The following is a 72,089-nucleotide window of genomic DNA, read 5'->3' as shown; positions in this document are numbered from 1 at the left end:
CTTATATATCCTTCTCATTACCTCTTTTAGTGTGAGAAACAAGACTACTAGTGATGGTCTGGATACAGTGGAAAGACTTGATCATTTGGATGAGATCCCTCCAATGTCATAAAGGCACTACAGCATTGCCATAATGACAGACAAAAATATTATATTGTATTTTTGGTGAAAAATTTGCAACACTATGGTAAATCTAACCTCTCTCTCATTGATCTAATTAGTGCTACAGTGATTTTATGGCAATAATCTTTTGCCAATAAGGTAAAGCTAAACTATCTCTTCATGGTCTAATCTTCAGTAGGTCAAACTAACATGTCTCATAATGTGGTACAATTTGGTGACAAGTTTTTAATTGCAGTACAAAGCTGACCTGTCATTTAAATATCTATGCTGGTCAGCTCCACAACTCTACTTCCCCATTTGAGTTTACCAGATGATGCCAAAACTGAGATGCTTTCCAAAGCATAGTCCCTCTCTCAAGGTGAACTCATTCCAGGGTGGCTTTTACAAAGAAAATGCGTTCCTGCTGACACTGGATGTCTCATAGCCCCTGTCTCCACCACTCTGGATTCTGACTGAACCCAACTCCCTTTCTATCAGCCAAGAGTAATGGAAGCCATTGTCTGTCCCTCTTTTAATAATTCTCACCTATCTCTTAGGACACATTCTCCACTTTGGCTTTTTGGGGTATTTGAAAGGAAAACTGAGTCTGGCTGAGATGGCAGAGAGAAGACAGACACTGTGCTAAGGTCTCCTGATTTTCCCTAATATATAATATGAAACAAACCTCTTAATAGAAATTCAATCGACAAAACCCCAAAAAAGAAGCTAGGAGTAAAACATCTACCTCAAGGTCTGTCTCTGGGGATCGTGGGTGAGCTGGGAGCAGAGAGCAGAGAACCAGTAGGGGTGGGGTGAGAGCTGGACTAACCTAAGATCAGTCGCAGAGGCTTTGACTGTGAGACCTGGGGTCTGAGGCAGTGGAGTCTTTGGCTGTGAGAGTAGAGGTCAGGGGGAGTCCCAGCAGGGCCAGAGGATGAGTTCTAGCACAGAGAGTTGCAGAGTGTGGCTGGACATCGATCTACTGGGCTCCTCTGGTCTGGAGGACCACTGGTTCCATATTTTCATTTCATCTGAGTCCTCTTCCAAGAACAAACACAGTAATAACTCATCCACCACCCACCCCCCAGGCTCAGGAGTGGGCAGCAGAGCTCCCTCATCTGAATAGGGAGATTAATATTCTCACCCCAGGGCAGAGACCACATTGTTCAAAGATAAAAGTATCTAGCAGCACACCCACCCTTCCAGGCCTAGGGAGAGGGCCTCAAATCAAAGTAACAGGAACTCCAAAGTAACCAGCACCCCCTACCAGCTGGCCCACTTGGAGTTACTAAACCCAGGGAGCAAAACCTCTAGGGATCTCAACATCAAGTTCCCCTCCCCTAACACACAAAATTTTAGGAAAATGAAGAAAGGCCAGAGGAAAAGGGGGGGGCATAGAAAACTACTTAGAAGTAAAGACCCTAACTCAGAGAGATCTAGAATTTTTGAGGAGAATATGATTTGGGCTCCAGCCTGGAAAGACTTCCCTGAAGAAATCAGGAAGGAGTTTAAAAATCAACTGGAAAATTTGGGGAAAGAAACCCAAGAGAAAATTAATACCCTGCAACAAAAAAACAAATCATTGGAAAATAAAATTGGACAAATGCAAAAAGAAAATAATTCTCTCAAAACCTCAATTGGACAAATGGAAAACTCTCTCAAAAATAGAATCGACCAATTGGAAAAGGAGCTGCAAAAGTTAAATGAAGAAAATTCTTCTCTAAAAAAATTGGAGTCTGTGGAAACTAATGACTTCATGAGCCAACAAGAATCTGTTAAACAAAATCAAAAATAAAAAAACTAGAAGAAAATGTAAAATACCTCATCGGCAAAACCACTGATCTCAAGAATAGAATCAGAAGAAATAACTTAAGAATTATTGGGCCTGCCCTGTTTGTGGTGGCAAAGAATTGGAAAATGAGTGAATCAGTTGGGGAATGGCTGAAAATACTTTGGTATAGTATGTTATGGAACACTATTGTTCTATTAGAAACCAGGAGGGATGGGAATTCAGGGAAGCCTGGGAAGAATTTGCATGAACTGATGCTGAGTGAGATGAGTGGAACCAGAAGACCATTCTACACCTTAACAGCAACATGGGGTGATGATCAAACTTAATGGACTTGCTTATTCCATCAGTGCAACAATCAGGCACAGTTCTGCAGTGGAGAATAGCATCTGTCTCCAGAGAAAGAACTGTGGAGTTTGAATAAAAACCAATTTAATTTTTTTAAAAAAAACCCACTATCTTATGTCATTTTGCTGTCTCTTATAATTTATTTTTTTTCCTTAAGGATATGATTTCTCTCTCATCACATTCAACTTAGATCAATGTAACAGACTGCCTTCTGTGGGGGGTGGGGTGGGGAAGGGAAGCAAGATTAGGGGGAAAAATTGTAAAATTCAGAATAAAAAAATAAATCTGAAAGAAAGAATCATTGGGCTCCCTAAAAACATTGAAGAGAAAAAAAAGCCTGAACTTAATATTACAGGATTTAGCGATGGAAAATTACCCAGACAACATGGAATCAGAGGGCAAAATATTTATTGAAAGAATACATTGATCCACTCTAGAAAGAAATCCCAAAATGAAAACACCAAGGAATATTGTGGTCAAATTCCAAAACTATCAGATAAAAGAGAAAATCCTGCAAGCAGCCAGAAAGAAACAATTTAGATACCATGAAACCACAGTGAGGGTTACACAGGACCTGGCTGCATCAACATTAAGGGATTGAAGGATCTGGAATGGGATATTCCGAAGAGCAAGGTAGCTTGCAATACAGCTAAAAACTCACTATCCAGAGAAACTGAGCCTTCCCTTCCGGAGGAAAAGGCAGACATTTAAGATATTTAATGAAACAGAAGACTTCCACTTTTCCTACTTTTCCTGATGAAAAGACAAGAGCTAAATAGAAAACTTGGACTTCAAACAGGAGACTCAAGAGGCATATGAAAAGGTTAAAAAAAAACAAAACAACAAACTACTATCCAATAAGATGAAACTGGCTATATCCCTTCCTGGGAGAAAGACTCTCATAACTCTTGAGAATTGTAACTTTATTAGAGAGAATACACCTAGCCAGAAATAATGGACACTTCATAACTTAACTGATGGAATGATTTAAAAACATTATCTCCTTCAAAAGGGGGACAGTAAAGTTATGGGAATGGAGGGGATTGAATGGGGGTAAATCATATTACACAAAGAGGTACGGAGGACCTATTATAGTAGAGGGGAAGAAGGGAGGAGGTGAGAACTGCCTAAATCTTACTCTTATCAGATTTAACTTAAAGTTAACATACATACATTCAGTTAAGTTAAGAAATTTATCTTATTTTTCAAGTATTGAAAGGGGAAAGGGGGAGGGGGAGGAAAAGAGGAACTAACAGAAGGAAGGGAAGGAAGAAGGGGCAAAGGGAAATGAGAAAGAAAGGGGAGGGGGTTGGATATAGGAGGACAAACACACTGAAGGTGGTGGTATTCAGAAACAAAATACTGGGGAATATGGATAAAGTGAAAAAAGAGGGAAAATGCAAACAGATAGCATGGAGGTCAATAAAGAGTTAGTAATTATGACTTTAAATGTGAATGGGATGAACTATCCCATAAAATGTAAGTGAATAGCAGAGTAGATTAAAAACCAGAATCCTACAATATGCTGCTTATAAGAAATTCATTTGAAGCAGAGAGATATATAGAGAGTAAAGGTAAAAGACTGGAGCAAAATATATTTTGCTTCAGCTGAAGTGAAAAAAGCAAGGGTAGTAATCCTTATCTCAGACAAAGCAGATGCAAAAATAGATCTCATTAAAAGAGATAAGGAAGGAAACTACATCCTCCTAAAAGGTACCATAGACAATGAAGCAATTTCAATACTAAATATGTATGCACTAAGTGGTAGAGCATCCAAATTCTTAGAGGAGAAGTTGAATGAATTACAGGAAGACATAGACATCAAAACTCTACTAGTGGGAGACTTCAACCTCCCACTCTCAGATTTAGAAAAATTTAACCACAAAATAAACAAGAAGGAAGTTAAGGAGATAAATAGATTGTTAGAAAACCTAGGCATGATAGACTTTTGGAGAAAATAGAATGGGGAAGGAAAGAAATATACTTTTTTTTCTACAGTACATGGCACTTAGACAAAAATTGACCATGTACTAGGGCATAAAAACCTAGAAATCAAATGCAGAAAGACAGAAAGAGTAAATATACCTTTCTCAGATCATAATGCAGTAAAAATCACCTGCAATAATGGGCCAGGTAGAGATAGACATAAAACTAATTGGAAACTAAATGCCTCATTTTAAAGAGTGAAAGGACCAAACAACAAATTATAGAAAGAATTAATTATTTCATCCTAGATAATGACAATAACAAATACCAAAAACCTATGGGATTCACTCAAAGTGACTGGTAGGGGATAAATTATATCTTTAAATGCTAACATGAATAAATTAGAGAAAGAGGAAATCAATGAACTAAATATGCAACTAAAAAATAAACAACAAATTAAAAACTCCCAATTAAATACCAGATTAGAAATTCTAAAAATTAAAGGAGAAATTAATAAATTAATAAAATCAAAAGCAAGAAAACTATTGAACTAATAAATAAAACCAAGAGTTGGTTTTATGAAAGAAAAAACAGTAAAATTGATAAATCCCTGGTTAATTTGATTTAAAAAAAAGAAAGAAGAAAACTAAATTTGCTAGTATCATAAATGAAAAAGATGAACTCACCACCAATGAGGGGAAAATCAAAGTAATAATTCAGAATTATTTTGCCTAATTATATGCTAATAAATCTGATAATCTAAGTGAAATTGATGGATATTTACAAAAATATAAGTTGCCCAGGTTAAATGAAAGGTAAATTAAAAATAGTTGACTTTCCTGTTAATATAATAGCCCCAGAGAATGGAGGGGGCCCTATGAAAGCTCTTCACAGAAATCCTTTGTTGCCCAAAGGAGGATTTGCTAAATGAGTAGATGGAGAGAAGTGATAGTCAAAGCACAAACATTCATCAGTTGCACAAGGATTGTATTTCTGACTATGTATGCTATTTATTATAGGGAAGAAGGACTGAATTCACCAGCACCTTTAATCTTTTCTAGAATCCCTACTATCTACAGATTCAACTGCCAGAACACAAACACACCAAGAATCAAGCTGCTTCTATTTTCAGGTATAGGTGAACAAGTCTATAATTATTGACATTAACAAGCCTCTGCTATCCTTGAGCTTGGATATAGAAGCAGAGAGATCATTTAGTGACTAGACCATGAGACCAACTACTGGACTGACTTACAGTGTTAGAGATGAGCTGAAGAAACAGCTACTCATTTATTATTATGTAGCAATAGTTGCTCACACACATTTAATACTTGTTTATTATTTTTCTCTTGTGTTCATTTGATTAGGTAGCTTCTTTGTTACTGTTCATTGCTTTGCTCATTGTTTATTTGCATACATACTAATGCTTACAGCTCTGCTGTTTTTGTTTAAATATAGGACCATCAATGGTGTTTATGTTAGCTGTGTGAGAGTTGACCTTAAATGAAGTTTCCTTATGAATATATTCTTCTCTTTCTTATGCTTTGCAAACAGGCTCAATCTCCTTTCCCAAGTAACCCATGATTTCCCCGAAATTTGGTTATGTTAAGAATAAGACTAGCTTCCTTTCTGATTGGACACCCTCAAATTTGGTGAAAGGAAATGCAAAATGAAGTTTTGTAAACTGCTTTGTGCTGAAGGACACAGATTAGTTATGAGTAATTATGGTAATGAAAGATTGAAACTGCTTTATGGCTATTAGACTAGTAAAAAGACTATGAGCTTGGATTTAGGGGGTGGGGTTAGGATTAGGGCAAAGAAGTCTGTTAGTTTCTGCAACTGCCACTCCCTCAATGCTGTGGTTTGAGTGAAAGGGGGCTATGCCCTTTCTCATGAGAAAGAATAAAACCCTTTCTGATCTCCAAATAAGACTGAACTTTTTTGATTTTGGTGGTCATTTTGGTTCATCTTGCACCTTCTGTGAGGGGAGAAGAGGTTAGATATCAGTCTTACCTGATTTTCATTATATTCAAAAGAATTGTTATCCAGTCATCTGGTTGTACCCAACTCTTCTCAAATCAAAAATATTCGTTGCAGCTCTGTTTGTGGTGGCAAAGAATTGGAAATTGAATGAATGTCCATCAATTGGGAAATGGCTGAACAAATTGTGGTATATGTACATTATGGAACACTATTGCTCTACAGTCAGATTTTGTTTTGTTGTTTATGATTGATTATTGCCAACTGTAGATATGAATGTGTTGTTCAGCTGGCACCTATTATTATGACCTACATTAAACTCAGTCATATCACTCAATTACCTGGTCAAATTATACTTTGTATGGTACATATCTATTGCAAGTACTATTAATGTGAATTTACTTTCTATGATCCCATAACTTGAATATCTGGGGTGCTAGGAAAACAGTACTATTTTAAAAGGGCTAAAAGCTTTTGTTTCTATTGTATACTTCTTACTACCCCTCCCCACACTCATTTGATTTTTGTAAGGGACTATAGAAACACAGAGGAATAACATAACATCCATGTCCCAGACAGATTGGGTAGCTCCTTGAAGGTCAGCTCTGCGACATTCATACATGTAGGAAAATATGATTCCTGATTAACTGAAATACCTCTGAATCCAGAAAATATATGGAATATGTGAAGTAGATATGGCTTCATTTGGGAGAGGGTAGAGAAAGAGAGAGTGAGAGACAGACAGACAAACAGAGACAGAGACAGAGGCAGGGGGAGGGAAGGAAAGAGAGAGAGAGAAGAAAAGAGGAGATATAGGAGAGAGAAGAGGAGAGAGAGGCACACACAGAGGAGGGAGGGAAGGAGAGAAAGACAGAGACAGAGAAAAAAAACAGAGAGTGGGGAGGGAAGGAGAGAGAATGAGGAGAGAGAGAGAGAGAGAGAGAGAGAGAGATACATTTTTGAATGACTAGTAGGAACCCCAGTCACAAACATGTGGGAGAAGCTGTTCCCTCCCAACATGGCTCTTGATTTCCCAGTTTCTACACTCCCAAAGACTGTTAAAAGCATTACCTTGCTGTCCTAAAAAAATATTTAAGAAAAACTCATTCATTAGTTGTAGGTAGAGTACTAGAGCCAGGTTACAGTTACAAGGAAGAGGATTCAGACTGAAATTTTGGCAAAGAGAAAATTATTTTGGGGTATTCTTTTGAGCGAAGGCAGCTAGGTGGCACCATAGAACTCAGAACAGTAAACTTAGAATTAGGAAGAGCTAAATTCACATCCAGCCTCAGACACTATTAACTGTGTGATCCTGGGCAAGTCACTTAATCTGTTTGCCTTAATTTACTAGAGAAAAATGGCAAACCATTCCAGTGCCAAGAAAATCCCATGGACAGCATTAGTGGACTATGGCCCATGGATTTGAGCAGAGTCAGGTACAACCATATGACTGGATAACAATTCTTTGGATTACAACGAAAATCAGGTGAGACTGATATCTAACCTCTTCTCCCCTCACAGAAGGTGCAAGATGAACCTAGGAGCCTCTTCTTTCAATCAGTAGTCAATAAACATTTATTAAACACTTACTCTGGGCTAAGCAGTATACTGCATACTGAGGATACAAATTAAAAAAAAAAAGACAGTCCTGTGTTCAAGGAATTTCCATTCCATTGGAAGGGTATAGGGTATGTTCAGGGAAGACTAGTACCTCTGTTGTGAAGGCTGCCAAACCATTTTTCCATCTTTGACATCCACCTGAGCCACCTAATTCTCACCTATGACTCCAAGAAGCTGTAGCATGTGCAGCAGCCACACCTTACAGTAAGCCGGTTAAACCAGACTGAGGGTAACCACGGTAGTTGCAAACTCATTGGTGTATTAGGGATGGGGAATATCTACTCCAAGCATGTGAGATCTTCCACTATTGGAATGGGCAAATGATAATACTTCATTCTAATGGTTGTAAGGGTAACTGAAGCAGGTACTGTGTGCCTAGAGCTTGGTTAAACATTGAAGATACCAAGGTCATTCACTGCAATTAGAGCCATCACCAGTTGATTTGACTCTGTCTTGCCACTGGATCATGAAGAGAGAGTGAGATTCATGACTTCATACAATTCTGCCTCACTTAAATCCAATTTACACATGAATCAAAAGACATTACCCACACCACTTTACCAGTTCAATCTCAAAGTCCTGTGGAGAAGTAACAGGTGTGGATTCACTTGGAACTCTAGTCACAACCCTGCACACAGGTGGTATAGACCAAAGGGTCATTTTCACTGAAAGCAGTAGTGGGATTCGGCAGCCCCCTCAGTGACTGAGCAGCCCTTTTAAGGATCACACTGCTCACCTCCTGGTGTAAGGAAGGGGCTAGAAAAGGTACTATAAAAATTGTCTGCTTACCCAATCTGACCTGATTACCACAGCAGGCAAAGATCCCTCAGTGCAGTGGAGATAAAAAAAAATCTACAAAAACTTCTTCAAAGAAGATTCCATTAACCATCAGAGCATGGAATGGGCTCACACTTAAAGGCATACAAGATTCAATGAACCTGAAAGATAAACTGATATTACTGCAAGGGAACTCAGGAGGTATCATATCCAAAAAGTAACCATGAATGAAACAAGGCTGACAAATGAAGACCAGCTTACTGAAGTCAGAGCTGGATACATTTTTTTCTGGAGTGATTGCAGTGGAGGGGATTGTGATGAAATTGGAGTAGGTTTTGCAATCAAAACCAATCTAGTCAATAAACTTGAATGAATGCCAAAAAGAGTGAATGACAGGTCCATTACAATGAGATTATCACTTCCAGGACAATGCCATGCCATCATCATCAGTGCCTATGCTCTCACCATGACAAATCCTGATGAAGTCAAAGAAAAATTTTATGAAGACCTGGAGACCCTTGTCATCAATGTACCAAAAGAGGACAAGCTTATAATTCTGTGAGACTTTGATGCTAGAGTAATCTCAGACTACCAGATATGGCAGGGAATCCTTGGGAGGAATGGAGTTGGAAACAATAGTAGCAATGGTCACCTACTACTGAAGACTTGTGCATCTCATGCCCTCCTCATCACAATGTCTTCTAAACAATTCAATTTATCTTCAAACAGTTTATCTAAAAGCAATAAAACTTCCTAGATGCACTCTCTTTGCAAACATTGGCATCTAATAGACTATATGATTGTTAGCAGAACACACAGACAGGATGTGAAAGTAACAAAGGCAATGTGTGATGCCGAATGCTGGACTGATCACAGACTCATCCTATCTAAGTTAAATATTCACATTCAATGGAAACAGTGACGCCAAGGTAAAATGACTACTAGAAAGATTAATGTCAAGAGATTAGAGTGTCTCTCTGAAAGGGAACAGTTTTGTTACGAACTTGGAGGAAAAACTGAGTCAACACACAGTTGGCAAAAGTGGAGTAGAAAAAGAACGGACAGCTTTCACAGATCTGGTGTACAACACTGCATTTGCTCATTTGGGTCTGAATACTTGCAAACATCAAGACTGGTTTGATGAAAATGATGGGGAAAGACAAAAGTTGCTACATGAGATATGAGAACTGCACAGAGTTTATCAGCAGGACAGTTCATCCATTTCTAAGAAGGCAGCATTTAATTCCATCAAAAGTAAAATACAGGTGGAGCCAAGATGGCTACAGGAGAGGATTGTATCTTAGGTGCTCCCTCTGAAAACTTATAAACTAAAGACTCTAACTAAATTTTCGAGAGACAGAATCCACAGAGGGATCCAGTGAGGCAGTTCTCCAACCCAAGGTAACCTGGAAAAGAGTGGAAAGGCTCCATTTCAGGGGGTTGGAAGGGTAGCCCACCAGAGCAAAGAGACTTCAGCCTCCTGAAGGAAGCCCCAGGGTGCGGGGAGCCATGGCTCATGGCAGTAGGGGCAGTTTCCTGACCTACACTTGGGGAGCATCAGGCACAACTTGGGGGATCAGCAGGGGACCTCTTCCAGAGCGAGTGCATGAAGCCCAGCCCTCAGGGCACTCAGTGAGCAGCCTGGCTTCAGCAGCCCAAATCCAGGAACTCGAAGCAGAAGCAGGTAAGCAGGAGCCCCCAGGGCATGAGTGCTGAGCCTAGGGAGGGTCAGAGAGAGACTGCTGAGCTCTGTCTTCTGTCCCTGGAACAGAACTCTGGGGCTCTGACCCCATTCAGATCCTGATCATAGTCTAGCCCCCCATAGAACAGCAGAGCCTCTCCCACCTCAGCCCTGTGGCAGAGGGGTGCACTTATGGTCAGCAGCTTAGTCAAGGAGATACAAAAAAATGCTGAAGAAAATAACATTAAAGCTGGTTAAAAACGACCTTAGGTCAAATGGATAAAACAGTTCAAAAAGTTATTGAGGAGAAGAATGCTTTAAAAAGCAGAATTGACCAGATGGAAAAAGAGATAAGAAAGCTCTCTGAGGAAAACAAATCCTTCAGATGTAGAATGGAACTGAGGGAGGCTGCTAATTTTATGAGAAATTAGGACACAATACTTCAGAACCAAAAGAATGAAAAATTAGAAGGAAATGTGAAACATCTCATTGAAAAAAAAACAACTGATATGGAAAACAATTTCGGGAAAGATAATCTAAAAATTATTGGACTACCTGAAAGTCATGATCAGGAAATCAACCTTGACATCATTTTCAAAGAATTCCTACAGGAAAATTTTCCTGATATCCTAGAAGCAGAAGGCAAAATAGAAATTGAGAGAATCTGCCGATCTCCCTGAGAAAGAGATCCAAAAAAACAACCCCCAGGAATATTATAGCCAAGTTCCAGAACTCCCAATTCAAAGGGAAAATATTACAAGCAGCTAGAAGGACACAATTCAAATATCATGGAGCTGCAGTTACAATCACATGGACTTAGCAGAAACTACATTAAAAGCTTGTAGGGCTTGGAATATAATATTCAAGAAGGCAAAAGAGCTTGGAATGCAACTGAGAATCAACTACCCAGCAAAACTGAATGTCCTCTTTCAGGGAAAAAGATGGACTTTCAATGAACCAGGGGAATTTCAAATGTTCCTGTTAGAATGTCCAGAGCTGAAAAGAAGGTTTGATCTTCAAATACAGGACTCAGGTGAAGCATGGAGTGGAGGAGAATGGTAAGTTATGAGGAACTAAATGATGATGAATTGTGTGTATTTCTGTATAGAAAAATGATACTGATAATACTCATATGAACCTTCTCATTTAATAGAGCAGGTAGAAGGAGATTTTATAGATGAAGCACAGGAGAGAACTGAATTTGAAGATATAATGTGGTGTAAAAATGGAGTCAATAGCTAAAAGGGAAATGTAATGGGAGAAAGAAAAAGGAGAGGTGGAATAGGCTAAGATATTTCATATAATAAGATTGTTTTTTATTACAATGAGGTATCGCAATGATATGGAAGGGGGAAGGCAAGGGGAATGAAGGAATCTTTGCTTTCATCAGAGGTGGCTAGGAGAGGAAACTATATATCTATACATATATATATACATATATATATATGTATATATATGTATATATATGTATATATATATACCCCATTGGGGTATAGACATCTGGAGTAAGAAGGAGAGAAGGGGGGACGGGGGAACGGGGGAGATGTGAGTGATGGAGGAGAGGATGGACCATGGGGGGGAGAGTGGTCAGATATAAGACATTTTCTTTTTTACTTCTTGCAAGGGGCTGGGATTGGATGGCCTGTTCAGGACCATAGGGCTGGGTGGATGCTGGGCCTAAGGGGTGGTATGTAGGCTCAGGGCCTCTTGGCCCCAGGGCTGGGGATCTGTCTGCTGTGCCACTCAGTTACCTTACAGCAGAGACAGAGTGGAAATATAGTATATGGTAGTGGAGAAGTATGAATGGAGGGAGTTACGATTAGCAATGGCAATGGTAGAAAAATATGGAAGTAACGTTTGTGATGGATTTATCATAAAGAATGTGATCCACCGGTGACAGAGCTGGAGGTATTAGAACATGGACTGAAAGAACATTTTTATTATTGTTATTTTGGCGGGGGGGAGTTGCAGGGAAAAGGGACTGAGTGGCTTGCCTGAGGTTGCACAGCTGGGTGATTGTTGGGTGTCTGAGGCCGGATTTGGACCTGGGTATTCCTGGATCCAGGGCCAGTGCTCTGTCTGCTACCTGGCCACCCCTACTACTACTACTACTACTTCTACTACTACTACTAATATTATTATTATTATGGATCTTTTTGGGGGGAGGGTTGCAGGGCAATGGGGTTGGAGTGGCTTGTCTGGGGTCACACAGCTGGGTGATTGTTGGGTTTCTGGGGCCAGATTTGGGTTCAGGTGCTCCTGGCTCCAGGGCCGGTGCTCCATCCACTGAGCCACCTGGCCACATCTACTATCATTACCATTATTATTATTATTCAATTTTAATTTTAATTTGTTCTCTTTCCTTTACATTATCACTCATGTGGGTCTATATTTTTGGGGGGTATCATGTTTACTCTTAAACAAGAATATTTTAGTAATGTATAAAGCACATTATTTGTACAATATAAGAATAAATAAAGTAAAATAAATAAATAAATAATGAAGTAAGATACAAGTGAAGCTTAGAAAGATGCAGGACTCTTGCCTCAGTAAGATGGCAACTGAAATTCAATTTTATGCAGATAGTAACAAACCAAAATTCTTTTATGGTGCCCTGAAAACTATGGACCAAAGACCTATGGTGCATCTCAACTACTCAATGTTGATTCAACCATGTTGATTAATGATAGTGACATGATCCTAGAGAGATGGGCTGAACACCATAGTGTTCTTAACAGACTATCATCAGTCAATGCAGAAGTCATTGACTGTTTACCTCAAGTTGAAGTCAATCAGTCCCTAGCTGAAGCTCCAACTGAAGAAGAGGCTTTGAATGCCATTAGGTTCCTGTCAAATGGCAAGGCCCTGGTGGTGATTCTATTCCAGCTGAGATCTACAAAGTAGAGGGTTCATTGTACATGCTCATGCAAATGTTGACTGGAATTTTCCAGGTTTTGTGGCATGGAGAGGTTATTCCCCTGGAATCTAAGGATGCCTCCATTGTCCATGTCTGTAAAGGTAAAAGGAATAGTTTGTGACAATTGCAGGGATGTTTCTCTTTTAGTCATTGCTGGTAATACTCTTGCCAGAGTCCTTCTCAATAGGCTGATCCTTAACTGGAAGATGGTCACCTCCCTGAGAGCCAGTGTGGTTTCCTAGAATGGGTCAAAGAATAGTTGATATGATGTTTGCTGCCTGAAAACTACAAAAAAAAAGATGCCAGGAGCAGAACAGAATTCTGTATACATAACATTTTAAGATCTGATCAAGGCCTTTGATACCATCAGTCATGAGAGTTTAATGAAAATTATGTAAATTTTGGTTCCCTAGAGAAGTTCATCAGTATTGCACATCAGTTCCATGACTGCATGTCTGCCTGGGTTCTGGGACGATAATCTTGACATTTTCCAGTCAAAAATGGAGTGAAATAAGGATGTGTCCTTGCTCCCATGCTTGGATGTTTTCAACCATATTAGCTTCACTGAGGATGGATATGGCATCAAGGTCAGTAACCATACTTATGGTAAATTCTTCAACTTGAAAAGACAAATCAAAGCCAAATTGGAGGAAGTGTTGGTGTATGATCTTCTGTTTGCAGATGTTTATGCACTCCATGCAGACTCTGAAGCTGAGAGATGCAACAAAGTATGTATCCATTCTCTGCTGCTTGTGCTAATTTTGACCTAACAATAAACACCAAGAAAATACAGGTCCTCCATCAGTCAGCACCACAGCCATATGTGGAACCATTAGTTACAGCAAAAGGAGAAGTTTTAAATACTGTGGACTAGTTCACTTGCCTTAGCAGTGTCTTTTCCATGGAGGTACACATTGATAATAAAGTTCATACATGCATTTCCAGAGCTAGCTCCTATTTGGAAGACTCCAAAAGAAAGTGTGGGAGAGAAGAGGTATTAGACGAACTACCAAACTGAAGGTCTACAGAGCCATTGTGTTGACCTCATTGCTGTATGCCTGTGAAATCTGGACAAGTCTACAAGCCCCATGTCAGGAAACTGAGTCACTTCCATTTAAATTGTCTTAGGCAGATTTTTGAGGATTACCTAGCAGGAGAAGATATCAGAATCCTGAAAATTTATCTGAAGAACTTTAGAATTGGGGCATCTAGGTGGCACAGTGGATAGAGCACTGGCCTTGGTGTCAGGAGTCCCTGAGTTCAAATCCAGCTTCAGACACTGAATAATTACCTAGTCATGTGGCCTTGGGCAAGCCATTTCACCCCAATGCCTTGAAAAATCTAAAAAAAAAAAATTAAAAAATTAAATTAAGAAAAAGAACTTTAGAATTGATTGTACAGCATGGGAGTCACTAAAACAGGATCAGCCAGCATGGCATGCCCTCTTTGTTGAGGGTGTTGTGCTCTGTGAGGAAGGTAGAATTGAAGCAGCTCAAAAGAAAGAAGACATTTGCAAATTTAGAGTAAACACCCCAGGTTTTCACACATGGATTATTTCTGCCCGTCCTGTGGCACAGCAATCCAAGTCATATTGGTCTGATCAGCTATAATCAGACACTATAATTTGTCTCAAATATAGTGATGCCATTTTGGTCTTCTTTGATAGCAAAGGACAAGAACCAATCATTCCAATGGGGAAGACAATACATAAAAGGACTCTGGAAGTAGGGGCAATTATAATTCCTATATAGAGTGCTGTGAGTGCTGTGGGGATCTAATAAAGTGGCCTTTATGCTTGGTCTATTATACACACTTTCTATGTGCATTATATTTCACAAGCAACTATGTATGGGGTGTGTTACATGCAACTCTATCTTATGTATAATGCACTTACCTGTTTATTATTTATTTTGGATAATTACTTATTAGTGTTATATGCAAATTGATGAATATTTATGAGATACACCTAATAATGTTTGTCCTTCATTTTCAAAGACGATCTGAGTGGGGGGTTGCTGTGCTAAGTCAACAGCTTCACTTTCTCATCTGTAGTCATCTGGGTCCAGTGGCCAGATATAGATCAGGATGACTGGAGATAACCTTTGATGTAAGGCAATCAGGATTTAGTGACTTGCCCAAGATCACACAACTAGTAATGGTCAAGTGTCTGAGGCTGGATTCAAACTTCCTTCCTCTTGACTCCAAGGCCAGTGTTCTGTCCATCATGACACCTAATTGCCCTTATGAAATACACCTACAAAGGGAACATTTGCACAGGATGTAATTTATAGATTAAAGAATTTTGTTTGCTTGTTGGAGGGAACATAAAAGGAAGAGAGGGGCAATTTGGTTGTAAATATTGTAAAATGGATGACAAAGGTTATCTCCACCACTCAACCCTACAAGGTAGCTTGTGAATATCCATTCTAATCTACACCTTATATGACATCTATGGAAATGTTGGCAGAGACCATCTTATTGGTGCAATAAGGTGAAGAATTGGCACATAGAACAAACAGCAGATGGCACTGCAATAAGAGAAAGTAGACCAGTAGATAAAATTTGGAGTTCATATCTTTTTCTTTCAAATCAAAATCATTTAATGAAATGACAGTCAATGTCAGATCATAAGCTGTTATTAAGTACCTACTATAGGTCAAACATAGTTCTTTTTTTAGTATTATTCTCATTTATTTTTGGGGGAAGATTTTATTTATTATGAATTTTACAATTTTTCCCCCTAATCTTGCTTCCCTCCCTCCACCCCCCCCACAAAAGACATTCTGTTAGTCTTTACATTATTTCCATTGTATGCATTGATCTAAGTTGAATGTGAAGTTCATATCATCTTATATAAAGTAGTTCACAAGATTACATTGAGAGTTTGCTGCTTAGAATAAAAAAGAAGCCCAGTCACTAATTCAGAAGATGAAATCAGAAATTCTTTGGGGAAGCAACAAATGGCTGTTTCAGTATCAGAGAGTAGTTCCATCTGAGATCAAATGTTGAATCATGGTGTATCCAGGAAATCTGCATTTCCTTTGTAACTTGAAGCATAGGAATCTATAGAAAAAATCTTTCTGTGTGTATATTGTATTTTTCTCTTTCTACCTCACTTTTCTTTTTAATCAAATACCTTTGCTTTGAGTTAATGTGTCCTTGGGTTTGGTCTGATTTAAAAAAGAAGATGTATTAGGTAGGAGTCCAAGAGCAGTGATTCTGAATAGGTATTATTCCAAAGTGTTCCTTTAATACTCATAGTGCTTTCAGGGGCCTGTGGTTAGGAGAATTAGGCTATATGAATAGGAGAAGGGAGGGATTGAAAGCAAGAATGTCAGTTCAGAAGTTATTATCTAAGTCTTGGTGAGAGATGATAAGGGCCTGCATTAGAGTGACTATGAGTAGAGGAAAAAGGAATGATTGGATCATAAGTTGGTGGGCCACAATTGTCAAGACTTGGAAGCTAACTGCATGGGGTGGGGAAGAAGAGGGGAGAGTCAAAGATAAATGACTCAGAGCTTGCAAAGTTGGGTGATTCTGAAGAAGAATCAGGAAATTTGTAGGAGGAGTGGGAATAGGTGAGAAGGTAATGAATGAAAATGGAATTTGGATTCCCACTGGATAACAAAAACTAATATTTATATTGTAATTTACTTACATTATCTTAAGTTCTCCAGAAGTTATGCCTATCAGCTCATACCCTAATACCTCATTGCCCTCAGTAGCTTTGTCATCATAAGCATAATCTTGCAGTCTTTCAGTCATGGCACTTTAATCAAATTAAGGAAAGAGTATGTCAGTATTCTCCCCTATAGCTCCACTCACAAATCCTGTGACTTTCCAAACCAAAATACCCTTCATTGGTCATCTCATTCTCCTATATTTGTTTATCCTCTCAGTTAGAAAATAACCACCTTGAGGGAAGGTACAGTCTCTGATCTTTGGATTTGTAACCCCAGGGCTAAGTATATTGCAAATGATTAATAAATGTTTTTTTCATTCATTCATTTGTACCTCACAGCACCTCTATGAGATAGGTACTACAGGGATTATTATTATCTCCACTTAAAGGATGAAGAAATAGAGTCTCAGGAAGGTTAACTAACTTGCTCAGGGTCATATAGCTTAGGCAAGTCAAATCAACAAATACACTTGTAAAATTCTGTGCAAATGTGCTTTACTAAGCACTAGGAGAGGGGACAGACAGAAAGAGAGAGAGAGAGAGAGAGAGAGAGAGAGAGAGAGAGAGAGAGGGAGGAGGGAGGGAAGGAGAAAGGAAGAGAGGAGGAAGAGAACAAAGAAGGAGGGAAGAAAGGAAGTCCCTGCCCTCATTAAATTTAAATTCTAATGGGAGAATAAAACATATAAAAGGAAACTGAAAAGGAAAGGGAAGGTAACAAGAAGAGCTGTAATAGAGAATATCCAGAGACAAGAGTAGAGCTAGGAAAGAATGAATATTTGGCTAGTAGAGGAGCTTTCCTTAAAATGTAAGCCCTAGCTAATCAGAGGGAGGGGCTGCAGTGGACAGAAAGTACTTTCAGGGCAAGAAATGCAGGTTTGGAGGGAGTGAAATTCTAAGATGAAGAAGTTTCTGTGTCATGAAAGGGGAAGTTCTAGGAATTGAGAATGGAGGAGGGTATACCTGGTACATTGGCTACACATTCACGTCTCTCACAACTTCAAATCCAACTAACATCTCTACGACATGTTGCTTCCTTTTCAGGTCCTCCTCCTTTTTTTAAAAAAAAAATAAAATTTTATTTAAATCTGAACTTAAGAAATAAAAAAGATTTTCTATAACATAAAATAGGAAAAAAAAGATGATTGCACATGAAACTGTAAATTTCCAGATACACAACTTGCTATTCTTTTAAAATATATGTTAAAATTATCATGTAACTTTCCTTTTTTCTTTTTATTCTTCCCTCCACCCTTTCAAACTATAAACTTTCCAGTTCATGAAGTTTACTAGATTTAATCAGCCAACATCAAGCATAGAGTGCCTATATCCTCATTTGACTTCCAAGTTGGAATGATTCCCATGCCCAAAAGAGGTTGCATTTCTGCTTGATTTTCTTCCAGTAATTATAGAGAGGAGGAATTTACAGTAAAACTTAAGACATTCCTCTCTTTTGGTTCTCCTATATGTTTCACTATTCTTTTTCAGGAGGACTTGAGTTCGACATCAGTCTCAGACACTTAATAATTACTTAACTGTGTGACCTTGGGCAAGTTACTCTTAATGTTATTGCTTTAAATAAATAAAAATAAACATTTATTGGTTGTTTTTAAAGTCTTTCTCTCTCCCTTCCCTGTCTCTTCACTGAGATGGTAAGCAATCTGATATAGGGTATACTTGATCAATCATGTAAAACATTTCCATATTAGTCATTTTGTGAAAGGAAGGAAAGAAGCATTAAAGGAAGTAAAGAAGGAAGGAAAAGAAAAATAGCAAGTTTTAGTCTATATTCAAATAATATCAGTTCTTTTCCTGGAGGTGGATAGCATGCTTCATCGTGAGTCCTTTGGAATTGTCTTCGTTCATTATATTGCTGAGAATAGTTAAGTCATTCATAGTTCTTCTTTGTACAATATTGCTATTATTACATACAATGTTTTCTTTCTACTCACTTCACTTAACATCAATTCATGCAAGTCTTTTTATGTTTTTCTGATACTATGATGCTTATTATTTCTTATAGCACAATAATACACCATTACAATCATATAACACAACTTGTTCAACCATTCCTGAGTTGATGAGTATCCTCTGAATTTCCCATCAACCACCAAAAAAGAGCTATTATATATATTTTTTGTAAAAAGAGGCTCTTTTCCTTACTTTTTAAATCTCTTTGGGATACAGACTGACTAACAGTATTGCTAGATCAAAGGGTTATGTAAATTTTATAGCCCTTTGGCCATCCTCCCAAATTGTTTTCCATAATGGTTGGATCAATTCACAATTCTATCCATAGTTCATTAGGGTTCCAATTTTCCCACATCCTTTTCAATATTTATCATTTTTCTTTTCTATCATATTAACCAATCTGGGGGCTCCTAGTTTGCATAGTGGCTACAGCACCAGCCCTGGAGTCAGGAGTACCTGGGTTCAAATCCAGTCTCAGACACTTAATAATTACCTAGCTGTGTAGCCTTGGGCAAGCCACATACCCCCATTTGCCTTACAAAAACCTAAAAAAAAGAAACAAACATATTAACCAATCTGATGTGTGTGAGGTGGAACCTCAAAGTTGTTTTAATTTACATTTCTTTAATCTATAGTGATTGAGATGGGTTTAATTTCTGAAATAGATTTTAATTTCTGAAAACTACCAGTTTTTATTTTTTGACCATTTATCAATTGGGAAATGACTTATATTCTCATAAATTTGATTCATTTCTCTATATATTCGAGAAAAGATGTTTTTATCAGAGATACTTGCTGTAAATTTTTCTCCAGTTTTTTTTACCTTCTTTCTAATCTTGGTTGCATTGATTTTGGTTGTGCAGATCCCTTTTCATTTTATAAAAATAAAATTATCCATTTTTCATTTCTTAATGTTCTCTACTTTTTGTTTATAAATTCTTCCTTTATTCAAAAATCTGACAGGTAAACTATTTCATGCTCCCCTAATTTGCTTAGGATAACACCCTTTATATCTAAATCATGTATCCATTTTGACTTTATCTTGGTATAGATTATGAGATGCTGATCTACATCTAATTTCAATCATACTATCTTCCAGTGTTTTCAGGAGTTTTAGCCAAAAATTGATTTTTTGCCCTCAAAAGTTGAATCTTTGGCTTTATCAAACACTGAATTACTATGCTAATTTACTGCAATGATTGTGTACCTAAATTACCCCACTGTCTACTATATTTCTTAGGAATACCAGGTAGTTTTAATGATTATTATTTTATAAAAAGTTTGAAATCTGATATAGCTAGAAAACCTTTCTTCATGTTGTTTTCACTGATTCCCTTGATATTCTTGATCTTTTACTCTTCCAGATGAATTTTGTTTTATTTTCTCTAGCTCTATATAATAATTTAGGTAGTTTGATTGTTGTGGCCTAATAAGGAGATTAATTTAGGTATAATTGTCATTTTTATTATTTAACTCAACTTACCCATGAACAATTAATATTTTCCAATTGTTTAGATTTGGTTTTATTCACATGAAAAATGTTTTGTAATTGTGTTCAGATAATCTGAGTTTGTCTTGGGCAAGTAGACTCTCAAATTCTTTATATTATCAACAGTTATTTTAAATTGAATTTCTATTTCTATTTCATTGGACTTTGTTGGTAATATGTAGAAATGCAGATGATTTATGTGGGTTTCTTTTGTATCTGAAATTTTGCTATAGTTGTTTATTATTTGAGGTAGTATTTTTTTTTTTGTTTAAGACAATGAGGTTGGGTGACTTGCTCAAGGTAACAGAGCTGGGTAATTATTAAGTGTCTGAGGTCATATTTGAACTCAAAACCTCCTGACCAGGGCCAGTACTCTATTCACTGTGCCAACTAGTTACCCCCTAAAGTAGTATTTTTTAATTAATCCTTTAGAATTCTCTAAGTATACCATCATATCATCTGAAAATTGATAGTTTTATTTTTTCATTGCCTATTCTAATTGTTCCAATTTCTTTTTTTTCTCTTATTTTTATAGCTAACATTCCTTGTACAATAGTTGCAATGATGGGCATTCTTGCTTTATCTATGATTTTATTAGGAAAGTTTCTGGCTTATTCCAATTATAGATAATGCTTATAGATGGTTTTAGCTAGATATTGTATATCATTTGATTTTTAATATTTGATTTTTCCAATTTTATATAAAAACAATTTTTAACATTCAATTTTAACAAAATTTTGAGTTCGATGCAGTCTCCCTCTCTCCTTCTCCTTCCCTCCTACTAAAATGTTAAGAAACTTGATATGGGGGGGGGGCGGAGCCAAGATGGTGACAAAACCAGATCCTCTCTTAGGCACTGTCTCATTAAACTCATAAGCTAAGGACTCTAATTAAATTTTCGAGAGACAGAACCCACAGAGGGACCCAGTGAGGCAGTTCTCCGGTAACCTGGAAAAGAGCAGAAAGGCTCTGCTCAGTGGGGTTGGAGGAGTGGCCTAGCAGAGCTTAAGAACTTCAGCCTCCTGGAGGCAGCCCCAGCGTGCTGGGAGCCCTGGTTCACAGCAGCAGGGGAGTTTCCTGACCTACACCCCAGGGAACACCAGGCACAAAATGGGGGAACAGTGGGGGACCTCTGCCCGAGCGAGCATGTGGAGCCCAGCCCTCAGGACACACAGCTAGCAACATGGTCTTTCCACAGCCCAGATCCAGGAGCAGAAGCAGGTAGAGCCCCTAAGCAGGAGCCCCCAGGGCATGAGCCCATTGAACCTAGGGAGGGGAGTGAAGAGAGAGATTGCAGAGCTCTGTCCTCTGCCCCTGGAACAGGACTCTGGGGCTCTGACCACATTCAGATCCTGATCGCAGTCTAGGCCCCCCCCCCCCATAGAACAGCAGGGGCCCCCCCACCTCAGCCCCATGGCAGAGGGGGTTGCATATGGTCATTCACAGACCAGGAGGGAGGACAGAGCCTCACACACTGAGACCCTTGTGGGAGTGTCCCAAAAGCTCAGGAAGCACCCCAAAACCAGGCTCAGGCTGGGAAAATGAGCAAGCAGAGAAAAAAAGAGGAACACCACTGATAAATATTTTGCAAATGAGCCCAAGAATGATCAAAATACTCAGTCTGAAGATGAGGAAGCACAAGCTCCTGCATCTAAAGACTCCAAGAAAAACAGAAATTGGACTCAGGCTATGACAGAGCTCAAAAAAGACTTTGAAAATCAAATGAAGGAGTTAGAAGAAAAACTGGGAAAAGAAAGGAGAGAGATGCAGGAAAAACATGAAAATGAAGTCAGCAGCCTAGTCAAGGAAATCCAAAAAAAATGCTGAAGAAAATAACATGCTAAAAACCAGCTTAGGTCAAATGGATAAAACAGTTCAAAAAGTTATGGAGGAGAAGAAAACTTTAAAAAGCAAAATTGACCAGATGGAAAAAGAGATAAGAAAACTCTCTGAGGAGAACAAATCCTTCAGACAAAGAATAGAATTCAGGGAGATTGATGAATTTACCAGAAATCAGGAATCAATACTTCAAAACCAAAAAAATGAAAAATTAGAAGAAAATGTGAAATATCTCATTGAAAAAACAACTGATATGGAAAACAGACTTAGGAAAGATAATTTAAAAATTATTGGAATACCTGAAAGTCATGATCAGGAAAAGAGCCTTGACATCATTTTCAAAGAATTACTACAGGAAAATTGCCCTGATATTCTAGAAGCAGAGGGCAAAATAGAAATGGAGAGAATCCACCGATCCCCCAGAGAAAGAGATCCCAAAAAAACAACCCCTAGGAATATTATAGCCAAGTTCCAGAACTCCCAAGTCAAAGAGAAAATGTTACCAGCAGCCAAAAGGACACAGTTGAAACATCGTGGAGCTGCAGTCAGGATCACACAGGACTTAGCAGCAACTACATTGGAAGCTTGTAGGGCTTGGAATATAATATACTGGAAGGCAAAAGAGCTTAGAATGCAACCAAGAATGAACTACCCAGCAAGGCTGAATGTCCTCTTCCAGGAAAAAAGATGGACTTTCAATGAACTGGGGGATTTTAAATGTTCCTGTTGGAATGGCCAGAGCTGAACAGAAGGTTTGATCTTCAGATACAGGACTCAGGTAAAGCATAGAGATTGGAGGAGAAGGGGAAAATATAAGGGACTTGATGATGATGAACTGCATGTATTCCTGCATAGAAAAATGACACTGATAATACTCATATGAACCTTCTCAGCTAATAGAGCAGGTAGAGGGAGCTTTTATAGTTGAAGCACAGGAGAAAGCTGAATTTGAAGATAAAATATGGTGTAAAAATGGAGTCAATAGAAAAAAGAGGGGAATGTAATGGGAGAAAGAAAAAGGAGAGGGGGAATAGGCCAAGATATTTCATATAATAAGATTTTTCTTTATTACAACGAGCTATTTCAATGATATGGAAGGGGGGAGGAAAGGGGGAATGAGGGAAACTTCGCTCTCATCAGAGGTGGCTAGGAGAGGAAACAGCATATATACTCAATGGGGTATAGGCATCTGGAGTAAGAAGCGGGGAATGGGGGAAGGGGGGGGGAATGTGAGTGATGGAGGAGAGGATGGACCATGGGGGGAGAGTGGTCAGATATAACCCATTTTCTTTTTTACTTCTTGCAAGGGGCTGGGATTGGATGGCCTGTCCGGGACCATAGGGCCAGGTGGATGCTGGGCCTAAGGGTTGGTATGGGGGCTCAGGGCCTCTTGGCCCCAGAGCCAAGGATCTGTCTGCTGCACCACTCAGATACCCTACAGCAGAGTCACAGTGAAAGGAGAGAGAAAATATAGTACATGGTAGTGGAGAAATACGAAAGGAGGAAGTTGAGATCAGCAATGGCAACAGTGGAAAAATATGGAAGTAACTTTTGTGATGGACTTATAAAGAATGTGATCTACACAGGACAGAGGTGTTGGTGTTGGAACAAAGACTCAAGCACATTTTTTATTATTATTATGGGGGGGGGATTCAGGGCAAATGGGGCTGGGTGGGGCCGCACAGCAGGGTGATAGTTGGGTGTCTGAGGCTGGATTTGGACCTGGGTGCTCTGGCTCAAGGGCCAATGCTCTGTCCACCACCCAGCTACCCTTACTATTATCACTATTTTATTTTATTTTGGGTCATTTTTTTTCTTTTATGGGGGGATTTTTGCAAGGCAGTGGGGTTCGGGTGGCTTGCATGTCATGCGGCTGGGTGATTGTTGGGTTACAGGGCCAGATGTGGGCTCCAGGGCTGGTGTTCCATCCATTGCACCACCTGGCCATACCTACAATTATTACTATTATTTTTTTAATTTTAATTTTTTCTCTCCCCTTTATCACTCAAGCAAGTCTATATGTATAGGGGGAGGGGGTATTTAATTTACTCTTAAACAAGAATATTTTATTAATGTAAAAAAAAACATTTGTACAAAATGAGAATAAACATTAAATAAAATTCAAAATAAAAAAGAAACTTGATATGGATTATATGAGTACAATTATGTAAAACTCATTTCCATATTAGTCATATTTTAAAGAAAAAAATTAAAATGAAAATAGCATGCTTTGATTTACATTCAGAGTAAATCAGTTCTTTCCCTGGGATGTGGATAGCATTTTCCATCATGAGTCCTTTAAAATTGTCTTGGATCATTATATTACTGAAAGGAATTAGGTCATTCATATTCGATCATTGCATACTATTATAGTCACCATGTACAATGTTGTCCTGGTTCTGTTCATTTTACTTTCCATCAGTTCATGCAAGTCTTTCCAGATTTTTCTGAAACCATTCTACTTATAATTTCTTATATTACAATAGCATTGCATCCACATATCATAATTTGTTCAGCCATTTGACAATTGATGAATTTATCCTCAATTTCTTATTTTTTTGTCACCATAAAAAGAGCTGCCATAAATAATTTTGTTTATGTAGGTGCTTTTCTTTTTTTATGCTTTTGTGGAGATACAGACCTAGTAGTAGTATTACTGGATCAAAGAATACAGTCAGATTACCCTTTGGATGTACTTCAAAATTGCTCTCCAGAATGGCTACATCAGCTCACAACTTCAACAACATTGCATCGGTATCCAGATTTTTCCCACATTCTCTTCAGCATTTATCATTTTCCTTTTCTGTAATATTAATGAATCTGATAGGTACTTCAGAGTTGTTTTAATTTGTATTTCTCTAGTTGATAGTGATTTAGAAAATTTCTTCATATAACTAATAGTTTCATCATTTGAAAATTGCCTGTTCATATCCTTTTGTACATTTATCAATTGGGGAATGGCTCATATTTTACAAATTTTACTCAGTTCCCTATATATTTGAGAAATAAGTTCTTTATCAGAAATATTTGCTGTAAAGATTGTTTCCCAGTTTTCTGTTTTCTTCTAATATTGGATGCACTAGTTTTGAAAGCCTATTGCTTATAATTATAATTATCTATTTTACATTTCAAAACTATTCCTTTTTCTCCTAATTTACTTATGTTATAACCCTTTATATCTAAATCATGTACTCATTTTGACCTTATCTTGGTATACAGTACAGATCTGTAACTAGTTTCTGCCATATTCTCCAATTTTCTTAGTAGTTTTTTTTTTAAATCAAATAGTAAGTTCTTATCCCCAGTGTGTCAAATTCCTTAGGGTTTATCAAATATTAAGTTACTTTGATCATTTGCTACTACATCTTGTCTACTTAATCTATTCCACTGATCCACCACTCTATTTCTCAGCCAGTACCAGATACTTTTGATGGTTGCTGATTTAAAATATAGTTTGACTGGTATTGCTAGGTCCCTTTTCTTTGCATTTTTTTCACTGATTCCCTTGATATTCTTGACCTTTTCATTCTTTCAGATGAAGATTTTTGTTATTTTTTCTAGCTGTATAAAATATTTTTGGTACTTTGGTATGGAAGTGAATAAGCAAATTAATTTAGGCAGAATTGTCATTTTTATTTGATTTTATTGCTTGAGCTACCCAAGAACAATTGTTATTTTTCCAGATGTTTAGATTTGATTTTTTTGCATTCAAAAAGTTTTGCATTTGTGTTCTTAATAGTTCATGGGTTTGTCTTGGCAGGTAAAGTACTAAGTATTTTATTATTTATAATTATTTCAAATGGAATTTCTCTTTCTATCTTTTGCAGCTGGTTGGTCTTACATAGAAATGCTGATGATTTATGTGGGTTTATTTTTATCTCCTGCATCTTCACTAAAGTTATTATTTCAAGTGGTTTTTTTTGATTCCCTAGGAATGTCTGAATATATCATTATATCATCTGCAAAGAGTTTTAATTTGATTTCCTCCTTGCCAATTCAAAGTATTTTAATTTCCCTTTCTTCTTTTATTGCTAAAGCTAACATTTCTAGTACAATATTGAGTAATAGTGGTGTTAACAAGTATCCTTGTTTCACTCCTGATTTTTACAGGCAATTCTTCTAGAATATCCCCATTACATATAATGCTTGCTACTTGCTTTTGATAGATGCTGCTTATCATTTTAAGGAATTTTACCCCCCTATTTCCTTGTTTTTACAGTAATAGGTTCTGTATTTTATCAAGTTTTCTTAATATCTATTGAAGTAATCCTATGATTTCTGTTAGTTTTGTTACTCATATGGTAAATTATGCTAATATCCTAATATTGAATGAGACCTTGCTGGTATAAATCCCACTTAATCAGATTGTATCTTAGTGATAAAATGCTATAATCTCTTTGCTAATATTTTATTTAAAAATTTTGCCTTGGGGGGAGGCTAGGTGGCTCAGTGGATAGAGCACCAGCCCTGGAGTCAGGAGTACCTGAGTTCAAATATGGCCTCAGACACTTAATAATTACCTTGCTGTGTAACCTTGGGCAAATCACTTAACCCCATTGCCTTGCAAAAAAAAAAACCCTAAAAAATTTTTTTTGCCTCAATATTCATTAGGGAAATTGGTCTCAGTTTTTTCCCCCTAAATTTTAAACTTTCCTGTTTAGGTATCAGTCTATATTTTTTGTCTTTAAAGGAATTTAGTAAAATCACTTTTTCACTTACTTTACCAAATAATTTATATGATATTGGAATTAATTGTTCTTTAAGTATTTGGTAGAATTCATTTCTGAACCCATCTGGTATTAGTTTTTTTTTTTCTTAGAGTATTCTTTTATGATTTATTCAATTTCTTTCCTTAAGTGGAACTATTGAGATATTTAGTTTTCTGTTAATCTGGGCAGTTTATGTTTTCATAAATATTCTTTGATTTTGCTCAGATTATAATAGGACAAAATATATCCTATTTGATTTCCTCTTCATTGGTGCTGAATTCATACTTTTCATTTTTGATATGGAATATATGATTCCCTTCTTTCTTTTTTAAAAATCGAATTAACCAATGATTTTTCTATCTTCTTAGTTTTTTCATAAAACCAACTCATAGTTTTATTTATTATTCAGCAGTTTCAATTTTATTAATCTCACTCTTGGTTTTTAGGATTTCTAATTTGGTATTTAATTGGGAATTTTAAATTTCTTTTATTTCTAGTTTTTTTAGGTGCATGCTCAATTCATTGATCTGTTCTTTATTTTATTGACGTAAGAATTTAGAAAAATACATTTTCTTCTAAGTACTGCTTTGATTGCATCCCATAAATCTTGGTATGCTGTCTCATTTTTGTCATTCTCTTTAATTATGATCCACTTATTCTTTTAGATTAGATTATTTTTTCCAATTAATCTATCTTTCCATTGATTTTTTTTGAATGTAATTTTGTTGTATTGTCATCTGAAAAATATCCATTTAATACTTCTGGTTTTCTACATATCTTTGAGAGTGTTTTTCCTAATACATGGTCAATTCATGTGCAGTTGACTATGGTCTATTATTTCTAACTTTCTAAAATTCTATTCACCTCTTTAATATCCTATTTATTTTGCTATTGGATTTAGCTAGTTCTGAGAGGGGAAAGTTGAGGTTCCCCACTATTATTGTTTTGCTATCTCTATTTCCTCTTGTTTCCTCCTTAACTTTTGCTTTCAGAAGCTGGATGCAATGCCACTCAGTGCATATATTTTTAGTATTGAAAATACTTCATTGTGTATGTCATCTTTTAGCAAGATGAGGTTTCCTTTATCTCCATTAATTAGATCCATTTTTACATTTACAAAATCTGAGATCATGATTGTTACCCCTAATTGTTTTTTTTTTACTTGATGAGGCATAATAGATTCTGCACCAGGTCCTTATGTTTCTTCTGTGTATGTGTCTCTTGGTTTCAAGTGTGTTTCTTGAGAACAACATACTGTTGGATTTTGATTTTTAATTTATTCTGCTGGCCACTTCTATTTTCTGGAAGAATTCATCACAATCACATTCACAGTTATTATTACTATCTGTGAATTTCCCTCTATCCTACTTTCCCTCCTGTTTTCCCCTTCTCTCTACTTTTACCCTTGACCTCTTCATCATTGTTTGGCTTCTGACTTCTGTTTCCTCCATTGTGCTCTCCCTACTCTCAGGCATCCTTCCTTTATTTATTTACCACTCCTCCTATTTATAACAATATGCCAGGAACTGTGTAGATACCTTCCCAAGTCCTGATATAGAAAGGAAAAAACAAATTCATATAAATGAACCATTAGTAACACCATGTTTATGGGGCCTGAATTAGATAATCCATTAATGATAATGATGGTGAAGATTTCAGAACCAGGAAAAGAGCAATGGTGCCCTGGCAGACCAGAAGATTTCTCCAAGTGAGGCTATTAGGCATTTCTTAATTCAAACCATAGGCGGATTCCTACTTGCACTACATGGAAGGCCAACCATGGCAAAGAGTAAGCATGAAACATGAGTTGCTACTGTTGAAACTTCATCTAATATTTCTGCCCATCTCTGTTTCCTGTCTCCCATTCCCAAATTCTTTATACCCAGTCCCCTCTCTACAATCTCTGCCTGCCCCCACTGACCATTCCTTTGAATCCTTTCTTCTGCCCTTCTGTCCATCAATCCTTCCTATTTTTGATAGCACTTTCTCTTTTCTATTCATTCTTGGGGAGTAGAGGGGTGAGGATTTAAGAAGGCAGCAGAAGCTAAGGAAATTTGAATAAAGATTCCAATAATTCATATTTACATATGTCTTCCACCTTTTCTCCTACTCCCAGCTCATATCCCAAATGAATGTGGTATAATGAGAAAACTCCTCTTCTCTTTTCTTCTACTTTTAGAGTCCCTATTACTATAAAATTCTTCTGAGAATAGGAATTCCCAGGAAACCTATTCTTGGATAATCTCCTGGGATGGGGGTTGGGTAGGACAGGAGGAGGGAGAGGAAGCAGATGCTTCTCTCTCTAGTTTCTCCCAAGAGACTTGGCTCTCATGGAGGGTCATAAAAACCCTAGTTGATTGGCCAAAGGGGATATAGTGTCTCATGTTACCTGTAGGGTGAGGGACCCTCTCTTTTGGCACTGCTTTCTCTCTTTCTCAGAAATTGCACACCTTTTCTGTATTGGCAGAAACGGTTCCCTTCTGAAAGAAGCAGCAGTGGCTTGGAGCCTGGGCAGGAGGAAGTGAGTGGAATTGTAGAGGAAGAAGAGGTGGGAAAATAAGCCCATGAATACCTTGGTTTCCAGAGCTTGCCTCTTGACCTGTTGGCATGTCCAGGAATCCACTGACATTGCTGATGAACTAGATGCTTTGTCTGGTCCTCTCTCACATCTCTTTTCAAAGGAACAAGTGACCTGTCCACTAGAAGTCTTTGTATTTTACCTTCCTGAAGGGTAAGGTGTCTTGGAGGGCTGGTCTAGGCAGGGAAAAAGGAGTAAGGAAAAGAAGATAAAGATGAACAGGCAGGGCAGAGCAGGGGAGATTTGGAGAGCTTTAGGGGGCTGAGGGTTGAGGGACTGATAGAGAAGTTGGCAAAAGTTGTTTAGGAGATGGAGGAAATGAACAGAAGAGAGGAAAGCTTTCCATCACCTATCTCTCTCATGCTTCATTTTCTTTCATCTTCCTCTGTCTGTCTGTCTCTGCTGTATTCTCATCCCTTCTCTACTTCCCCTTTCTTTCTCCTCAACAGTCTTTCCCTTCTTCTTTTTTTATGGTTTTTACAAACTTTTCACTCTCCTTTGGAAGTTTTGTGTTTTATTTTATGCTTTTGAAAATTTGATTTGAAAAGGCATTCATAGATTTCACCAGACTTCCATGGATGTCCGGGACTCAAAAAAAGTTAAAATACTTTTCCTGAACCCTTTTCTTTATACAATCTACCCCATACTATTGGAGAATGGCTGCAGGAGCAGGGTTGGAAACAGGGTTGGTGCTCTGGGGATGTGGATTAGAGAAGGATGAAGCTATTTCTGGGGCTCCTCAGGGAAGGGTTTTGACTCACATTGGTTTATAAGGAGATTTGAAATTTCAGGTAGTGGTGGTGACTTGACCCACTGGAATATGCTTCCTCCTATCTCTCACTCTGACTTTAGGGGAGTTGATAGCTTAGGGAATTGGAATGGGGAATTTTATGTAACTATGATGGGTCACAGGAAGTAATGGGTCTGTGACTAAGGATGGGAGAACTAATGGATTTATGAGCAGAAATGTAGGTCTTAAAGGATCTCTGCCTGGGCATGGAAGAGAAAGTGGTACATCTATGGTTGGGGAGTTAATAATTGATAGTTATTAAGGAAGATTAAAGTGTTGGAAAATTGATGGTCTAGAAGGGGTATGAGGGATGTTAATCAATTTGTACTTAGGCATAGAGGGGAAAATGAACATTTGACTAGGGATGAGAGAGCTGATGGGTTTGCTCCTGGAAAACCACATTAATGGCTTTCTTAGTGACTGGTTTGATAAAAGCTATTGGAGAAAGTCATGCAGGTTGTCATCTCAATATAATACAAATGCCTCTCTCTAGACTCAAAGAGGCCCTTGGTACTTCTCTATAATCATGGAGAAAGAAATTAATCTTGTCTCCTACTTCAAGTAGAAAAATCTAGGTCATCTAGTTCAAGGTTCTTCATCATTCCTTCTCTTCATTTCCTAGTTTTCCTACCTCTCTTACTATGCTTTTTCTAATTCTGACATTTCTTCCTCCTCTATCTTTTCCATAAATATGGGCATTGTCTAAGGTCCTATCCTCTGTTCTCTTCCACCTAGGCAATCACTGACTTCGTTTACTCCCAGACAAGACTAAGAGTTTGACTCTCAAATCACTTTCCAAAGTCCCGATTGACTTTTTCAGAAGTTCCAGATTCCTGCTCCACCTCTCCATCTGGAGGGATGCTCTGATAATGATTTAGGGTCAGTATGTCCAAAACAGAGCTCCTCTTCTACTTTCTTTTGCCATTCATTCTCTTTAGGACTTTCCTGTTTCTGTGGTTGACACTGCTTTCTTCCTCCCAGTCATCTCAGGTCAAGACCCCTCATTATCATTATCTTCAAATGGGTAATTGAAGCACTCTGCAAAATTTGAGGCACCACAGAAATATCTCCTACTACTGTTGAATTTTCTTTTTCTGCCTTATCCATCTTTCTCCCTCCTTTCATTCATATAGTCAAATACCCCATTTCAGCCCCCCATCACCTCTTACCTGAGCTCATCAATAGCCTACTTGCTGAATAAAGAGGTCGGCTCAGAAACAGTTCTGAGCATATGACTTATCTAATCAGAACTATTCAGGAGCAAAGAAAAAAAATCTAAATTTATCCAGTCATTCAAGCTCCTCCTAGTCAGTTCCAATACAGTTATTCATGGATCTACTGTAGAAACTATTGACTTAAATCAAACTGGAGCTTTACCATCCTTGAGTAAGTCAATCTCTGAACCTTTACTTATGCTGTTTTGACCCCCAAAAATTCATTCCTTCACTCATCCTCAATTTTCCAAATTCTATTCGTTGAGAATCATAGAATTGGAGGACTCAAAGAGGTCTCAGTAACCATCTGGTCCAAGTCATATTTGAGAGGGAATATTCATTATTTTATACAAGACAAATGGTCATGCTGTCTCAATATGAAGAACTCCAGTGATATAGAGAACCCAACTAGAAATAGACCATTTCACTTTTAGATCAGGAGTCCTTTTCCTGAACCTAGGCTTAAATTTGTCTCTTTCTATCTTCCATCCATTGCTAAACTCTGGAGTCAAGAGGAACAAGTCCAGCTGTTCTTCCAAGTGACAAACCTTTTAATAATACTCAGAGTGTTCTCCTCTACCCTCTGAATTTTATCCTATGTAATCTGAACAATCCTGATTCCCTGAACTGATTCACCTTTATTTCAATTGATCTTCACATTTCTTAGATATCATCTTATTAGGCAATATTTCATATCATGATTTAAAATTTCAGAAGAGAACTGCATCATTTCATCCATGCAGTGATTGTCTCTAACTTTGCAGAGTAAAAACCTGTCATACTGTAATAAGTTATTTCATGAATTGCTGTGGTCTTCTTATTCTCCATTTTAGTCTTAAAGGTAGTGGCTTTGATTTTAAGAATCTTATGAGATAGAAATAAAAACAGTTTTAAATCTTAGTTAGACTACTTATTACCTCTGTGACCTTTAGCAAATGACTTAATTTTCTTGTGCTTCAGTTTCTTCATTGGCATAACAAAGGGAGAGATATGGATTAGATGATCTCTTTTCTAACTCTGAATCTTATTCTAATATTCTCCCAATCTTGGTAGGAATCTCCTAGGATTCTTCAAGCCCCTTTGTCAACCCCTAAAAGAGATGTGCTTAAGAATATTGTGCATAGAATTTTAGGTGGTATAGTGGTCAGGAAAACAAATAACACCACCTTCCCACCTCCAGAACATCATAACAACCTTTTTCCCATTTGATACTAAGACTTTATATGGGCTATAGAAAATATGGCAAAAAAGATTTTATATGAGAAAAGACCTGGAGGTCTTATTGGGCTTGAAGGGTCTTTATGAATCAAAAAAGGAATATTGTAGACAAAAAAAAAGATAATTTGATCTTAGCCTGCATAAAGATGGGAATATTTTGTAGAATGAGGAAATGCCTATTTTGACTAGTCTCAGAAGGAGGACTTCAAGGAAGTAGGTGGAAGCTACAGAAGAAATAATAATTTTAATAAATGGAAATGCTTGTTCTTAGAGATAAGTAAAAAGAGATAAGGCTACTACTAGTGAACTTTCAGAAAAGGCAAGAAGCCTCTATTTGGGGATACTCTAAAGGAGATTCTTCCTCTCATAGAAAATGCTTTCTAAGGTCTTTCCCTGTGACATTATGTAGGTATTAGGGAATACCCAAACCGGAAGTAGTGAGACACCAAGGAACAAGTAAACAAGAAAACCTAACCTCTTTTTATTTTTTTTATATTTTTTCAAGGAAGTGGGGCTAAGTGGCTTGCCCAAGGCCACACAGCTAGGTAATTATTAAGTGTCTGAGGTCGGATTTGAACCCAGGTACTCCTGACTCCAAGGCCGGTGCTCTATTCACTGTGCCACCTAGCCACCCCCTCTTCTTCTTCTTTATGTGTAATCTTCAGCAAATCAACTTCTTTCTTTGGCCTTTATTGTCTCATGTGTGAAATGAGGTATTGGGCCAGATCATCTTTAAAGATTCCAGAAGCTCAAAAATTCCATGATGCTAGAATTGTCCCAAAACTCCAAGGGAAGGACTTTTCATTAAGGGGCTTTCAATTGAGGAACTCACAGGGCCTAGAGTCCCTCTGCTGTTGTCTAATGTTGAGGTTCCTAGACTCAACCATCTTCTTTTTCTCCCCTCTCAGGACCTTACTGTCTCAATGCTCCCAGTATCGAATCACAGTTCTGTTACTGAATTCATCCTGCTTGGCTTTTCCAGTGATCCCACCTCAAATAGGATCCTTTTCATCATCTTTCTCCTTCTCTACCTTTGCTCAGTCCTGGGCAATGGACTCATTATCATCCTGATCTGCCTGGATTCTCACCTCCACACACCTATGTACTTTTTCCTCAGCATACTCTCCCTACTGGACATGGGCTACGTCACTACCACAATGCCTCAGATGTTGGTACACCTGCTTTCAACTTCTCAGGTCATCTCTTTTGAAGGCTGCTGGCTGCAGATGTACGTATTTGGTGCTCTAGGTCTCACTGAATGCATCTTCTTTGTAGTTATGGCCTATGACCGTTATGTAGCCATCTGCTTCCCATTGCAGTACATGCTCATCCTCAACTGGGACTTGTGTGTGCGGTTGGTGGTAGGGACTTGGGCTTGTGGTTTCTTCTTCTCCCTAATCCACACATTTTTTACCATGAGGCTCCCCTACTGTGGCCCTAATGTGGTCAACCACTATTTCTGTGAGGGTCCCTCAGTCCGCAGCCTGGCCTGCATGGATACACATGTTATTGAAATGGTAGATTTGGTCCTGAGCATCTTCATGGTGTTAGCTCCTCTATCACTTATCCTAGCCTCATATGTCCATATCACCATGGCCATCCTCAAGATCAAGTCCACCCAAGGCCAATTTAAGGCTTTCTCCACTTGTGCTTCCCACCTAACTGTGGTCACTTTATTTTATGCCCCTGCCATATACATCTATATGAGACCCAACTCCAGCTACTCCCCAGAGAGAGACAAACAGATCTCACTTTTCTATAATATGTTCACTGCCCTGCTCAACCCTGTGGTCTACAGCCTTAGGAATAAGGACATAAAGGCAGCATTCATCAAGGTAATAATGAGGAACAGGGTAGCCTGGTGAGTAGAGATCTTGCAATTGATTATTCTTTCCTTTATTTTTCTTTTTGAGAATGAGTTTCCCAATCTCTCCCATGATAGAAGTACAGCCATCACTTATGGTTTTACCTCACTACTAATCAGCACCCTTTTATCCATTCCATTTTTGATCTGGTCAATTTGTCCATTCTTAGACAACCAGTTTTTCCCATCCCTGATCTATATTGTGTAACAGATCTATAGCATCATCTGCCTTCAAGAGCTAACCAAAACAAACCTCACTTGTCCTCATCATCCCCAGAGCTCCTCATCTATAAATTGGGCGGGGGGGGATAAGATTTGTCCTTAGCTCTCTCACAGGGTTATTGTCAGGAAAGTCCTCTGCAGTCCTTAAAGTGTCACCAATATCTGAGTTACTATAATTACCCAATACTGGTGGTACACAGATACATGGAAGGAGAAACTCATAAAGTGTTAATGAAGTTTTTACTACATGCCTCTCCTAATGTCAAGCTTGTGGAAGACACTATTGAAGATCATGAAGTCATCCATGCCACAAAGGAAGGGGAATGAAACGTTATCTGTACAAAATAACAATACAAGTATAGCCCCTTCTCAGTCAGGGGCTGATGGAAAATGCAGTTTTTCACACCCGGAAGGAGGGTCTGGAACAGCAGAACACACAGAAGTCCAGAAACATTGGAGCCTCAGGGTTGGATGCCCTAAGAGAAGACTAGTGAAAGATGGTACTTCTTAGAACTGAATGTAGTTGTGAGTCAGTAGAGCCTTGCCTGGCTCTCAGATGTACCAAAGGATCTACCTGGAGAGAACTGACTGCCACACCCAGAGAGGATGAATTGATCCACTTTATACTTCCTCCTTCCCTAATTCATAGCATTCTGGAACAATTGGATCTGGTATCCTTACACTTGTTTCTTTGATATATGTGCTTTTATGATAGGTTTCATTGTTAATTTTAACTGCACTTTGAGTGAATATTTGTTATAAATGAGTTTATCTTTGGAGCAGTGGGGAAGGGAAGAAAAAACAAGCCTCTGGATAAATGGCCTCAACTATGACCTTATATTGAAGCTCTGCATGAGTCTCTCTCTCTCTCTCTCTCTCTCTCTCTCTCTCTCTCTCTCTCTCTCTCTCTCTCTCTCTCTGTCTTTCAGTTTTTCTCTCTGCCCTTCTCTCTCTCTTCCCCTTTCTGTCTCTGTCTCTGTTTCTTTTGTGTGTCTCGTTTATTTCTCTTTGAAAATCTCTCTCCTCTTAGTCTCTCTTAATCTTTCTCCTCCCTACTCTCTTTTTATCTCTCTCTTTGTCTCTCTGTCTTTCTCTTTCCATCCTACTTTATCCTCCTTTCTTGGATGTTTCTGTCTCTGTGTTTCTGTCTCTATTTCAATCCCTGACTCTCAGTATTTGTCTATCATTCCTTCTTTTTCTATCTCTGTTTCTCTGATTCTGTGTCCTTCTGTGTCTGTCTTTGTCTCATCTTTATCTCTGACTCTCAGTCTTTCTATCTTAATTGGTCTCTGTCTCTCAGTCTCCCTATTTCTTTCTCTATTTTTGTCTGTCTCTCTCACAGACAGACACAGACTCACACAAACACAGACACACAGACACACAGACACACAGACACACAGACACACAGACACACACACACACACACACACACACACACACACACACACACACACACACACAAAACAAAACAGAACCAGGAGCTTTTTCAACCCTCATAACCTGTGACCATAAGTAGAAGGTGAAAGAAGTTCCAAATTCCAATGACCTAGAACTCTTAGGGATGAGAGTTGGATATGTTTGTAGTAGTAAATGAACATGAGAGGGAAGTCTGGAGGTAGAAGGGGAAGGTGGAGACAAATGAGAAAATCACTGCTTCTCTCTCCCCAGGGGATTATGGGAAAGACCCTGCTCCTCAATCAGGTTTCTTTTTTTCCATCTCTAAATTTAGAGACTGGACCAGATTATCTAAAAATCTTTTCTCACTGTAAAGCCAAAGCTTCTATTATCTGCAGGCACAGAGGCAAAAATAGAGGACAGTGTTGGAAAGGCAGAGCTAAAGAGGCTGCATTCCATTATTTGTAAAAGACTGAGCACAGGGGCAGACACTTTAGAAATTCTTCTTCCCTCCTCCTTTCTCTCTCCTCCAACCCTTCTCTTCTACTTCTGAGCACCAACTGTGAACAAAACATGCCATTGGGAAGGACACAGAGATGACATTGTTTTTATGGACTTCAGAGTCTAAGTTGGCTAAAAGATGGGTACACAAATAATACCAGAGGGACGGCTAGGTGGCGTAGTGGATAAAGCACCGGCCTTGGAGTCAGTAATACCTGGGTTCAAATCTGGTCTCAGAAACTTAATAATTACCTAGCTGTGTGGCCTTGGGCAAGCCACTTAACCCCATTTGACTTGCAAAAACCTAAAAAACAAAACAAAAAAAAACAAATAATACCAGAAAGAATGTGTTTAGAGTCTTTGGTGAGACAAAAATTCAATTTGGTTCAGCAGTTATTAAATGCTGAGAATGCACCTATCGCTGTAATAGGTCATAGGCAGAGAAAGACTGTGAGTTACTCTTCCTCCGCTCACTCTCCTAACATCTTTTTTATAAGCAGGTTGGGTGCCAAGAAGACAGACGGAAACAGGTAACTGAGGAATCACAGCTTTTAATGCTATCACTCAGAAACCCACATTCAGAATTCTCCCTCAGAATATCAATAACCCATTTGATATCAGTGAGTTTTTCTAGAGTGATGCTAACAGAGATATTATAGCAAGGACAGCACACATTCTCTCCTTCTATACCCAAAGTCCCTGGGGAAACTAAATTCAAGCTTGCCTCATTTGAGAATGAGTTCCTGAAGAATGGGGACTAACTCCCATCTCAACTTGTATCCCAAGTGCTAAGCAAAGTGGTTAAGCATAGAGAGCACACAGAGGGCTGAGCCTTCTTTGGGATTCTTGACACTCAGAATCATTTTCTGTCTCTGTAAAATTCCTACCAAGTTCACTTTGGTGCATTGGATGTGCAAAGATGGATTACTCTCACTCAGTTGTACTGGCTCCTTGCTGCAGAAGTTTATCAACTGATAGGAAGATCCCGGATCAATCACCTTGCAATTGTACTGACACCCCCACCAGACTAGATTGTTGCTACTACTGGGTTTGGTGATCTCTGCCATCAAGTCTCGTGACTGAAGGATCTCTGTTGGCTTTTCTGATCTCATAAGATCATAACATGATCAAGTCTGTCCCCTGAATTCATCAAAGATCAGGAAAGAAACAAAAATAAAAAATATAAAAAACATACCAAGAGATTATGGTGGTTGGGTAGAAGAAGACCTAACTCACAATGCATTGAAGTCTTCTCAGCCAACAGCCCTGAAGGAAGAGCTAGATCAAATTCATTCACTCGGGGGTGGCTAGGTGGCTAGGTGGTGCAGTGGATAGAGCATGGAGTCAGGAGTACCTGAGTTCAAATCCATCCTCAGACACTTAATAATTACCTAGCTGTGTGGCCTTGGGCAAGCCACTTAACCCCATTGCCTTACAAAAATCTTAAAAAAAAATTCATTCACTCCCACTTTCTGTAATCCTATTCACCTCTGATTCAACTTCTCTTGCATCTCTAGTCCTGCTTCAATCAATTAGAAGATTTTTCATTATTTCAAATGACCAAATGTTCAGTCACTCTTAGCCAGAAGAAAACTAATTAATCTCCATTTGTTCTTTTGAAACTAGGTCAGGAATATGGTATATGTTCTAAAGTAGGGTTAAGGATCCTTCCATCATGAATATCTAGAAACAAGCCCATCCCAAGTTTTCAATATTTGTCTTGAATGCTGATTGAGCCTACTTGAAATAAGAGATGGGAGGCTCTAGGACAAAACTTCATCAGCAGTGAGACAGTCATTTCCTAGAAGGATCTTAGAAAATTAAAATGACATGTAAAACAAATCATTAAAATTAAATGCATACAAAATAAATAAAATAATTTGGAGAAAGTTGGGAGATGGAGGTTATAAGAAATTTGGAGATGAAGAGATTACTTAAATAGGAACAGAAAAATCATACAGTGTAAGGAAATCTCAAAGCTTGCATATATCACTTGTGATTTTTTTTTGTATATTGTCTCTTCAATTAGAATGCATGGGTATTGTAGTAGAAGATGGGAGGTTTTTGCCTTTCTTTTTATCCCCAAGACTAACACACATTACCTTACACCTCACAGTTGATTAATAACTACTTTTTAAATATATGTTTGTCAACCATCTCTTTAATGGTCCATTTTGGAATTTTTCCAAAGTTGAAGTCAAGCTCACTATAGTTTGTAGGCTCTGTTCTTTTTTCTCTCTTGAAAATTATGACACCATTTGCCTTTGCCCTATGGCAGTTCTTCTTAGGGTCTGTGTGCTGTGTGCAGTCAGCATGTATTCAAATACACATATCTAATGACCCATTAATAGAATAAGCCAGTAAGATGCTAAATGAGACAGTCTGGGAATGATGTACTGAATTTAAACAGAGAAAACTTAACAGGAGCAGACATCTTTAAAGTCTTCTAAGATTTCTGAATAATTGCTAAGTCTGGCTATTTATTTTGCCACTTGGGACATCCTTAGTTTTCCACCTTACCTGTAGTTTAATGTTTTGATATGAATTGCTTCCCCTAGTCAAGAATGAACTCCTAAAGAATGGGAAATATCCCCCCCCACTTGTATTCCTAGGGCTAAGCATAATGTTTTTCATATGATAAGTGCTTAATAAATTATTTTTCATTGATTCCCTTGATATTCTTGACTTTTTGTTCTTCTAGATGATTTGTGTTACTATTTTTTATAGTTCTATAAAATAATTTTTGTTTTTTTGATTGGTATAACATCAAATAAGTAAATTAATTTAGGCAGAATTTTCATTTTTGTTGTATTGGCTCAGTCTACCCATGAACATGTGATGTTTTTCCAGTTGTTTAGATCTGACTTTATTTCTCTGAAAATTGATTTGTACTTGTGTTCATATCATTCAAATAGTTCTCTTAGCGGGTAGACTCCCAAGTATTCAATATTGTTTTCAGTTATTTTAAATGCAATTTCTCTTTCTCTTACTGCTGGACTTTTTGTGTCATATACAGAAATGATGATTGATGTGGGTTTATTTTATAACCTGCAACTTCACTAAAGTTATTTTTTCAAGCAGTTTTCCATTTGATTCTCTGTATATGACCAATCTGTAAAGAATGAAAATTTTGTTTTTCATTGCTTATTTTAATTCCATCAGTTTCTTATATTAAGCATCAACAGTATGGCAGGCACCATAAGGTTACATTTCTCAAGTCCTGAAATAGAAAGGAAAAAACAAACCCAAGTTCATATAAAAGGACTCTTCAGGACTACTGCTAGATGGAGCCTGAATTGGCCTACAACCTATAGCAACACCTATCTTCAAGGGTTAACCAGAAAAAAATGAGCTCATGTTAGTCCTCATCATCTTCATTTCCAGGAACTTGGATGGAAAAGGGCTATTCTTAAATTCTGAATCTCTTCTCAAACTCAGCTTAAACTCACAGAGCATATCCTCATCTATAAATTGGGGGGTGATAAATTTGCCCTTAGCTCCCTCCCAGGATTGTTATCAGGAAAATACTTTGTGGTCTTTTAAGTGCCACTGATATCTGAGTTATTTTAATTACTCAGTACTGATGATAGACAGTTATGTGGGAGGAGTCACTCATTAAATATTTATGGAGTCTTTACAATATGCATCCCCTTGTGACAAGATTATGGGAAACACAAATGAAGGTCATGAAATAATCCTTGCCCACAGTGGAAGGGGAAAGAAAACTTACCTGAGTGAAACAATTAGAAGCAGTAAAAATGTAGCTCCATCTCAGCCAGATACTCGTGGCAAATGTACTTTTTCCCACTTTGAAGGAGGGTCTGGAAGAGCAGAAAACATAGAAGCCATGGAATATTGGAACCTCAGGGCTGGATGCCCACCGTGGAAGGCAAGGGAAGGGCAGCACTGCCTTGAATTGCATATAATGATGAGCAAATAGACCTTCTCCTGGTTCCCAGATGCACCTAAGGACTGGCTTATCTGGAGAGAATTGACTGTCACACTCAGAGGGGATGAATTTATCCCCTTTACATTTCCTCCTTCCTTGCTTTATGGAATTCTGGAAAAATCAGATCTGGTATCCTTCTGCTTGTTTCTTTGATGTATCTGCTTTTATAATGGATTCCATTACTACATAAAATTATGCTAACTTTTCATTGTACTTTGAGTGAGGCTTGCTACAAATGAATTTATCACAGAGTAAGGGGAACCAGTAAAAACAAACATCTGGATCAATGGCCCCAAATTTCATTATGATCTTATATTGAAACTCTGTGTCTCTGTCTCTCAGATTCTGTCTCAATCTCAACTTCTCTCTCCATCCTTTTCTTTTTTTCCTTATTTCTTTCTCTTTCTCCCCCTGAAGAAGAAAAAATTCTAGGCAGATAGAAAATAGTTAACTCAGCCCATCTTATATAACTCCCCATCTCTGGGAAAAATTTCTGTTTTATACCTCTCTGTGTCACCCTTGAACTGATCAAGACACATACTTTATATCTGGTCAGAAATCTTTCTGTATATCATGCATTTTGCTTCTTGTAAATCATGTCAAAGCTATCATGTCCAAGACAGGGACCAGGATGATCCTGGTCCTAAAATGGAGTATACAAACAATGTGGAGAAAACAGAATGTTACATAAGCAATGACACAGAAGATATGCTCCCTAAACATTCCCTTTGCTTTCCCTTTAAAAGTCTTTACCTGTCTCCTCCCAAGTTGCTTGTTCTTTCCTGGAACCCAGCCTACTTGTAAATAAACTTGTTATCCCTCATAACTTTGGTGTCACTCATTAATTTTCCACTCTGCTCTATCCAAAACAATATCACCCTTTATGTCTAAATGATGTACCCATTTTGAATTTATCCTGTTATATGGTATCAGATGTTAGTCTATATTTAGTTTCCATCAAACTTCTTTCCAGTTTTCCCAGTGATTTCTTTTGAAATACAATTCATGCAGCAGCAAGGTGATGCAGTGGATAGACCACTGGCCCTGGAATCAGGAGGACCTGAGTGCAAATCCAGCCTCATACACTTAATAATTACCTAGCTGTATGACCTTGGGCAAGCCACTTAACCCTATTACCTTGCAAAACCAACTCCCTAAGAAATACAATTTACACACACACACACAGACATATGCCTACACATACACACATATGTACATACCATATAAACATAGCCTGCATAACATTTTTCTGTGTGATTATACATACATATAAGTATGCATAAACATACATGTGCTATGTCTGCATGGAACAGTTCTTTATATACATATATTGTATATGAATATATACCAGGTTTGTAAAAACATGTCTTTACTAATAAATTTTTAAAAATTTGCATTTCAAATTCTTTTTCCCTCATATAACACAGTTTATTTAGCCATTCCTCAATTGATGGGCATGTCCTCAATTGTCAACATCTTTGATATCGCATAAAGAGCTGCCCTAATTAGTTTTGTACAAATAGACCTTGCTCCCAATTCTTTGGGAAAAGGTTTTTTTGGGGGAAATTGATCTTATAGTGGTATTTATGCAGTTTTATATGCCTCCAAATTACTCTCCAGAATTGTTGTATCAGTTTACAATTCTACCCATAGTACATCAGTGTCACAATTTTCCCACATTCCCATCAACATTTATGATTTCCCTTTTCTGTCATATTAGTCAATCTAACAGGAGTGAAGTGATAGCTCAGAGTTAACTTAATTTGCATTCTAGATATTGCAGAGGATCAAACATGGGCCTTGGAGTTAGGAAAGGAATTCAAATCCTCCCTCAGATAACTTGACACTAGCTATGTGACTTTGGGCAAGTCACTTAACTCTGACTGCCTCACATCCAGGGTCATTTCAATTGGGCCTGTTTCATATCTGGCCACTGAACTCAGATGGCTCTGGAAGAAAAAGTGAGGCTGGTGACTTAGTTCAGCCCCCCACTCAAATCCAATTCATGTGCTTGTCATGACATCACCTCCTTGATGTCATGGTCTTCTTTGAGAATAAAGGACAAGCATCAACATCTTTATCTAATCAATAGTGAGTTAGAATATTTTATTTAATTTATTTATTTTAGATGTTTTTGCAAGGCAAATGGGGTTAAGTGGCTTGCCCAAGGCCACACAGCTAGGTAATTATCAAGTGCCTGAGGTCGAATTTGAACTCAGGTGCTCCTGACTCCAGGGCTGGTGCTCTATTCACTGCCTCACCTAGCCACCCAAGTTAGAGTATTTTAACAGAATTATAATACCCTTGATTTCTTCTTCTGAAAACCACCTGCTCATATCATTTGACCATTTACCAATTGGGGAATGATTGGTATTCTTACAAATTTGACTTAGTTTTCTATATGTGAGAAATGGGGCCTTCTCAGAGTCACTTGCTATTAAAAATACATTCCTGCCTTCCTACTAATCTGTTTCTTGTCTGAGTGCAAAGTACTTTTTATCTTAAAGTAGTCAAAATCATCACTTTTATATCTCATAATGCTCTTTATCTCTTGTTTGGTCATAAATTCTTCCCTTATTTGTAGATCTGACAGATAAAGAATTCCCTGCACTCTAAATTTGTTTTATGTTATCACCTTTTGTGTCCAAATCATGTACCCATTTTGACCTTATCTTGGTATATGATGTGAGATGTTTTCCAGTTTTTATAGCAATTTTTGTCAAATATTGAGTTCTTGTCTCAAAAGCTTGAATTTTTGAATTTATCAAACCAAATAGTACATTACTGTGTATTGTGTGTATACATATACATATATATATATATATATATATATATATATATATATATATATATATATATATATATATATATATATAATATGTATGAATCCTGAAGAAGAGATTTTTAAATGCCATTAGGTTCCTCTTTGTGGTGAAGCATCTGGTGCTCAATCTGTTCCAACTGAGATTTACAAAATGGGGATGTCCATTGGTCGCACAAAAACTGACTGAAATTTTCTGGGTTACATAGCAAGAGGATATCAAGGATGCCTCCATTGTTCATTGTTATAAAGTAAAGGAAATAGATTGTCAGTCATTGCTAGCAAGATTCTTGACAGAGTCTTCCTTAAAAGGCTGATCCTTCACCTGGAGGATGGTCATCTAAGAGCCAATGTGGTTTCAGAAAGGACCAAGGAACAGTCAATAAGGTGTTTGTTAAGGGCGGCTAGGTGTACAGAGCACAGGCCCTGGAGTCAGGAGCACCTGAGTTCAAATCCATCCTCAGACACTTAGTAATTACCTAGCTGTGTGGCCTTGGGCAAGCTACTTAACCCCATTGCCTTGCAAAAACTAAAAAAAAAAATTTTAAAAATAAGGTGTTTGCTGTCTGACCACTCCAAGAAAAATACCAGGAACAGAATAAAGGTCTGTACAAAACATCCATCAATCTGATCAAGGCATTTGCTACTGTCCATTGAGGGGACTTATGGAAAATTATTACCTAGTGAAATTCAGTGGTATTGAACATGAATTTCATGATAATATGCTTTTCTGGATTCTGTATAATGGACAGTCCTCTTTCTCAGTCACCAATGGAGTGAAGTGGAGTGGTGTGCTTTGTTCCCATGTATTTTAGCATGATGTTTTCAGCCATAATTTCAAATGCCTTCAATGAGGATGTACACAATACCAAGGTCAGTTGCTGCACTGTTGGTAAGTTCTTGTAAAGGCTACAAGGCCAGGCTAAAGTGAAGGGAGTGATGGTGCATGATCTTCTGTTTACAGATAATTGTGTGCTCAATGCAGCCTCTTGAAGCTGAGATGCAATGACGTAAGGATCAATTATCTGCTGCTTGTGCTATTGGTGTTGCTTGTCCTTCATTCAAGTCAAAGCAGGGAAGTGTTGCCTTGACATACAAGTGAATTGGATTAAAATGAGAGTGTGCTATGCAAAGTTACCAGCTTCACTTTCTCCTCTGAAGTCATCTGGGTCCAGTGGTCAGATATGGATCAGGATGACTGGGGATGGCCCTGAATGCAGAAGGAGATCTTGGCTTTCTAATGCTAGGGCTTTCCCAGGTCACAGTTTTACTGAGATAATGCCCATTCAGTCATTAAGATTAGGTGGTGTGTGAATAGAGCAATCAGGAAATCAGGAGAATCATGAAAATCTATCTTCTTGAATTCAAATTTGGCCTCAGACATTAGCTATGTAACCCTCACTTAACTGTATTTGCTATTTGTGCTCATTTGGACCTAACAATGAACACCAAGAAAACAGAGTTTGCCTGCACCATAGCATCTATATATGGAACCAGCAGTTACAGTAAATGGAGAAATTTTGAATATCGTGGACAAGCTCACTTATCTTGGCAGTTTAATTTCCAAGGATTTACACATTGATAATGAGATTGATACACACATTCTCAGAACTAGTTCAGTGTTTGAGAGATTCCAAAGGAAAGTATAAGAGAGAAGAGGAGTTAGACTGACTCCCAAAGCAAAGATCTGTAGAACTGCTCTGCTGACCTCATTGCTATATACCTATGACACCTGGACAGTATTCGAGTGCCATGACAGGAAACTAAATCATGTCCATTTGTATTGTCTTTGGGAGATTCTGGAGATCACCTAGCAGAATCATTAAGGTCCTATACACTGAGGTCCCTTCTTTTGCTGAACTGGCAACCATTCAAATCAGTGTACTGCAGAGAGAACAACTTTGATTGGTTGACCATGTTATTTGAATGCCAAAGATCACAATTGCCTAAAAGATTGTTTTATGGAGAAATCATACAAGGTAAGTTTCATGTGGCACTCAGAATAAGCAATACAAGGACACTCTCAAGATCTTCCTGAAGAATTTTGGAACTGATTGTGTGACATGGGACCACCCAAAAATGGCATACCCTCATCAAAGAAGGTGCTGTGTTCTATGATAAAAATAGATTTTGAAGTACCTCAAATGAAATATGAATTGCACAGATTTAGATGTTCACATAGCCTATTTATGCCTGACCAGGGGTGGAGTATCTGAACTTGTATTGGTCCGATCAGCCATAGTCAGACACACTGTAAACTGACTCTAACAAAGTTGCTAAGGGAGACACAGAGAGACCTTTGAGACATTGGTCCTGAAGCAGTTTGTGAGAGAACTCATGCAAATGGGAATCTCTTTAACCAAACCTTTTTATTGAAGTCAAAAAGCCAAGACGAATCAAAAAGCAGGATCTTACTTATTGACTGATTATTGGAAGGGAGGGGAAGCTTTTATGTTAAAATTCTATGTTAAAATTAATAAAAATTCATGTTAAAAGTTAGATGGTCATATGATAAGGAATTTCCCTTTGTTAGGTTTTTAGGATGGGGGAGGTGGGGGAAGTTTCAAGGAAATGTTCACCACACAAGGATGTGGCTCCTCTTAGGAAAAAATGATTCTCCTTTATTGGGATGTACTTTGTTGGGCTTTAGCTTCCATTTCCTTATTCAGTTGGCAGTACACAGAATACCCAGATGATAGTTATAAATTTCAGGTAGGCCACTAGTTATGAATGATAGGAAGCTCTTCCTATGGGAATAACATAATTTTTCTATAGTCTACTTTTCACAGGGTCAGCATAGAACAATTTGCTTCAGAAAAGCACAGAATTTAACTATTTGTTGTCTGCTTCACAAAGTCTAAGTTATGTTCATAGTGTTGTCATTTTGGTCCTCTTTGAGAATGAAGGAGAACAAAGTCAACTAATCTACTCCATTGAGTCTCCAATCTATTTCCTACTGGATTCCAGATTAGTTTGATGATTACTACTTTATAAAACAGTTTGAGATCTGGTACTGCTTGACTAGCTTCCTTCACATTTCCCCCCATTAATTCCTTTGATATTCTTGACCTTTTATTGTTCCAGAGGAATGTTATAAGTATTTTTCTAGCTCTAAAAATAATTTTTTATTAATTTGATTAGTATGGTGTTGAATAAGGAAATTAATCTGATCAAAAAAGTCAATTTTATTATATTGGCTCTACTTTGGTAATTGAGTAAACCGCATTGTAACCCATCTTGTAACCCAGTTATTGATCTTTCTCGGTTCACTTTCTATTCAATTATGGAGCTAGTCAAATTTCTGTCTTGTGCGAAAAATTTATCCAGTTATGGTAATTGTGAGAAAAGTTAATTTTATTATTTGAACTTTGTACTGCATGTCTAGGAAGCTGGACAGTCATTACATTGAAAATAACAAAGTTTATATTATCTCTAATTTCTACTTATATGAGGTTAACTGATTTTATGGCATATTGATCTTAATTTAATTTGTCATCTTTTCTTGGATTGCTGGAGCTGGTTCTGTCATGGCTTAGACTGTACTGAGCTCCTCTCTCTGGTGCAACAGACCCTTCCCAACCATCTTCCAAGTTGTCTTGGGCTGGAAAATTGCTTCACTCAGTCTTTTTGTGGGTTCTGCCACTCTAGAATTTTAGAGTTATTATTTAAAGGTGTATGGAGTGGTTTGGGGCAAGAGCTTAGGCCAGTCCCTGCCTTTACTCCTACATCTTGGGTCTGCTCCCATCAATTGTCAGCTTTTCCTCTGAATTAGTTTAAAGAGATTGTTATCCTCAAAGATATGTTGTCCATCTCTGCCTGTCCTTGCACAATTAAGGAGGATTTTATCATTTTATAATCCTTTTCAAACCCATCTACCTGACACGGAGTCTGCTAATTTAAGTCTACTACAAGATGCTGATGGGTTTCACAAAACAATTAACATTACCCAATAATTAGAGAGAAGTTGTCACTTGCCCCATATAAGTGTGCTAGCCCACTTTCTATAAAATGGCCAACTATGTCCCCCCCCCCATACTGTCTATGCTGTACCTTATTATATTGTCTTTTCCATCTACCCTCTACAGAGGGTATAGGAATACTCTGTATTCCTCAAAACTACATTAAAGCTAGTGGGTCCTACCTGGGAATTTTGGTCATAGAGATCATTGACCTAATTTATGATTACTGTTAGCCTAATAAATTGATCGCATTAAGACCATCGTCTCTCGGTTTATCTTAATTTTCAAGCAGAATATTGGTTGACCCTTAAAGGGATGGGAGGGGGAGAAAAGTCTCTGAAATAGCCTTCACTGCTAGAATTTTCCATGAAGAATTACAACCAGTGATCTGACCCTCCCAGCACCAATTTCTTCTGAGGTTAAGGTAAACACCCTCTTGGGAAAAGTTACACTGTCTGTCTCTCTTGGAGTGCTGTTTTGTGTTTGGTATGATAATTTGGGAATAACTGACAATATAAAGACAATAAAAGTTAGGGGGTAATCAGAGAGTGCACAACATATCAATGATCTTCAGAGTCTGAAGAATTGAAGTCATCCTTTGTTCCTAGTGATGAACCCCAGCTGAATAGGTTCCTAACATTTTGATCTGTTCTAAACCCAGAATTATAATTTTAGAGTACAGGAATCTCCCCCTTCAGGATTTCAGCGCCATCCTGTGGCAGCAGATGAGTTATATTTGCTATTAGAAAGGTAACTAGGCAAGCTTCTTGTTTTCCAAGGACAAAGTTGATATTTTCACATACAGAATTGACATTCTACCTTCAGATTTATAATTGTTTTTAGAGACATTTTATAGTATCCATTTCCTCATCTGTAACAGAGAGAAAAAAAAGAAAGTGAGAGTGAGACAGAGAGAGAGAGAGAGAGAGAGAGAGAGAGAGAGAGAGAGAAGGAAATGGCAAGCCACGCCAAAATCTTTGCCAAGAAAATCCCAAATGGGCTTACAAAGTGTTTGACATGAGTGAAACAACTGAACAGCAACATCATTGGTTTGAAAAGGATTTTTTCATATGTGTACTTTGTTTTTGGAGTGCCTTGTGTGTCTGTATTTCTGTGTGTGTGTGTGTGTGTGTGTGTTAACCAAGATGAACACATGTGATGGGTTCTGTCTTTGTCTTTTAGTCTTCTGACTTTGGCCAAGTAAATTAGCAGGGATTGATTTTGGGGGGAATTTCTGGCATGAATTGGTCAAAATAAATATGGTTTCTCTATTGTGAATTCCAAATGGTAGTTTGAATGTTTTTATGAATGCTAGAATATATCTAAATTAGTTTTGAGGTAATAGTCAGTAGATATTTATTTTTTAAAGAAAATTGCAAAGTAGGAAGAGATAGAGTCTTGATATTAAGCACTGGATGTCTTAATTTAGATACCCCCCCCCCCAATTAATTTAAGAAGACAAAAGGAGAACTTCAGGGACTGAATAATTCTCCTCTCTGGTGACTTATCAAGAGTTTCACAAATGCTAAATGAGACAACTAGATGGTACAGTGAGAGTAGAGTGCCAGCCCTGAAGTCAGGAGGACCTGAGTTCAAATTTGACCTCAGTCACTTACTAGCTGTGCAACCTTGGACAATTCACTTAATCCTAATCACCTCACATCCAGGTCAATTTCCAGTTGTCCTGATTCCTATCTGAATACTGGACCCAGATGTCTCCTGAGGAGAAAGTGAGGCTGGTGACTTAAAACATCATTCCCCTCATTCAAATTCTATTCACAAGCATATCTTGGTATCACCTCCCTGAAGTCACAGTCTTCTTTGGAAATAAAAAACAAACATTATCACTAACAAATGATAATAATTAACTGAACCTGAGTAGAAAGAACTGTGAGGAATCTGAGAAGCTAAACTTAATTCTGGGTTAACTCCTTCCCCAGCTGTACCCCACACTTTTTCAAGTTACTGATTCTCTATTTTCAGTTGGTTTTCATTCTTTTCCTGATTTTCTTGAATTCCTCTAAATTTTTTTCTAATTTTTTCTTTGATTTCTCTTATTTGATTTTTAAAGTTCTTTTTAAGTTCTTCCCAAAGTACTTTTTTTTAAAATTTGGGACCATTTGATGTTTCTCATTGGAAAAAGGGTAACCTTTAATCTTTGTTATCTCCCTCTGAATATGAACTCAGATCTTCTCTATCTCCATAATAGTTACCTAAGGTAGCATTTGTGAACAGTGAATTCATACATACATACATACATATATACATGTTTATTTATTTAACATACTTAACATGCAAACATTCCCTCTGGGGCAACATTTTGTCTTTTTTTTAAGGAGGAAATGTATACAGCCTAATGTTTTTGGATCTACTCTGCCATCTTCCCAGAATCTTCTTCTGTTCCTTTTGAATGGAGATCAGTCTATCTTTTCAATGTGATAAATTTACAATTAAAAAAATCTTTCAAACACACTATTGTATCTTCTACTTAAATCAGTCTTCCTTTTCTTCAAAGTCATTATTTGTTCTTCTGCCTTCAAGCTTTTACCCAGACTATCTCCCTCTCCTGGTATTCCCTGCTCTTATCTCCATGTCTTAGAACCTATATTTTGCTCTAAGACACAACTCAAGAATGTAATCCTACAAAAGACCTTTTCAGACTTCTCCAAGTTGTTAATAGTGTTTTGTGTTTACTTTTTAACTTTGTATTTTTTTCTCTTTCTACATATGCATCCCTCTTTTCCCCTGCCCCAGTAGACATCTTCTAGAGGGCAGGTACTGATGCAGAGAAAGGTGGGCATAGGGAGTGTTGTGTTCAGTTGGAGACAAATTTTGTAAATCTTTTGTTTACATTGTTAAGGGAATCTTGCTTCTCTCTTTATCCCTTGGGCAACAGCCTGAGGGCCTGACCTTCAATCTGATTTGGATTGCAATCTCTTTTGGTGAGGCAGCCAGTGTGCTGACTACACATAAGAGACCCTTCCCCAAAAGGCAAAATCTCCAATGAGAGACTTGGGTCACTCCCAAGTCACCACCCCCTCCCATGGACTCTGGGAGAAAATTTGAGAAGATCGAGGAAGGGGCTTGCCAGACTCTTATTGAACCCTAGTAAGCTGGCCTGGCCAGTTCAATCAGCAATCCACCTGGTCTACTCTTTAAACCTTCTTAACTTTTCTATTACTTTCTTATGTGTTGTAACTTCTTTTAATAAATCTTTTTCTTCTTTCCACACCTGCATTCCCGGGTCTGAATTGTGATTTTTCACAGGCAGTATCGAACTCAAGACACAAATCAGCCACAGTACTATTTTAATTTTGCCTGTGTCTTCAGAACTGATCATAGTGTCTGATACATAGCAGACTATTCATAAACATAATAGCTCACATTTTCCAATAAATTTAATTCAACAAACATTTAAATGTCTAACAGACATAGGACTATTCATGCAACCTTTTAAGCCTTCTAAAAGTTATTGATCTGTGTAGGTATATTTCCAAGATGTCTCTGCTTAGGGTTCTGAAGTAGACAACATATTTCTGGGAAGTCCCTCATTTCTGCCTGAACCAGTAGATTGTGGGAAGAAGTCATGGAAAATCTGCAGGGCTTCTATAGCCAATTCAATTCAATTCAATGTTAATCACTTGGCATGTTAGGCACTTTTTTGTTTTCAAAGATAAATATGAAATCATCCTTTCCCTGACCACAGGGAAACTCTTTTCTACCTCTGTGACAAAATATGCATTTAGGCAAATAAAGTTTATTGCTGCATACAACGCATATGCAAAGCAATTGAGGGTAATAGAACAAGAGGAACAAAATCTATTTCCAAATTCATGGACAGTCATTTCTAAAGGGGAAAAAACAATGGCAACTATGATGATTCAGGAAATGCCTAATGCAAAAGATGAGGTGATAAGGCTCTTAAAGGCTAAAGGGTTTGAGGGCACTGCAGACCTGGGGACTGGTCATCTATGAAAGAGCACAGAGAGGAGAAGGAATAGAGAAATCTTGGGTCAGGGCACTATTTTCTACAGTCTTGAGAGCCCCCTGGCAGCTAAGTGACTCAGTGGATTGAATCCTGGACCTGGAGTCAAGAAGATCTGGGTTCAAATCTGTCCTCAGAAACCTAGTAGCTGTGTGACCCTGGGAAAGTCATTTAATGAATTTGCTTTAATTCACTGGAGGAAATGGTAAACCATTGCAAAAACAAACAAACAAAAGCAAATAACCCTGGGCAGTGTAGTTCGGAATATCAAAAGGATCAGACTCAACTGAACAATAACAAGAGAGTCCCACAGCAAGTAGTCTATCCTTAAAAGACACTTGGCCAGTCCAACCCTGTCTCTGGGAAAGTCTTCATGAGGAAACTTCCATGAATTTGTTCATGGATTTGTGGCAGATTTTCGCCTGCCCAACCATAATTAGGAGTCTTTCTATATAGCCGATAATTCAGGAAGCTGACTCCACATCCCTTCTTCCTATAGGACCTGAAAGTCTCCTGCAGCTTGGCTAGCTCTTCTCCAAGTCTCACCTATCTAAGACAAGACCAAAGTGTTCTCAGTACAGGGCTCTAGGATCTTCTCTTTGGGGGGCTTTCCTCTCCTGGGCTGCTGATGGAATAGTTGGATCTTTGTGACTTCTTGACAGAACTAGCCAATCCTTAGATTGGAAGTGAAGAAATGAGGAGGTTGCTAGTGCCAGCACTTAAAGGTAAATAACCTGTGGAGAGATGAGAGAATATATCCTGAGGTACCGGAGGTGGAGGCACTGATAATCCAAATTGTAATAAAATAGATAAACAACTGATTGAGATCAGAGTCAGAAATTCTCAAAATTTTTTCACCTACCTGGAGGGAAGCTCATAGGGTCAAAAGATTAGAGACTTGGAGCAGTTAGAGACAGGCTCCTAGCTCTAGAGCTGGGAGGGACCTTGGAGGTCACTGAGCCAGACTCTCCATTTTATTTTTTTAATAAAATTTAAATTTTTTCAATTAGCAAGCATTTTTCCTCTCAATTCTTCTCATTCATTCCTCAACTTAAAAAAAGAAAAAGAAAAAAATTCCTGTAATAAATATGTGAAAAGTGAACAATTTTTTTCATTGGTCAAAATGTGAATCACATTGTACTTCTAGTCCTCTCTCTCCCACCTCACTCCCATTTTATATTTAAAAAGACTGAGACTGAGGGAGGATAACTTATCCAAAGTTACATAGGTAGTGGGTATCAGAAGCAAGATTTAAACCACAATCCCTTGACTCCAGAGCCAAAGCTTTGTACAATTTACCGTCCTACAAGTTCAGTCTCTTCCTTTTGCAGAAGAGGAAACAAGTTCAGCACTTGGGTTTTTCTGGTTTGAAGTGCTAAGATTTTGATCACTTGGGACAGCTAGGTGGTGCAGTGGATAGAGCACCAAATCCAAGGTATCCACATATATTCAGCCATTAGCCATAGTGAAAACAATAGATATTTTCATCCACTTTGTTTTCCTATGTGGATTGTTATACCCCATCTCTTTCATACAACTATGGACTTGGGTAAAAAAGACATTGTAGTTTTCTAGAATTCCATGAAATTAATACAGCATTATCTTTAAGTAAGAACATCTGAGAGAACCTCAGAATTGATTAAGTACTGTTTTGTTTGGTGCTTGTGTTATACCCCTACCCTCCACCAATGATGTTCTAAAGTCTGAGTATCTCCCTTTACCCAGATTCTAAGATCTGAGTATCTCCCCTTATCCAGCTAGTTGGGGTACTGGAAAGAGCACCAACCCTGGAATCAGGCCCACCTGAGTTCAAATCTGACCTCAGACACTTGACACTTACTTTGGGCAAATCAGTTAACCCTAATTGCCTCATATCTTGGACCATCTCCAGTCAGATTCATATCTGGTCACTGAACCCACATTGACTCTGGAGAAAAAGTGAGGTCGGTAACTCTAAAGAGCACCCCCTTACTCAAATCCAATTCACATGCTTGTCATGACATCACCTCCCTGATATCATGGTCTTCTTCGAAAATGAAGGACAACCAGCTACAACAACAATCCAGGAATACCTAAGATTGTTTTTAACATAATGATTTATGAACTTTTATATTGCTTACCTAATATTGTGGGCATATTAAAACTTGAAAGGTACCACAGAACATTGAATTTCAGAGCCTAAAATTTTCCTTTGAACAGAATGTAGCATATAGAATGTCAAGGTGCCCTCAGAACTTAGACTTTCAGAATCCAATTCCCTCATTTTACTAAGGTACAGAGAAAATTATAATTTCATCCATCCACAATCTAAAAGAATATATTGGGGCATTTCCTGGGCAATGGCAATACACACAAATATAATCTTCCATAAAACCAACAAATTTTTTTCTTTGGTGATCACATGTTGTCTTGTCATATATTTTAATACCATCTACATCAGTGGAGAGAGCCCCTGCCCTAAGGAAATGTTAAATCATAGAATCTTAGTGTTAGAGATAGGATACCTTTCAAGATAATCTAGTCTAACTAAAGTTGGGAAAAATGAATTAAATTGTTTAAAGTTATATCATTTGAACATTTATTAAATATACAAGTTCGAGAGGTAGGCAGTAAAGACACAAATAAAACAATGAAGACCAGACCTATTCTAAAGAAACTTACATTAGGTCAAAAGGTACAAAATCATTTGAAAAAGAAGAGGACAGAGGAGGTCCTGAATTGGTTGGTTGTTTGCTGTTCTATGTTCTCAAAGAGGTCCAAAATGATGTCACTATGTTGGAATCAAAGAAATGGTGTCCAACCCTTACTAATTGGACCAATATGATCTCAAAAACCTCTACCACAAGTTGGGAACAAATAGTTCATATGAACATCTGAAGTAAGGATGTCTCTAAATTTGTACATCTCACGTTTCTTTTTGAGCTACTGCAATTTTGCTTCATTCACAGAGAATTTTGATATGGGTACATCATATAGGGCAGTCTTTTCCAGTGTCTCCTTTGTCTTGCAATTGATTCCAAGTTCTTCAGAGAGACCTCAAGAGTGTCCTCATATCACTTCTTTTGACTTCCATGTGAGCTCTTGCCCTGATTGAGTTCTCCGTAAAATAGTCTGATAATTGGCTAATTATTTAACTTGAAAAGCTACCCACAAAACAAAAGTGGAATAAGAGTTGGTACTCTTTTTTTCTGTAGCAGGTCTTCAAATACTTGAAGATAGCAACCATATGACCCCAAGTTACCCATGCTCAATCTCTTCAAACAGGATTCCTAAAATATGACATCCAGGCATCTCACTAGGATGATTGTCCCACTGTGGGTGCAACATATCTAAATCATATACCTAGATAACTTTAGCAGCTTGAGACAGATCATTTAGATTTGGAGAGGGACAGGGTATTGTGAAAATAGTGCATGATGGGGTATTAGGTAGACCTTAGCTTGATCCAGGTTTGCAACATTTACTAATAGGGCAATCATGGCTAAGTCACTGTCTCCCTCCCTCTCTGTTTTCCCTTTCTGTCTTCTGCATATGTGTTGTTTTCTACTGTTAGAATATAAGTTCTGTCATGGTAGAAAATTATTTGTTTGCTTGCATTTGTACCATTGCCTACAGCCTAGCACAGAGTAAGTATTGAAGAAATCTTCTGTCTCTGTCTCTCTGTCTTTTATTCAGCTTTAAAATGGAGTTTTAGGGGGGGGAAAAGCTATAGTACCAACCTCATACCTTGTTGTGAGATTCCAACTAAATAATAAGTAAATAGAACTTTAGAAACCTTAATACACAATCCCATATCATTAAAGGAGTACTTTTCCCCATGATAATGAAGAATCAGAAACTCATTAAATCCCCAGTGATTTGGAAGTGGACTAAACAAATTGTAATGAGTGAATGATGGAACATGACATCATTCCTTAGGAAACAATGAGTACACAGAAGTCAAAGAAATGGTAAGAATGAGACAGAGTGAAGTAAGCAGAACAAGGAAAATTATTTACATATGAGAGGGATACAACTATATCAACAAAATGAACAGCAACAATTAAAAAGTTGTGTAATCACATGACCAAGCTTGGTCCTCATATTTATGGCAGTCACAGAAGGGCCATCAGGTTAGAGAAGGAAACCAAATAAGGAGAAAATATACTTCCTTCCCTTTTGTTAGAGAAGCAGAGAATATGTGGTATGGAGTGTGGCCAAGCTTGGCCAATGTATTAGCTGACCATATCTAACTTAAAAAAAAAAATAACCCACAAATTTTTAAATAAGGGTGGTGAGAGTAAAATGATATACTCTATGTAATACACTTTGAAAACTTTAAAGTGCTATATAAATGACAGTTTGGGAATTTGGGAATTTAAGATACCAGAAGGCAGGGTCTGTCTTTCATTTTCCATTTCACCCCCTTGTCCAGAGTCTACCACAGTGCTTGGCACATATCAAGGGCTTAATCAATGTTTCATTTCATTTGCTACAAGGGAAGGCTACATATCATCTATTATTATATTTTACTAACAATTCCACCAATGTTTGAGGATAACAGCCAGAAATGACATCAAAGTTGGAGGCTGTGAATAAAAGGGAGAAATCCATTACTAGATTATTTTGGTCAATGAAATCCCATCAATCAATTAACCAAGACTACATTACCTATCGCCCATGTGCCCCAAATGTAGGCTAAGTTGTGACTAGTTCTCTACCATTTCTGACTCAGAGCCTGCACTAGGTCAGCTTGATGATCCATCCTATTCTTCCAGTATTACCCTCTCTTCTTCCCTCTTTCTCTTTTCCCATGCCTTCTATGTCTGCTTTTACTTGCCCTGAATGTTAACTGGTTTGATTTAGTTCTGATACTGACAGTAGTAAATAGCAGCAAAGGATGCCTCAGTAGTGGTCCTTCTTCCTTCTTTCTCTCATACCTACCTGTGCAGGACTTTTGGGAAAATGACTCACATCAATGCAAATATAGGCTGCCACTCCCTAGGTCCTACTTACCCTCTGACAGGTCTGACTGTAATACCTTTAGCAATTACCCAGGTGCCAACCAGCACAAGTAGATGATTTACAAATCCTGAGAGGACCAAATTAGCTATTAAGAAGGCTAAAAACTATTAAATCCTTATAATAAGCATGACCTTGGTGATTTATCCCTTTGAGTTCTGAGAAATCTTACTTACTTTTTACCTGTCTTCTTTTCTTCTGAGATAATTTCTCAAGTTCCTTCCAGTTCTGAGAATTGTGATTCTCTGGGTCCCAAGCCTTTGAAACCTCTTTTCCCAGTCAGCTCCCACCCAGTGAAAAGTGGCTTCATGCAGCCTTCCATGCCTTAATCTCAATAGCGGAAGGGCAGAGAAAGTGAGTAAGGGATTCTCAAAAGGTGATCAATAAACAAGGATTTATTTAGTGTCTCCTATGAGCCAGACACTCTGCTAAAAAGCTAGAAATACAAAGAAGGGAGAGGGGGGGATTAGTCACTATAATCCCAGCTCTAAAAAACTCACATTCTGATGGGAGAACCACAAAATGAAAACAACTTGGTATTTATGAAATATATAAATGGTAAATTGAAGATAATCAATTTATGGGAGGGTCTCGAGGAACTTATATTCTATTAAAGAAAACAGCATTCACATATACAAAAGATTGTTTTGTATATGTGTAAAACAATTTGGGCAGGGAGGACCAACAGTTTGAGATGAAGGGATTATCAGAAAAATCCTGATGTAAATTTGTTTTCTAAATCTTTGGTCCATGAACATTTTACATACAGATGTTGATAGATAGATAAGATAGACAGACAGATAGGCAGGTAGATAGGTGGATGGGTAGATGATAGACGTGGATATAATAGTTTCAGTACAATTGTTTTTTATGTCATTCCACGCATTTTATTTTATGAATTTAAAAACAACATTCCAAGAAGGAATCTATAGGTTTTATCTGGGGACCATGTGACAAAGAATGACTGATGTCAAAGGTGTCACTAGAGCAGTTATGAAGGAGAAAGAATCTTAAGAGGTAGAAGAGGGAATAGCCCCAGGCTTAAGGAATAGCTACTTTAAAGGTACTGAGATGGGAGATATGGATGACCTTGGTGATTTATCACTTTTAGTTCTGAGAAATCTTACTTGCTTTTTTCCTTCCTCCCTTTCCTCTCAGAGATGATTTCTCAAGTTCTTTCTAATTGTGAGTCCTCAAAACCATCATGTCAATACAAAGTATACTTTAGGTTTTAGAAGGCCTTTCCTGTCTTAACACCCACCCAACCCTGCCCTGCCCTCCCTTCCTCAACCCCCAACCTGTAGTTTTTTCCTCTTCTTGAGTCTTGAGGGACATCCTGGGTTCATCTGAGAATGCTAATCTTGAGTCCAGACCTCTCATTTAGAGAAGGAAAAGGGAATTCACTATAGAAATTCCCCTCCAGAAAGGGGAAGGGAATTGATCATGATCACACTGCATTCTGGTTGTGGCAAAGCTGGAATTGGAAAAGTCTCTGAATCCTAGGTCAGGGCTCTTTCCTCAATACCTTTCTGCATTTAAGGGGGTGGGAAGATGGTGGTAGAATTGTGAGAAGTACCAATTCTGTTCCTCTCACTTTAACCCAGGGACAAAAATATGATAATGATAACCATAATAGCTAATGATTATAATGCTTTCCCCCATAATAAATCTTCAGAGAATATTTTACAAGCATCATCATCCACATTCTATAGAGAGAGAACCCAAGGCTCATAAAGGAGGGGTGGAATTGTTGATGCAATGAAAAAATGTTGGAGCCAAATTGCAACATCAGAGCCTCAAGAAATTTTCCAGATCATCACCTCTAACCCTTTCATTTTACAGATGAAGAAATTGAGATTAGGCTTAGAAAAGGAAGCTTCTATTAAGGACTAGAGGGAGGATCTGTTTAGGTTTCTAGGTGTCTTTTCACTCTAATTGACTGTTCAGCTGGGAGAGATGTGTGGTCAATGGGTCACTAGGTGAGGGTCATGTCCTGGAGGAGGTGGGGAGGTACAGAAAAGCACTGAATGGCCTTTTACTATTCTCACCCACAGGATAGCTTTCATCCATGTCCAAACCATCTCTAGCCCTACCCTGAAGCTGCCCTCAATGGCTACAGTCCCAGGGAGACAGTTCTTAAAGGTCAGGAAAGTCGGAAAGTCAGCACAAGAGGAAAATGGGATTGTTGTAGTTGACATGAGGGTAGAGTAGGGAAGACACTTTCCTTCACCTAATTTTGCTTATCCCAAACTAACTAATCTTTTGATGTCCTTCCTTTCAAGTCAACCAGTCTGTAGGAAGCTGAAGGAGGGGCTGTTTGATCTTTAATCTAGGACTGATCCTGCTGTCTGCTTCCCCTGCCCCTCTCCAGGCCCATCTGGAGTGTAGGTTGGCCAGCCTGTCCTCACCCCAACTTTCTGCTTCTGGCTCTTAGCCCCAGGTCTGGCAACATGTGCTTTTATTTCAGTAAGTCTCAAAATGCTCAACTTAAGGGATAGGATCAAGGTTGGCTCTTTAGGGTTTTCTGGGTCAAGATTAGAACCAATAATGGGGCAGATAGAATGGAGAAGAAAGACAAATTTGAGCTCCAGACATTTTAGCCATTTGGGGGAAATATAAAGGAAAAGGGTAACTTGGGGAGGGTCAATTTCCTGTCACTTAGAGACAAGTAGTGTTGTAAAATGGGTGTCCACTAATGAATCAACAAGCATTTATTAAACACCCATAGTAGGTATCAAGTGCCATGTTAGGAACTAGAGAAATACAGACAAAAGTGAAATACTCCCTGCCCTCAAGAAGTTTACATTCTATATGGGAAACTCCTGCCTCTGACTTCTTCTCTATTCTTCTCTCCCAGAACAAAAGACCAATGAGTGTTGAGATAGGGTCAACTAGAGTGATATTAACAGTTGGCACTTATATATAACTTTCATGAAATATTTTCACAGATATCACTTGAATTCGATAATCCAATTCAATAGACTATTTAAAATAAAATTTTATTTTGTTATGCCATTGGGCAAGTCATTTAACTTTCATCTGCCTTAGTGTCCCATTTGTTTTCTATATTTTGCTATATCATTACTATATTTCCTGATGTATCTCTTCCTCCTAATTCTTCTAGAAAGTTATCTCTTATTAAAAAAATAAAAGGAAATCAATTCATCAAAACCTTCACATGCAATCATGGTCCCCTACCTCTGCAAAGAAGTGGGGTGAGGTGCTTTCTCCTATCTCTTCTTTGGGAATAAACTGAGTTATTAAAATTATGCTACAGGGAGTTTTTTGTCTCCACAAACATTTATTTAGGTATCTTTAGGTATAAATTATTGCCCTTGCCCTGGGGATATAAAGCAAATGAAAACAGTCCCAGTACCCAAAGACTTTAGAATCCAGAGATGAGTAAATAAAACAAGGTTTCTATAATTTGAAGAGGAAGCATTGTAAACTTCGGGAAATAGTGAAGACTTTCTGGAGAAGGTGGCACTCAAAATAGTAATTTGTATAATACCTAAAGATTTGCAAAACATTGTGCAAATATTACATCATTTGATACTTGTAACAATCCTGTGAAGTAGTTGCTATCATGAACCCCATTTTACAGGTGAGGAAAGTGAAACAAACAGTGACTAAACGATTTGCCCAGGATCAAATGGCTAGTAAGAATCTGAGACTAGACTGGAACTCAGATCTTTCTGAGTCAAGATTTAGTGCTCTATTGTCTATGCCACCTCATTGCCTAGGTTAAGCCTTTAAAAACCTTTAAGATCATCTTGTAAAAAACCTTTACACAAATCCTTAGAGACAAAAATATTCTTGTTCTTTGAAGGAAAATGAAATATGGAGGAGAAATTTTAGATTTCCATGATTGCATAATGACATTATCCAGGGTATGCAAGAGTGTGTCTTTAAAATAAATCAAAACCAATCTAGAATGCTGAGGGAATTAATTAAATAAAATTGATTTTTAAAAGGCACCTATAAAAGATTGAAGGAAAGGAACTGAGAATACCTGTAATGCTAATTAACATTTATATGGGGGAAAGTAGGTGACACAGTGGATAGCATACCAAGCCTAGAATGAGGAAGACTCATCATTGAGTTCAGTTCTGGTAATTAGCTGTGTAAACCTGGATATGTTACTTAATCCTGTTTGTTTCAGTTTCTTCTTCTGTAAAATGTTCTGGAGGAGGAAATGGCAAACCTCTCTGATATTTTTGCTAAGAAAACCCTAAATGGGATCAGAAAGAGTTGAATATGATTGAAAAATAACTAATATTTATATAAAGCTTACTATGTGCTAGGCTCTTTATAATTATTATTTCATTTGTTCCTCACAACAGATGAGGAAAATGAGGTAGGTGGAGGCTAAATGATGATCCCAAGGACACACAACTTGTAATTAATTAAGGCTATATTTGAATCTAGGCCTAATGCATGGCACATATAGTTCTAGAAATGTTAGAACTCAGAATGGATAGATGAAGACAAAGCTACAGTCAACAAAAAAGGGGTCGTTTTTAAAACTAGGGATTAGATTTGTCATTTCACTGGCACAGAAAAACGGCCCACTGGAACTCCCTGTACCAATGCATCAGGTTGGGACCTTTTCTGCAAGGTTTAGTCTGCTAGCCTGAAGCACTGAGGGGTTGGAACTGCTTTGAGTCACAAAACCAGTATGTGCCAGATACTATCCTCAAACCTCAGTCTTCCTGGCCTTGGGACCAGCTTTCTGTTAATGTCTCTGTGTTGCCTTTTTAAAAGCTCTTTTAGAGAAAAGAGGCCATTTGCTCTGAGTCATTTCTTGGCATTTTCTTTATATCTCAAAATCATTTGAAATCATCTCTGTTTCTTCTCTTTTCAGATACAGTATCTGTTGAAGATCTAATTAGCCCTTATCCTCATGAACTCCAGTCTTCTATAAGCATTGCCCTTCCTGGGTCTTTCAGAAGATGATCCCTAAAATTTTCCCTTTCTCTTTTTATTTGTCAATCTCTTCCTATTTACTTGCTCCTTCCCTGCTACCCTATAAATATGGCTAGATCTCCCCTGTCCTTAAACACCCCCAATAGACCCAACTAATTCCAGTCTCTCCTTCATTTCACAGTCAATCACTTAGAAAAGGAAATAGAGTGGTGGACCAGTGCAGGTGCAAAAGATGATTATAGTAATCTGCTGTTTGATAAACCAAAAAGTCCAGCTTCTGAGATAAGAACTCACTCTTCAATAAAAACTGCTAGGAAAACTGGAAGATAGTATGGTAGAAACTTGGATTAGACTTTATACCAAGATAAGAGCAAAATGGATGTAGGATTTAGACATAAAAGACAATATTATAAGCAAGGAGAACAAGGACTAGTTTACCTGTCAGATCTATGGAAAGAGGAGCAGTTTGTGACCAAGGAAGAGATAGAGAACATCATAAAAAAAAAAACTGGATAATTCTGATTACATTAAATTAAAAAGCTTTTTGCACAAACAAACCCACGCTAACCAAGATAAAAAAAAAAATCCAGGCTGGGGGCGCCTCCTGCCGTTGCTGAGGCCCCGCGCCGGGGCGGGTTGGCCCGGGCCTCGGCCGTGGGTGCATGGGTGCTCCAGGGCGGTGCGCGGCGGGACCAGGTGGCAGGTCACACTGGACCCAAATTTGACATCGATCTGCTTGTGTCTCTCCTGAGGCAAGAAAATCCAAAAGACGTTTGTGTGATCCAGATTTCTCCAGAACTGAAATACACGGATTATTTTGTGGTTGTGAGTGGAACCTCCATGAGACACTTGCAGGCTATTGGCCCAGTATGTGGTGAAGATGCATAAATTCCTGAAATCCAAAAGCGATGCTTATGTTCGAATTGAAGGGAAGGATGCAGATGATTGGCTGTGTGTGGATTTTGGCAGCATGGTGATTCATTTCATGCTTCTCGAGACCCAAGAAACTTATGAATTGGAAAAGTTATGGATTCTGGGCACTTATGATGATCAGTTAGCTGAGATTACTCCAGAGTCGCTGCCGGAAGACTTCATCCTCGGGTTTCCCCCAGAAGAGGAGCCTGGGGCATGGTCTATAGTAGAGGCCAAGAAAAAATAAAGTAAGCTTTGGAGCCACTCGAATTGGGCACTGTCATTCTGAGGGTCTCTGTTTGGATCTGCGTTAGGATGAATGAAGTTCAGAGTCCTGTGATGCTTGGTGCTCTGGGTCAAGCCCCCCCTCTCATGGGCACCTGATGTGGGAAACTGGGCCGTGGACCCACTTCAGGGACTCACCAGCTCAGCTTTCCAGACAGACTCCCTTGAGCACAAAGCCCTGCCACCAAACATCCACGCAAGTGGCTGATTTAAGCAGCTACCCTAAATTGCTTCAGCATTTCTCTAATCAGATTTTTGTGGAGCTGTTTGCCTGACTTGACTTCTGCTCACTTCTGGAGGAGTCACTTCTTATATCATTTAAAGAACTCTTTTCAGGGAATGAAATGTTTAGAGGTGGAGTTAGCTTATAAGTTTAATAAGTGCAGAAACGCTCTTTTATTTATGGAACAACTTACATGGGGAATCACCTGTACTGGGTCTCTATTTTTATTTGTGGGAAGAAAAGAACACCTCCATGTGAAAAGTAGGCACCTCAACATGCACTGTTTCTAGACATGATATTAAAAACACTTGAAATAAAAAAATTATCTAATACAAAATCCAGTAATTTGGAACAATTTTTACAACTAGTGTTTCTGACAAAGGACTCATTTCTAAAATATATAGAGGGGCAACTAGGTGGTGCAGTGGATAGAGTCAGGAGTACCTGGGTTCAAATCCAACCTCAGACACTTAATAATTACCTAGCTGTGTGGCCTTGGGAAAGCCACTTAACCCCACTGCCTTGAAAAATCTAAAAAAATAAAATAAAATAAAATATATAGAGAACTGAGTCAAATTTATATTTAAAAAAAGTCATTCCCCAATTGGTCAAAGGATATGCAAAGGAAATTTGCAGATGAAATCAAAGCAATCTATAGTCATATGAAAAATTGCTCTAAATCATTACTGATTAAAGAAATGCAAATTAAAACATCTCTGAGGTAACACTTTACATCTCTCAGATTGGCCAATATGATCAGAAAGGACAATGATCAATGTTGAAAGAGATGGTGGAAATCTGGGATACTAATGCATTATTGGTGGAGCTGTGAACTCATCCAGTCTTTCTGGAGAGAAATTTGGAATTATGCCCAAAAAATGTGCATACCCTTTGATACAGCAATACCACTACTGGGTCTCTACCCTGAAGAGACCATGAAAAAGAGTAAAAGCATCACTTGTACAAAAACATTCATAGCAGCTCTGTTTGTAGTGGCAAAGAATTGGAAGTAGAGGGGATGTCCATCAATTGGGAGAATGACTAAACAAAGTATGATATATGTATGTGATAGAACACTATTGTTCTATTAGAAATTGGGAGAGATGGGATTTCAAAGAAGCTTGGAAAAACTTGCATGAATTGAAGCTGAACGAAATGAAAAGAACCAGAAGAACATTGTACACCCTAACAGTAACATGGGGGTGATGATCAACCTTAATGGACTTGCTTACTCCATCAGTGCAATAATCAGGGACAATTAAGGAGAATTTGTACTGGAGAATACCATTTGTATCCAGAGAAAGAACTGTGGAGTTTAAACAAAGACCAAAGATTATTATCTTTGATTTTTTAAAAAGTTGTCTTATTTTCTACATAATTTTTCTCTCTCTAATATTTTATTTCTTCCTCAAGGATATGTTTTTTCTCTCAGTACATTCTATTTTGATCAATGCATATCATGGAAGCAATGTAAAGATTATCAGATTGCCTTCTGTTGGGGGGGAGGGAGGAAAGAAGGGGAGAGGGGGAAGAAGGGGGAGGGGGAAAGACTAGGGGAGGGGAAAATTTGTAAAATTCAAAACCTTACAAAAATGATGGCTAGAAACTACTATTGTATATAATTGGAAAGCAAATAAAATATTCATATAATAAAAAAGAAAAAAGTTCATTAATATTCATTACTTCAGGTTTCACTCATCTCACTCAATTTTCTAATTTTTCAGATTTTTATTGAAATTGTTTTCTATAATCAGTCATTCTTACAATTTTACAGTTATCTCAGAGCTCCTCATGGCCTCTATCTTCTCTTCCCTGTTTGTACTTTTCTCTCTCCTTTCTCCTTATTCCTTTTTCACTAGTGTTTTGCTTTTTACTGATACCTTCCTCAATCTGTACTCCTTTTTATCAACCTACTTTCCTTTTTTCCTTTGTGCCTTTTCATGTGGTATTATTTATCCTCTTATACCTTGTCTTTTTCACCTAGTATAATCCCTTTTTATTCCATGGACTAATTGTTTTATATTTGTTTTACACCCATTCCCTCTATCAAATAAAGCTCCTTTCAGTTGTACTAATAGAAGTGCATTTTTCAAGAACCATAAACATCTCACATCACCACTCTATATACATACACTCCTTTCAAGCACAATCCCTCCACTTGTCCTAATATAAATACAATCCCCAAGAGCTAAAAGTTTGATCACATCACAGTCAATTTATACCCATATTTCTCTTTCAATTACCCCTACCTCCAACTGCTTCAGTATAAATACAGTCCCACAAGAGTTAAGTTTGTTTACATCACAGTCCATTTCTACCCATATCCTCTAAGTAAATTCCTTTCAATTGTCTTAATAGAAAACCAATTCTTGGGGTAACTAGGTGGTGCAGTGGATAAGTACTGGCCTAGGAGGACCTGATTTCAAATCCAGCCTCAGACACTTAATAATTACCTAGCTGTGTGACCTTGGGCAAGTCACTTAATCCCATTGCCTTGCAAAAACTAAAACTAAACTAAACTAAAATAAAATATTTTTTAAATAAAGAAAACCACTTCTTGGGAATTGGTAGACAATTTTGTCTTCTAGACTAACATTTTCCCTTTTTTATTTACTTTTGTTAAACATCTCTTGAGCTTTGCATTTGAAGATCAGATTTTTCTGTTCAGGTCTGGTTTTTTCATTGGTCAGTTTGAAAGTCCTCATTTTTTTTAACATTCATCTTTTTTCCCCTGAAAGAATATGCTGAATTTTGCAGGGTGGTTGATTCTTAGTTGTAATCCAAAATCTGGAATATCATATTCTAAGCCCTCTGATCCTTTGATGCTGAAGTTGAAAATTCTGCATAATCCTGACTGGTGCACTCTGGTATTTAATTTTCTTCTTTTTTGGCTCTGCATAGTATTTTCTCTTCTAGGTGAGAATTCTGAAATTTGGCTACAATATTCCTTGGAATTTTTATTTTAGGGTCTCTTTCTGAAGGTGATCAATAGATTCTTTCACAGACTATTTTATCTTCTTGTTCTAGAATTTTGGGGCAATTTTCCATGATAATTTCCTACAAGATATTGTTCAGGCTCTTTTTCTGACTTTCAAGTAGACCAACAATTTTTTAATTATCTCTTCTGGATCTGTTTTTCCAGTAGTTTATTTTGAGTTTCCTTTTAGATGAGCTGCTTTTACATGAATTGCTTTCCTTTTTCATTTGGTCAATTTTATCTTCCTGTTGGTCAATTTCACTTTTAAAATGAGTGTTTTCATCAGTCAATTTTTCAGACTTCTCATACATGACTCACTTCGTTTTTCTATTTTGCTTCTTCCTCTCTTATTTAGTTTTTAAAATCCTTTTTGAGTTCTTCTAAGAGATCATTTTGGATTTGGATTTGGATTTGAAACCAACCCATCAACCCCATCAACCTCTTTATTTGGGGATGTTCTGTGATTTTGGAATCTGTTTAGAGACTTCACTCAAAACTGTTTAGGGAAAAGCTCTGGGAGCTTCCTAGCTTCATGCTGCCATTTTGGCTCTACCAGGAAGTCTCTTCATTTCCTTTATTGTTAAATATAGCCCTAATTGGAAACTGCTTCCTTCTGATCCAGTGGATATTTTGACATATGTGGGCTGGAAACTAAGTGGTCTTCCCCAAAACCCTGTTATTGGAAGTGGTTGCAATCTGCACTCTGTTTCCATTTCCTAATGGGGAAGAGACTCAATGTCCACCTTTCAAGTTGTCATGAATAGGGCTAGGGAGACTCTGGTGTTCCTATATGAAGTAGTGTGAATGTTTATGGTGTTTCTCTAAACAACCTTTTATCCTGCTTTAGAAACTGATGCTGATACAGACTATTGGAAAGATATTTACAAACAGGTCGTTGAAAGTAGCTACATTTTCAAGTTCAAGAGCTACACTTCCTGTGTCATTGACTTGTCTGTGGCTGACAAAGAATGGTGAATAAGTCTAGGAGGTTGCATCTAATTTCCACCATGATTAAGGGCTATATACATCATGATGATGTCTTCCTCAGTGTCCCATTTGTCTTGGGGCAGAATAGCACTTCAGATGTGGAAAAGATAACCTGACTCTACAGGTGGAGGCTCATTTAAAGAAGAAATTTGGAAGCAGCACCACTTTTAAAAGCCTTTTAATGTACTTTGGCTTTATGTCTAGAGAACATAACAGCAGTTAAAGGATTATGGTTGAAGCACTTTTCATCTAGTCAAATACTTCCCTTGATTAATGATTCAACACCAATATAAAGTAGAAATATAAAACTTATGAATACACTCTGGTCTCCTTCTAAAGTTAGAAATTGGGGAATAATAAGAGGCTCCCATTTCTTAATAAGATTAAAAGGAGCTGTTTGTATAGTGGGTCAAACTTGCCTTATACTTCCTGTTAAGGAGGATATTTAAATGCTTTATTGTAGTTGTTTCATGTTCCTTTAGGTACAGAAAATAATTTGAGGTTGCTGAACACAAAACATCACATAGTAGCAACACTTGACTGAAAAATTAATTCATCATCTTTTCAACAAACTCATTTTATCTTAACAACACAGACACATGTATATGTATGCACTAGTGTGTGAATATGTTTATGTGTTTATATGTTCACACACAGAGAACTAGGTGACACAGTAGATAGACGGCCAGAGCTGGAATCATTAGGACTCATCTTATGGTTTCCAAATCTGACTTCAGACATTTAATAGCTGTGTGATCCTGTGCTAGTCACTTAACCCTATTTGTCTTGGTCTCCTATTATAAAATGAACTACAGAAGAAAATGGCAAAGCTCTCTGATGTCTTTGCAAAGAATACTAAAATGGGGTCATGAAGAGTCAATAAACAATACACACGTATGTACTTGCAGTTGCAAATTTCCATATAATATAAAATATGGCTATATACATATATATTTATATATATTTAACCAATTCTCAAATGTAATACCAACCAAAAATGCTGAATAAGCCACAACAGGAATTTATTAAATATCAACTATATTCTAGGCACTATGCTAAGCATTGGAGATGCAAAAAAGAGTCAAAAGACAGTGCCTGCCCTCAAAGAATTTAAAATATAATGGGAGAGACAATAAGCAAACAAATAAGTACAAACAAGTTGTATACCTGATAAAGAGAAAATAAAGAACAGAAGGAAGGCACTAGAATTAAGAGGCTTTGGGAAAGATTTCCTGTAGAAGAAGGGATTTTAGTTGGTATTTAAAGGAAGCCAGGAGATAGAGATGAGGACAGAGAGTATTCTCATCATAAGGGATAGCCCCCACCACCACCAAAATGCTCAGAGCTGAAAGGAGCGTCTTATTTGTGGGATAGCAAGATCAGTGTCAATGGATCAAAGAATATGTGTTAGGGAATAAAATGTAAGAAGCATGGAAAGGTAGGAGTGGGGGTTAGATTAGGAAGGGCTTTGAATTCTATAGAGAAGTTTTTGTATTTGATCTTGGAAGGAAAAGGCAGTCACTGGAGTTTTATTTAATAGAGATGAGTCGGGGAGTGACATAGTCAGACCTGGCCTTTAAAAAGACCTTTAGGTAGATTAGAATGGGGAAAAATTTGAAGTGGGCAAACCTACCAGCTGACTATTTCCAGGCAGGGAGTGATGAGGGCTTGCAGCAGGAGGGAGAAAAAACACATTGGAGAGATGTTGCAAAGGTGAAACCATCAGACTTTGGCAACAAATTCGACATGGGGGGATGAGAGGTAGTCAATGATAACACCTAGATTTTTAACCTGAGAGACTGTGAAGATGAAGTTGCTCTCTAAAGTAAAAGGGAGGAGTTGGGGATAAAAATACAAGGAATAGGGTTACTTCTATGTGTTCAATTTTGAATTTATTGGACATACAGTTGGAGATATCTGAAAATCATAGGTGTGAGGTCAAGGAGAATAAAAAATTGAGAAAAGGCCAATAGATTTGCCATGGGTTCACTAGTAAATTTGGTTAAATTGATGAGGTTGAAAGCCAGATGTTAAAGACTTAAGAAGAGAGAGAAAAGGAAGGAGAGACATATATTGTGCTTGGCCTTTTCAAGGAGTTTAACCACAAGAAGCAGAAGGGATGATTGTACTGCAAATAAAATCTTAAGAGACAAAGCTTCCGAAGATTAAATTCAATTAATTAGGCTGACCAATAATCAAATAGATTGATGGTCAGAGGTCTCTCTTGTTAACCAAAGATAGAAAAGTCAATCTTAGGATCATCTCAAATATCCATGTTTCTCCTCTGAGAGGGTCTGTACTTGACACTCAAATGGCAACCCTGATTGGTTGATCTTTAATGAGGAGGTGGGCTAAGAGTTTTATCATTGAAGGTGGGGGAGGGAATCAGCTGAGAAATGAGGTTTCATCATGAGTTTCAGTAGCTTCCAGAAACCTGGGTAAGCAGACTCCTCTTGGATCAAGATCTTTTCTCCTTCATTTCTCCTTTATGAACCCCAAATTCAAATGAAGGAATCAAGGACACAATAATAGCTCATGGCAACTTTTGGTAATAAGAACCAGTTCATTTTAGCTTTTGTTTATGGAATGAATAGAGAGGGCCAGGCCAGGCCCTGGGAGGGCCTGGAATGTAGCCACATACCTCTACCAGTTCCTGGAAGCAGTTTTTCTATATGAGCTAAATTAAAAAGTAAGGTTTTTAAGCAGAGAAGGGAATATTACAAATTAGTTTCAATAATCAAATTTTTCTCAGATCGATCAAATGAGAATTTTTGAGGATGAGAGAGACATGGGCATGTTTATAGGTCGTAGGGGAAGATCAAAGATTAGTGAGAGAGTGGAGGTAATTGATCGCTTTTTCGGATAGAGGGGTTTGCCCTACAAGGAATAGAGTTACCTCTATGTGTTAGACTGGGACAAATGAGAAGATAGTTTAGAAAGCAACTGAGTGATATAAGAAGGAGGGAAAAGAGGAAGTTCATGGCAAATGGCCTCTTTTTTTTTTTCAAAAATATGAAGCAAAGTTCTTGACTGAGAGGATAGTGAGGAGGAACTTTGAAAGGTTTGTAAAGAGATTGTAACAAGTAGCATTGAGGAAAGTGGGAAAATGAGTTGATAAGAGAAGTATATAGTAGGATTATCCAGTAGCAGTAAGATCTTAATTAAGGTTGTATAACATAAACCTGTACTAGACCCAGATTTTATCCACTTTTCTTCAACAAAGCTTGTATAGGAGAAAAGGCAACAGAGAGTTGATCCAAGGTTGAAGTCTATAAGGACACAATTGGCAATATGTTAGTGGTGTCAGTGACTAAAGAGAACAGTGTAAAGTTTAATTGACCCATGAAGGGGAAGGGAGGAGAGAATGTCTGCTGCAGGGGTGACAGCCTGAACTATTGTGATCAGATAATGGAATTTCAGAGTTCTTGAACATGGAAGTGAAACATTTATGAGTAAAGACCAGGTAAAAATTATGATCATCTTTGTATATGACTGAGGTAAGGTGGAGAAGTAAGTCTTGGGAAATGAATAGATTGAGGAACTGAGTGGTTAGAGTATTTGAGGGAAAGTCACTATCTATGTTGAAGTCTCCAGCTTGAGGGCAGGTGCTGTTGGGGTGGGGGGGGATTGTAAAACATGTACTGAACTCACTGCAGTATAAAGAGGAAATTCCTGGGGGCTTATAGTTACCCATATTTTTATTGAGTGGTAAATATGAATTGAGGAAAACATCAAAAGAAGTGAGGTTCCTAAGTGATAGTGATATAGGAGAATCTAAAAGTGGTAATGGGGAGCAAGAAGTATTCCATCTCTCCCATGTCAGCCAATGAGCTGGGGAGAAAATAAATGAGAGTAAAGCCAGTACTCCCTCATAAGGGAGGGGCAGATCTCAGTGACTGCAAGAAGCCTGAAGGAGTGGGAGAGGATGAGGAAAAGGTGTAAGATGAAGAGAAGTTTGTTAACTGGGGAGCAAGCATTCCAGAGAGCACATTGGAACAGGTGGGTAGCATTTGGTTAGGATTTTGGGGTAGGAAGGTTGAAGAAAATGGAAATAAGGAATCAGAGAAAGCTGGAGGTTAGGCAGAAGATGACACAGCAGGAGATGGAAGTCTTGCCCACAGCAGGAAATCAAAGTTATATAGCTCAAATTTGCAAGAAGAGATGGAACATAGATAGAAGTTGACCTAGCCCAGTACTGCCTTTTCTCTTCTTATTCTCTCGGAGGACAAGGGTAACAAAAAAATGAAAGGTATATGAACAGGTGTTGCCAATGACTTCTTTATTGCCAAATCTAATAGCTTGTTCTCAATCCTCAGATTTCTTGACCTTTCTTTCCTATATATTCTCTTCTGAGTTTTTGTGACATGGCTTTCTTGGTTCTTTTCTTAGCTATCTAATCTTTTCTAAACAGTCTCATTTTCTAGAAGCAAAATCCTGAGATTTCTTCTCTTTTTTCTCTATAGTCAGTGGCTATCTCATGGTAACACTATCAGTAGCAGATGATTCCTAGGTTTATGTATCCATCTCTAGTTTCTCTCCTGATTTCTACTCCCACATCAACAATCTACTGAATGTTTCTAACAAATTCTTCACAAGCATCTCAAATTCAATATCTCCAAAATGGAATTAATTATCTTTTCCCCAAAACCCAATCTTCATCATCCAGAGTCACAACCTTGGTATCCTCAACTCCTCACTCTCTCTCATCCAGGTATATAATGGGACTTTCTTGAACAAGCTTGAGAGAGTCAATTATTAAATTTTTAATATGAGCATTTAAATTTCTGAAATACCTAAAGGCTACAACTCAGGATTTGATTATTTTATTATCTAGACTGGAAAAGGCATTAAAATGCCATTTAAACTTAAAATGTAGAGAGAATTTAATGGGAATAGAAAGGATTGTACCTTTTTCTCATTGGTGTATAACACCTTTACAAAAATTGACCATATGTTAGGGCATTAAAAAACTTTATAATCAAATGTAAAAAAGCAGAAATATTAAATGTATTATTTTACTCATATTGTAATATGATGTAATAATGTAATAAATAAATGTAATAATTACATTTGTAATAATTGCAATCATATTGTAATAAAAATACATTTAATAAAGGATCATGGAAAAAAGATTAAAGACTAATTGGAAACTAAATCTTAAATAATGAGTGGGTCAAAGAACAAATTACAAAGAAATAATAAATAATTTTATTAAAGAGAGTAATGACAATATAACAATGTAAAATTTATGGTATGCAGCAAAACTATAAATGGTCAAACTTTAGAGAAGCATGGAATGAGTGACAGGATATGATGCTGAAGGAAGGGAACAGAACCAAGAGAACAACGTACACATTAACAATAACATTTTGAGATGATCAACCTTGATGGAAGTAGGTCCTCTCAGTTAGGACAACCCTATTAGACAGGCTGTGGAAAATGTTATCCCTATCCA

General features: G+C 37.8%; 2 protein-coding genes across 2 annotated transcripts; both read left to right on the top strand.

Moving 5' to 3' along the window:
- Positions 1–33,550: 33,550 nt before the first annotated feature.
- Positions 33,551–34,492, top strand: LOC141490955 (olfactory receptor 2A12-like). The gene has a single exon (XM_074191400.1). The coding sequence runs from the start codon at positions 33,551–33,553 to the stop codon at positions 34,490–34,492; it is 942 nt and encodes a 313-aa protein (XP_074047501.1).
- Positions 34,493–59,510: 25,018 nt separating this feature from the next.
- On the top strand, positions 59,511–62,424 carry LOC141508185 (mitochondrial assembly of ribosomal large subunit protein 1-like). Its single transcript, XM_074216571.1, is given in 3 exon segments — positions 59,511–59,539; positions 61,841–62,108; positions 62,110–62,424. Coding segments are annotated over 3 exon segments (597 nt in total). The 3' UTR covers positions 62,410–62,424.
- Positions 62,425–72,089: the final 9,665 nt, after the last annotated feature.

This window comes from Macrotis lagotis, chromosome 1, assembly GCF_037893015.1.
Source record: "Macrotis lagotis isolate mMagLag1 chromosome 1, bilby.v1.9.chrom.fasta, whole genome shotgun sequence".
Classification (NCBI taxonomy): Eukaryota; Metazoa; Chordata; class Mammalia; order Peramelemorphia; family Peramelidae; genus Macrotis; species Macrotis lagotis.
Note: the sequence above shows the minus strand (reverse complement) of the source record. Positions and strands in the feature narration are given on the sequence as shown.

Coding starts and splice junctions, on each gene's coding strand:
- LOC141490955 (XM_074191400.1), top strand. CDS start 33,551: ATGCTCCCAGTATCGAATCACAGTTCTGTTACTGAATTCATCCTGCTT.